The 72089-nt window shown below is 35.1% G+C and overlaps 3 protein-coding genes, 1 long non-coding RNA gene and 1 pseudogene across 11 annotated transcripts in view; all 5 read right to left on the bottom strand.

Moving 5' to 3' along the window:
* Positions 1 to 4484, bottom strand: part of LOC136218879 (uncharacterized) — a 4589-nt gene extending 105 nt beyond the window's left edge. Inside the window, exons 1-12 of one of the 6 annotated variants that reach the window (XR_010683966.1) lie at positions 4314 to 4484; positions 3763 to 4136; positions 3551 to 3632; positions 3060 to 3131; positions 2899 to 2981; positions 2720 to 2810; positions 2097 to 2561; positions 1848 to 1979; positions 710 to 1627; positions 534 to 623; positions 385 to 444; positions 1 to 292 (exon numbers count right to left, since the gene is read on the bottom strand). The exon at positions 1 to 292 is cut by the window's left edge and continues 105 nt beyond it. This is a non-coding gene — a long non-coding RNA (uncharacterized lncRNA). Of the gene's footprint in view, positions 445 to 533; positions 624 to 709; positions 1628 to 1847; positions 1980 to 2096; positions 2562 to 2719; positions 2811 to 2898; positions 2982 to 3059; positions 3132 to 3550; positions 3633 to 3762; positions 4137 to 4313 lie in introns of all 6 variants that reach the window. The other 5 variants (XR_010683964.1, XR_010683965.1, XR_010683967.1 and 2 more) reach the window with 5 other exon arrangements.
* A 20899-nt stretch (positions 4485 to 25383) lies between these two features.
* LOC136218878 (uncharacterized) lies at positions 25384 to 29518 on the bottom strand. The gene is made up of 8 exons (XM_066006038.1): positions 28869 to 29518; positions 27856 to 27901; positions 27463 to 27512; positions 27272 to 27313; positions 26933 to 27046; positions 26302 to 26380; positions 25787 to 25858; positions 25384 to 25694 (listed from the first exon to the last, which is right to left on the bottom strand). Exons 1-8 carry the CDS (start codon positions 29426 to 29428, stop codon positions 25647 to 25649), a joined length of 1011 nt encoding a protein of 336 aa, XP_065862110.1. The 5' UTR covers positions 29429 to 29518; the 3' UTR covers positions 25384 to 25646.
* A 2334-nt stretch (positions 29519 to 31852) lies between these two features.
* LOC136218877 (pentatricopeptide repeat-containing protein At4g21705, mitochondrial-like) lies at positions 31853 to 35299 on the bottom strand. 3 transcript variants are annotated; one of them, XR_010683962.1, is made up of 3 exons: positions 34922 to 35299; positions 33024 to 34394; positions 31853 to 32323 (listed from the first exon to the last, which is right to left on the bottom strand). XR_010683962.1 is itself a non-coding variant. In XM_066006037.1 (2 exons), exons 1-2 carry the CDS (start codon positions 35171 to 35173, stop codon positions 33147 to 33149), a joined length of 1500 nt encoding a protein of 499 aa, XP_065862109.1. In that variant the 5' UTR covers positions 35174 to 35299; the 3' UTR covers positions 32838 to 33146. The 3 variants fall into 3 exon arrangements, 1 of the variants encoding a protein (XP_065862109.1); XR_010683961.1 differs by having other exon boundaries at positions 33055 to 34394; XM_066006037.1 differs by lacking the exon at positions 31853 to 32323 and having other exon boundaries at positions 32838 to 34394.
* Positions 35300 to 36757: 1458 nt separating this feature from the next.
* Positions 36758 to 37303, bottom strand: LOC136217217 (probable leucine-rich repeat receptor-like protein kinase IMK3; annotated as a pseudogene).
* An 18381-nt stretch (positions 37304 to 55684) lies between these two features.
* On the bottom strand, positions 55685 to 56893 carry LOC136220669 (expansin-A12). The gene is made up of 2 exons (XM_066008466.1): positions 56743 to 56893; positions 55685 to 56549 (listed from the first exon to the last, which is right to left on the bottom strand). Exons 1-2 carry the CDS (start codon positions 56876 to 56878, stop codon positions 55927 to 55929), a joined length of 759 nt encoding a protein of 252 aa, XP_065864538.1. The 5' UTR covers positions 56879 to 56893; the 3' UTR covers positions 55685 to 55926.
* Positions 56894 to 72089: the final 15196 nt, after the last annotated feature.

The following is a 72089-nucleotide window of genomic DNA, read 5'->3' as shown; positions in this document are numbered from 1 at the left end:
ATGTTGAACCAACTAATATGCTATTCGCCTTCACATACTTGAGCATTGAATGCATCTCTGCTATCTTTTCGATTTCACATATCTTCTCTCAGGTTTTGAGGTGATATTTCTGCTATATAAACATGCACCTGCAGACTATAAACAAGACATGTACAGTAAGCAATACATGGCACAAATTTCCCAATTAAACAATAAGGAAATCCTCAAAATTTAGCATGTATGATATGGATTCCAACACCAAAACCTTCCAACAACCTTCCCATGTAGAGAAAAGAAGTATCCTACAAAAAGACTAACCCTTAAATATAATTAACATCGTAATGTAAGAAATTTACATAAATTTAGAATCATTCAGAATAGAAATGCTTTATCGTTTCAACTCACTCTGGCAAAAGATATAGTAAGCCATCCAATAATATTAGGAATAGCAGCAATCATTAGAGTCTGTGAATGCAAAAAGCAAAACTCAGTAATCGAGAACTTAAAAGCAAAGGACAAAAAGATAAATCATAAGTACTACTACTTGTTCTTACCCTTTTTCGTCCATTGTATTCAGCAATCTGGCCGCTTGCTATAGCCCCAACCATAGCACCCACATTCGATAATGAACCAAATAGCGAATACTGAACCAGAATTAAAAAGCATTAGAAATCAAGCCCAACGCAAGCTAATAGAATTAGCATCAAACAGATACTGTATTATTGTATACCTCTGGCACAGTAAGTCCGAGATCCTCAGTGATGGCGGTTTGGGTTGGGGACAAATAACCAGATCACTAATTAGTAATCAACGAAGTTGAAAAGGAACAAAGAAGAAGAGGCAAGATTAATTAGCGTTATGGAGCTTTAGGCAAAACAATCAAAGAAAAAATCAACCATTCTCTCTTAAACTTGCTTGAAATCGGTTCAGCTACCAATTAAAGTTCAAAAGCCCAAAAAAAACAAAAAAAAAACTGTGAATTGAGAGAAGGAGATAGTCACTAGTACAGAAATGATTTGGATTGAAGGGAGCTACTATACAATGCATCATTGCTCGTTAAAAAAACATTCAAATAACTATATACGGTAACTAATTAATTCAATTTCTACAACTCAATGTCAATCACAATACTATAATAATTTTGCATACATAGAAATGTAGAATGCTTCACAAATTCATGCAAATAGACTAGAAAAATTGAAATCCTTTCTCTATGTTGAAAACAGGAAATTGGTGGTGTAAACAAGTTTTGGCAAGACATCCTAATAGTTCTCGATTCTCAAACTCAAAAATTTATGATCCTAGGTGCCAACATTCTAATCCTTTATATAGGAGTTTGTAAGGAAATTATATAGAGATGATCTAATCAATGTTGTCCAAGTTCATGGCAATGAAATTAATTCACCAACGTTCTTGCTAGGCTGCTAATTTAATACTGAAAACACCACATTTCAGAATTGCAGATATGTTTCATAATACTGAGAAGCAACACAAAGGTCCTCAATACACACAGATGAGAATAAACTCAATCAAAAAGACAAGGCTAGACTTACTTCTTATGCCTGAGCAAGTGATGCAACCTTCCCTGTTCCAATTGCCCACACAGGCTCATAGGCTAGAACAACATCTGTCCAGTCCTTTACCCGCTCTATCATCAAAGTAAAGTATGGAACTAATTTAAGAAATTTAAAAGAATTTTAAGATAATGGATATAATGATGCATAAGAAAACATTCAAATTACATCCTTATATATATATATATATATATGATAGACTTTTATATTATTCATATGCGTGAAAAAACTTACAAAAGATTAACATAAAATATGTTAACTACCAATGCTGAAAAATGCAATCAGAATGCTTACCAGCTATGGCTTTGGTTTGTGCAGCAACAACATCCAAAGTAGACTCTGCTTCACGCTGCTCCAACTCTCACCAACGCAAGCTATAACTTTCAAACCTTTGGAAAGTGCATATGCAACTTTATCTCCAACAAACTAAAATGAAAATTCTTACATGATCAGAAACTATCACAAGTGCAAAGCAAAAAGCAAGCACTTATGAAGAGGCACTCATCAGCATATCAAGTACTAGAACCTTTTAGGATAGCCTACCTCATTTGACTCGTCCAAAATAAGTCTTCTTTCGGAGTGACCAAGGATAACCCAATGAATACTGAAAGGGATAAGGTACCAAAATAGGCCTATGGTTTTTAGGGAAGTACCAATTTAGACTCAACGTACAAAATAGAACCAATGTAGGTTTAACATTTAAAAAATTGTACCAATTTAGGCTTCGATAATGGAACGAGACACGTCTTTGATATTACTCCGTTAAGTTCTGTCAATTGTACGTGGTGGGAGAAATCAAAACTTAACGGAGTAATAGGAAGGAATGACGTGTCCAATCCGTTATCGAGGCCTAAATTGATACTTTTTTAAACCTTAAACCTATATTGGTGCTATTTTGTATGTGGAGCTAAATTGATACTTCCCCAAAAACCATAGACATATTTTGATACCTTATCCTATACTGAAATAAGTCCTTTGCTAAAATACAGAAAGCCATTATTTAGGAGGCTGAAAAGAATACAAAAAAAAGAAAGCTTTAACTGGTTGATTGAAAAGCAAAGAAAAGAAAGTTGAAATTATTCAGCATAATCGAGTGTTGCGTGGTGTTATCGTTAAAATACAAAAAACCAAAACTTATTTCCTCAATGAAGTATGTCAAATTATACCTTTCCCAAACATAAGATTACAGTGATTCCGGCCGTGCCTTCAACCGCTTTTCTTTATCTCCGCAGATTTGATAATTTCAATGAACTCAGGCTGATCACAGCCAAAACAAAATACAAAGTAAGGAAAAACACTTACAAAGTTTAATGCATTATAAGTTAACAACCATCCAATTACTTACCTTCAGTGAGGCTCCACCAACCAAAAAATCATCAACATCAGGTTGTGCAGCCAAATCCTTGCAGTTTGCATCACTCACTGACCCTGAAATGCAAAAACAATTAAATATAATTACTCCAAAACGATTAAATTCAGCAAGCAACTACAAGCAATAATGCACACAGAGTAGCTTTGTTTCCCATTCTGCCCGGCTCCTTCCTTCGGGTTTCCATCTTGAAACGACGACCAATTGTGCTGCAAATTGTGCAAAATACAAACTATTTAGCATTCACAGCATCACAAAGTACAAGGGCTTGAGCAACCCATTCTATTCTAAGTAAGCAATTCTTCACCATTATAACCTGATGCCACCAAGAAAAAGTCAATAATGCAGCAGTAACTGATGAATACATACTAAAAAATCCGAACTATATCAAATGTTTTTCCCTAAAGAACAGAGACTGTGAATCTGAAATTTAGTTCAACAAACTTGAGGACAAAGATTCCGAACTATATCAAATGTTTTTCCCTAAATTTAAGAATGCCTTTTCAAGCTAGACATTTTATCAAACAGAAACAGAGCGCCTAATCAGTAAATGAAGAGAGTTTAAACTAACAGCCAACTGTTTGAAACATGAATCACAAATTAAAAGAACCAATTTCATTCATCATACCTGAATCATCATAATGCTGGCTCTATTACTTTTACTTCAATCAATCCTCTGCACATTCTCATTTCCATAGGACGACGAACTCCTAATTTAGAAATAAATATTTACCAGGAAAACGAATTAGCTAACTTATATGCAAATGAGAGCACATAAAACCTTAATTTAAATTCAATAATAATAATAATAAAGAGATAGAGATATAGATATAGATATACGGGAAGGGAAGGGATGTGATCAAGGGCTATTCCAGTGCTGGAGAGAGCTTGCTGGACATATTGAGGAATCCGATTAGTGTCGCTGTACACAGAGATGGAGACCGGCCATAATAGTTCAATTTAATAAGGGCGGAACTTATGTTCTGATCGATTAAATGGGGATCGCGGCTCTTGGGAACCTAGCAGTTCTCTATGTCCCACAGACGTCTTCGCCGACACGTACTGCAGATCAGGGCGTCTCCTCTAGTGGCTCACTTCTTGGCCGATCTCAATTGACTTCGGCACCAGTAGAGTCAGGAGCTTTCTCTTCTTCTTCCTCGCAGTCAAGAAGCTCCTCCTGGCAAGCATCGTCATCTCTTGTTTCTCCCATAGTGCTAGATACATAAAAAAAATTAGATCTCAAATCAGTGATTCAGAAACACAACGAGTTCCATTCGATCAAAATCTAAACTCAGAACACGAACCAACGATCGCACTGTAAACGATTTTATAAACGAAACCTAAACTCAAACGGTAGAATCAAATGTAGAAAACCCATGTTAATCACTTACCTTTATTAGACTCGGAACACGAATGAAGCACACCAACAACACACAGACGAACTTCAAACTCGCACTCAGAGCATTGATATGGGTCTAGAAGAAAGGGAACATGTTTCGCGTAAAGGAGGAGAGCTGCTAATATCTAGGTTACGCAAAGGAGAGAAAGAGAAATGGTGAGAACAATAGGCACGGTTCGTATATTCATCTTCAGAGTCGGTTTTTTATTTAACCGACTCTAAAAAGTAATTGGCGTTGGTTTTCAATGAACCGACGCTATTAACTCCAGTAATTAGGGTCGGTTCTACCTGAACCAATGCCAATTACTAGCTCATTGCTCTCGGTTTATATTTAAACCGACACTAATTACTGCTTATTAGCCTCGGTTTAAGAAGAACCGACACCAATGACCGTTCAAACCGTGTGTCATTTTTAAAAATCACATTTAGAGTCGGGTTTTTTCAAAAAACCGACCCAAATGCTTTAATGATTTGAGTCGGTTTTTTAAATAACCGACCCCAATTATCTATAGCCACGGTTTTGCAAACAACCGTGACTAATAAGGCGTGGCCATAAGCCATTTCTGTACTAGCGGGTGATTAATCCACTAGAGAAGTCAAGAAAAAGAAAGCCAAGCAAAAAGATATTGGCATCCTCTTATAGTGAGTGGAAAGTAAAAGGTTCCATTAGCAGATCCCTTGTGAAGGGAAAACACTTTACCCCCACAACAAGTTATATTAGCCACAGTAATGCCAAATGAACATATCCTTTCGCATTACACAATTTCGAGACCGAGATACAAGGGTGGACATTCACTACCAGAAATATGTATCTAGACAAAAATTAATTGGCTAATTATATTACCACTCAATTAATTAGGAATAACATATGCTTCATTCGAATTGAACATATATAATATTAGGCCAACTGTTAAGCCCAAAATATACCTAAAATAACATCGATATTTACCTCAATTTTGTATTAAAATCATGTTGATTATGTTCATTTAGAATACTTTTACGTCTATATTTGTTTCTATTGTGCAAGGTACCCAATAATTTAGTAAAATCCAAATAGGAGCTAAAACAGAGCTAAAACGAGAGGGGAATCACAGTTTCAAGCTAAACGTACGCGTAATTCAGAAGACCGATACGAAGAGACGGGAAACAGTCGAGAACCGGGGATAAACACCCGTGTCGCGACCGAGATTCCCATATCTCGGTCGCGACATGCTTACTTCAGACACAAAAATGCACTTCCATTCAACCCATGTCACGACTGAGATTCTTGAATCTCAGTAGCAGCAGCAAAGGTTCTAGCACACATTTTACATATGTTAATTTTCAAATGATGCGTTCTTTCATCCGGATAGAGGCGACGCTTCACCAACGGACGCATCTCTTCACCAACGAACACGTCTCTTCAAACACACCTCTTGGAATATTATAAATAGATGAAAGAAGTTCAGAATTCAATGTTGGTGCAATGTCGATTATTTTAATGTTGTTATGTTGGTAGTTCTAGTTCATAGTTTGGTTACACAAACTTGTTATAAAGTTACAAGTTTGTGTAAATAGTTAAGACACAATATGTAGTTGTTATTGTTGTCATTTAGAGTTCAAGTTTGGTTCGAAGATAAGTTGCACTCTGTAGATGATCGATCGTAGTCTCTATTTCGAGGATTCAGCGAGAGGAATTAGAGGCTGAAGCGCCCCAACGAAGTTTGAGGAAAGGATTGACAACCCGGAACTCAAATTAGTTTGAATGCTATCCATGTTTCTTCTTCTCTGTTAACTTGGTTCGATTCATAATCAATTAATAAGATATCTTTTCAATTCAATATATTCTTTTGTTGTTACTTTGATGTTATTCTGACAAAATGATTTTCGAAGTAATGTTCTGGTGTTTTCATTAAAACATATATATTTCATATAATTACAAGGAAACTTAGTTGAACACTTGAAAGAATTAGTGTTTACGGAAGATATGATCATTAGGTCGGCTTATCGGAAATAAATACCAATTTGATTAAGGTAGCGATCTTGCCCGATCGTAGGAAAATCGTCTGCGGTTCAAAGCCTATTAATTGTGTTAATCGATAAATTGTTACATCTTAATAATCTTATCAAAGTTATAAGTTGTTTTCTTGCTTTGTGTAAACAAGTCTCGAATTCTACTTTAACCTAAACTTAATTTCTACATGTTGTAATCTTAACTATAACCAAAATTAGGATTAGAAACCAATTTAAACCATTAACGTTTTCCTATAAATTTTGAGAAAACGAATGTAATCAAGACAATAAATTCTAATCAAATTAGCATACGTTCTCTGTGGGATCGATATTTTATTACTACAAGCAAAACCGTGCACTTGCGGAATTCGCCTAACACCAACTTCAAGAACTTCTTAGTTGCTCCTCACCTTATTAAAAGTCTAAATTTCCTCTTTATTAGTGAGAATGCTTTATCTTCTCTTTTATCTCTTCTGATTTTATTTTTTATTAATAATTTATTATTGAAAAGTCTTTACCTCTCCAATAGAGGTGTTCATGGATCAATCAAATGGCTATTGGATCAAAAAACCAATCCAATCAAATAAAGGAAATAATCCATGGAGTGGTTGTAAACAACCAATCCAATCCATAGATACTCCATAGAGTTGGATTGGATTGGTTATTAACCACCAATCCAAGGATCAATTTCATCCAAACTTATTTTTTTAGCAAGCTTAAATAATCCAATCAATTTTATTTAAATATATATCTGTTAGCGATATTTTGCGAATATGCTAATTTCAACCTTGTCACATGTGGTTAGGATGCGGTCGTGCCAGAGAAATTATTCCTCAATTATTAAAGACGGTTAAGTTTATGGAATTTGCGCGCCAAAACTTGAAATCTAATCGAAGTGATTGGCGAGGGACGCAAGGATTGAAAAAGTCCATCTTGGGTCTCTAGCGCCGTTATAAAAACTTTGCTAGATAATTATTTTATTTAAGCTAAGCGTATAAATTGAAGACGAGAAATTAAAGTGCGAAATTGACACGAGATTTGGTGAAAAATCGGTATTTTATTGATGTAAATCAAAGTTTGAATACATGTGTTTGAGGTAAGCATGAAATTGAAAATGAATTACAATTGAAGAACTTCTATACTAATCATATAGCCAATTCAATTGAAATGGAAGAACAAATCAAATACAAGGAATTGAGATGCAATTAAAATAAAATTGGAATTCAACAACAAACTCGGAGCCACAATAGCTATCTCGGATTGATGTTGAATTTTGGTGTTGGTGCGAGGTCCTCGGAGAGCTGCGGTCGGTCGGGCCCGTACGGTATGCGCTTTGTGCTATGTCAAAAACGTTGGTAGGCAAATGGGGCAGATTTAAACCTTAACTTCGGGAGGTTCGTTTGGATGTTTATGAACACGAAATTGGACGAGTAAATAGGCTAAATTTAACTTCAGGAGGTCAGGAACAAACTTCTATAAGGGATCGAAGGCTAAAACGGAGGCTAAGTAAACGAAATTGAGAGTTGAAAATGACTGGACGAATCTGGAAAATTCTAGAAACAGAACGTCTAAAAGAATTTGGGTTGGAAAGATCGGCTTTAAATAGAGTTTCTGGGCACGGAATTGGGTAAATGAATACACTAAATCGAAATTCAAGACATTAGGAACAACTTTGTCGAAGGGATTGAAAGCAAAAAAATGACTTTAAACAGACGGAATTGGGCTTTGAAAAAGGATGGACGAATCTGGAAAATTACTTCAGAAATGAAATTCTAATTGAAAAATTAAGCAGAGTAACAACTTAGAAACACTAATTTGAGTTGAGAAACTTGAAAAGAGGCTTTTGGAACTTGAATTGAAGCTAAAGGAGAGCTAAGAAAGGAATCGAAGCTAAGAAAAACGAAGAACGAAAAGAGGAGCTTGAAGAACTTTGAAAGAAACTAAGAACTAAGGGACTTAAGAACTTAGAACTAGAGAGCAAAAGCTAGGAATTAAGCATTGGAACTTTGAGAGGGGGTTTTTGTGTTGTGATTGAGTGATTTTTTATGAAGGGGAGGGGGTCTATTTATAGTATTTTGGAGTGGCATTTTGGTAATTATTCACCAACTAACTCAACTACCTCCATGCCACATCACCCCACTACCTCAACTTCCACTAACTACCATCAACTTCCATTGACTGCTTCCAACTGTTGCCGGAAGAGGCGATACGCCCCGCGTGTTCTTGGTTACGCCCTGCGTATTGGAGGTCCTGAAGCTTGTGCGTTTCGTTGATGGTATCTGCGCGTGGCGCCTCTGGTGTTACGTCCCGCGTAGGAAAGTACGCGCTGCATAAGAGAAGGACGCCCCGCGTGTTTGTGCTCCTGAACTTGGAACGCCTTGTTGATGCGCTTTACGCGTGGCGTATAGGAAGACACGCCCCGCGTAAAGCAGTCTCTGAAGCGGAACGTCTTCGGGTGTGTGGAATACGCCCCGCGTGTGGAAATACACGCCCCGCGTATTTGAGGTGAGCTTACGAATTGTTTTTCTGATTTTTATTTATTATTATTATTCCCTAGACAAAATATAAACTATATCCTAAATTTGACAAACAAGCATTATATATATATATAAAATAAATTTTATTTATTTTGGGCCAACAATTGCCCCCCTCTTTTGTGCATAAATGAAGTAGCGAAAATAAAATTTATGTACAAAAGAAGTTTTATTAAATATTTTCTCTTTTTAAGATGATAAAGAAAAGAATCCTGCAGGATTTTTAGAATTTGAATTCCTTAGAACTCTCCATCTTAATCTGTCTACAACTCTTCTTCCTCTTTTATTATTCTCTTTTTTTTGTTTCTGCCATTTTCTTTCCTAAAGCTCCACAAGCATTCGGAATCAAGCTTTCAATCTTCCAAACATGGGTAGGCAAACTATTTTTCCTTTCTTTTTTCTTTCTTTTTCTTTTGCTTTTGTGTATGTAGAATCATATTCATTGAAAAAGAAGATAAATTGAATTGGAATTAAATATAAGACTTTTACGAGCTACCATGTGTGAATGGGATTGTATTGCTGAAATTTTGTGTCTGTTTGTTTCAGCTGCGTGTTCATATTCTGACACCATTCGTGCTGATTCTCGCTTAGGCATAACACTTGGCTTGCAGGAGGTAATTTTCCATGAACTTTGCAATTTCCTGATCATGTATTTGAAGGTAGCATCCGTAGGCTTTAATTGATCGTGTTTATACTTTCAATTTCAGGATAGTGTCTTTACTATTAGCCCTGTTGCTATGAACAGTTCGCCTTTGCCCCCTTATCCCATGAGTAACGCTACTGAATTAGCTCTCCATAGAAAAACTTATCAATTTCCTGCAAGTAAGAAAGGGCTAATATTTCCTCGTTGTTACATTGGATGGAATGACCTTGTAGATCGCTTAGAGCCGAGATATGCGAGTGTTTGGGACCAAGTTGGTATTAGGGATTTTGTTCGTTTGACTCGTCATGAAATTACTCCTTGTGCGAATGTACTGGAGGGGGTGCTGAATTATTGGTCGCCGGTATGTAATTCGTTGATCCTTCCGTTGGGTCCCATGTCGATCACTTTACGTGATGTGGTTGCTTTGACGGGGTTGCCTATTATCGGGGAGGAAGTCCCGAGTTGTGTTGAGACGAATGCGTTTCCTAAAGTGAAGGCTATCTTATCCAAAGAGGCCGGGACGTATGTCCAAATGATCAGAAGGAAATTGGACAAGAGGGAATTGGATGATGAGGATCATGTGCATTTTCTGTGGATGATGCTTAGCAATTATATCTTTGAGCCGTTAGGCCTCAGGCCTACTGCAGAAATATTGATCATTGCTAAGGCTCTGGCTTCGGGCCGTCGTTTAGCTCTTGGCACCATGTTGTTGGCCTCAACATTCCATCGCCTGGCTCTTACTGTTGAGGATAGACCATTCATAAAACCTAGAGGTGGTTTGTGGCTGCTGCAGCTGTGGCTTTTTATTTATTTCCCTCATCTGGCCACTGCATCGTCAATGGAGACTTCGGGACATCTTGGCATGGACCTTTGCTACAGCTCTTCAAGTTTGGCTGTTAGTGTAGTTGTGAGATTTCTTCGTACTTTGGTGCCATCTACTCATAACAAGCTGTTTCTTTTTTGGGAAAAGGATAACTCGTGTCTGCCATCTTGGGCTCTCTCTTACTTGTCCGCTGCCCCCCATGAAGGTGCTGAATGGTGGATGACGGTATGTGCGACACGTCGGTTACACCACGGGGTGAACCGAACTAGAATCTCTCGCTCATCAAACCCTGGTTTGACCTTATATGCACCCTGTCTTTGGGCATGCCAGTTAGGCTTTTTCCAATCTATCCCGGGGCAACTCCCATTTCCTACCCCTTCTCAGCGGTGTGGGGCTAGTGATGAAGATATAGCGGCTGCGGTTCTGGATGCGGGATATGATTAGGGCCCACTTCTGCTTGGATCGGATCAACCTTCGTTTGATGCTTGGTGGGAGACCGTTTTTCAGCATTGTATCCCTCCTGTTGGTAAGCTCTTTTTATTTATTTTATTATTTTCATTTTTCTATATATTTTTTTTTATATTTTTTTTTGTAGACTCAAGCGGTAGCTCAGGGAAAGACAACAATCCGAATTTCCTAGCTCCGAATGTGCTTGACGCCAACGACAAGGGAAAAGGAAAGGCAGTCATGATGGATGAAAGAGAGCGGGTGGTTATCGCTGCAGGGCCTTCTGTGAGACAAAGGGAAGAAGAAGAAGAAGACTCCGACGAAGGCCTATATTTCGGTTTTGAGGATGAAACACTAGATCAACTGGGGGAACGTTGGAACTTGACGTCTTCGCTCAACACCTTGTCTCTTGATAAGGACTCGACTGAGGTGGCTATGACTCCATTGCAACTTCCGGCACGAACCCATCTTCCTTCCGCATCTTCCCTGAACCGACTGGTTCTCGCACCATTGTCTCAGGTTTGTATGATCTTGCTAATCTGTTATTTATGAGCCATGCTTGAGATGAATTGTTTAGATTGATTGATTTAATTGCTGAAAATATGGCAGGAATCAGCCCTTGCGCGTCCTTTGTTGGTCCCTTTCGGTCTTAAAGCTGATAATCCTTTTGCCGGCTTGGATTTTTCATTTTTGAAAGGACCGTCTACTGTTGCAGCTGATTCATCCTTGCCTAGTGATGACTCGTTGAGTGATGCTCGTGCCAATCTTAGCAAGCTCGTTGCTTCTCCTCTTGATTCCTGGACTCCCACCCGTATTGCAAGGGCAATGACTGATTTTGATCTAATGATGGGTGCGTGTGCTCATCCTTTCAAGACTGAGCCGTTGAAATCCGCCAAGAACCATGTGTTATTTTGCTATCAGTCCTATGTTACTGAGAAAAACGTGGCAGTGGGTCTCGCAGCTCGGGTTAGATCAAACATGGCAGAGCTTGAGTCCTATAGCAAGAAATTTAATGCTTTGGTTGACGCTGAAGAAGCGGATAGGCAACGGCTAGCCAAAATTGCAGCTGTAGAGGAGCGTCTTTTGGTATTAGAGAAGGAGGTGGCTGAAGCTCGAGCGTCTAAAGCGGAAATGGTTAGAGCCAGTTCCGGGTTTAGAGCTTGTTTCCCGCGGATAGAGGAAGAGCTGGCCCATGAGAAAGATCGATTGGCCAATCATTATGACGAGATGTTGGCATGGCACCGACAGAGCGAGCAACACAAAGAGGCTGCCTCCAAACTTTGTGAATCTTGGGCGAAATACCCAAAGCCGGATTTTTGTTTGTTTCCATGAGGTGCGTTCACGGGTTGCCCGTACTTTTCCTCTTTGTTTTGAGTTTGTATGTTCATTCTTTCATTTATTTATTTGTGTAGCACAAATGGACATTATTTTGTGAGTTGATTGCCGCTTGAACGTTTGCTAGGTCATCTATATTTTTTTTTATTTGTGGCCATGGCACACTTATTCTTTTATTGATGAACATTTATAGCACTTGCGAAGACAATATACAAATGCTTTGAAAAATTGTAAATGCCCAGAAAAAAAACGCATACGCCCTGTGTGTACCTGGATACGCCCCGCGTATTTGTGCTCCTGATCCTGTAGCACTTTCTCGATGATGAATACGCGTGGCGTCTTTGGTTTTACGCCCCGCGTGTTCTTGCTCCTAGAGTATATCTTCTATGCACATCTAGTACACGCCCTGCGTATAGGAGGAGCGCCTTGCGTGCTTGGTATACGTTCCGCGTATGGAAGTGTACGCCTCGAGTGTTCGTGCTCCTGAACCTAAAGCGTCTTATTGATGCGTTTTACGCGTGGCGTCTCTTATGTTAAGTTTCACGTAGGAAGGTACGCCCCGCGTATGAGAATGCACGCCCCGCGTGTTCGTGCTCCTGGAGTACATCTTCTACGCACGTCTGGTTTTACGTCCTGCGTAAAGGGGGAGCGCCCTGCGTGTGGGAATGCACGCCCCGCGTGTTGGTGCTCCTGATCCTGAAACGTCTTATTGATGCATTTCACGCGTGTGGTGTCTGTAGTGTACGCCGCGCGTAGTTGAGCTTCTTCTGCGTCTCGCGGGCTGGCTGCTACATTAACTATGTCCCACATACTTTGGAAATATTTCTTCAAGTATTTGCCGTTAATGTATCTCCTGTGTGGTTCTCCGCCCAAGCTCTTCAACCAATACGCGTTCCCGGGAAGCACCTTGTGGATTTGAAATGGTCCTTCCCAGTTGGGCGACCACTTCCCAAGCTCACGGTCCTTCGTCCCGATTGGCAGAATTAACTTCCACACTAGCTCGCCTTCTCTGAAGCTTTTCTTTTTTACTTTCTTGTTGTACACGTCTTCCACTTTCTTCTTTTGGATCATCATGCAATCGAGCGCTTTCTGCCTTTCGTAGTCCAGATCTTCTAGTTCCATGGTCATGGCTTGTACATAATTGTCTGGCTCCAAGTCATTCTGACGCATTACTCGCAATGAAGGCACAATGACTTCCAATGGTATTACTGCATCATGACCAAACGTTAGGAAAAATGGACTCACTCCGGTCGCTCGTGTCTTAGACGTTCGCATAGCCCAGAGCGTTTCTGAGAGAACTTTATGCCACTCCCTAGGATTGTCTTCTAGCATCTTATCCAAGATTTGGATCATGATCTTGTTGGACGCCTCAGCTTGACCATTCTCTTGTGCATAAAATGGAGTGGAATGAATCAACTTAATCCCGTATTCTTCCACGAACTCATTCATATCTTCGCCTGTGAACATGGTTCCTTGATCCGTGGTAATGGATTCTGGAATTCTGAATCTATGAATTAAGTTCTCTTTGATGAACTGGATTACTTGTGCTTGGCCGACTTGCTTCATTGGTGCTGCTTCTACCCACTTGGAGAAGTAATCTATGGCCACTATGATGAAACAATGGCCTTTTGATGAAGCTGGAAATATTTTCCCAATTAGATCGATAGCCCATCCTCTAAAAGGCCATGGTTTCACAACTGAGTGTAACTCTTTTGAGGGCACTCGTTGGACTTGGCCATACAATTGGCACTTCTTGCAACCCTTCGCATACGTGATGCAATCTCGTAGGATCGTGGGCCAGAAGTACCCATGGCGATTAATAAGCCACCCGCATTCTCCTTCCTGATTGGTGAGCTCCGCATATGCCTTCATGGACTTGCTTCATGACCTCCATTGCTTTTGGGAAACCGAGGCATTTGAGTAGCATTCCGTCGTAGCTCTAACGGTACAAATCACCTGCCATCAATATGTAACTTCGAGATTGAATGCTTAGTGAATATTTTACTTTTTTGGAAGGATCATTGAGGTAATCGATGAATGGTTTCCTCCAATCTTGAGCTAAGTTAATATCGATGTCGAATGATTCAAACTGGACGCCTCTATCCGCCACGGAAGGATGGCCCTGTCTTCTGATGATAACGACTTTGTATGCTGTATCTTTGGAGATTTTCATTCCAGAAGCGATTTGGGCTAACTCGTCAGCTTCCCAGTTGTCATTTCTTGGAATATGCTCCAAACTGACCTCATCAAACATTTCCAGAAGTTGAATTGCAAACGCGAAATAAGGTAGCAAAGATAAACTTGACCATTTGTATTCTCCTGTTAGGTGCCGGATGACCAGTTGTGAATCACCGAAAATCTTGACCTCTTTATCCCCTAGGTCGATTAAGATTTCCAAGCCAATGATCAAAGCTTCATACTCAGCTTGATTGTTCGTGCATTCGAAATCCAAGTTTACGGCTAGTATCGTCTTAGTCCCGGATGGGGCTGTGATGATCACTCCTGCTCCGTTGGAACTGTCTGTGCTCGAACCATCGAACTTTAACTGCCACGGCTCTTTATGTGTCAGATAGATTGGAAGTTCCGCCTTTTTGGGATATTGGAAACTGGTTGGGTGATCGGCTACAAAATCTGTAATTACTTTCCCCTTTACTAAGGATTGTGGGAGATATGTTAAGGTGAACTCGGCCAATGCTAGTGACCATTTCCCTATTCTTCCTAGGAGGATAGGCTGGTTTAGCATGTACTTGATCAAGTTTGTGCTGGCGATCACGTAAACTCTTGCTTTGAGCAAGTAATGCCTCAACTTTGTGCAAGCGAAGTAGAGAGCTAAGCACGTCTTCTCGATTGGACTATATCTTGTCTCTGCTGATAGCAATGTTCGGCTCAGGTAGTAGATGGCTTATTCATGGCGGTTTGCATTATCTTGGGCGAGTAGACACCTAATTGACTCGTCGGTTGCTGATATGTAGAGTTTGAGTGGAGTGCCCTCTCTTGGTGGAATCAAAATAGGTGGGTTACTCAAGTAAGTCTTGATCTCCTCAAACGCCGCTTGATGCTTGTCGTCCCACTTGAAGATTTCTTCATCTTTGAGTCTCAGCAGATTTGAGAATGCTCTGGACTTCCCAGCCAAGTTGGATATGAACCGTCTCAAATAGTTTACTTGACCCAAGAATCGTTGTAACTCTTTTTTATTCTTCGGAGGTTGTGCTTCTTTGATTGCTTTCGCCTTATGGTCGTCGATCTCGATCCCTCTTTGATGGACCAAGAATCCGAGGAAGTTTCCTGCTTTGACTCCGAAGGTGCATTTTAGAGGAGTGAGCTTCAAGTTATACTTCCGCATTCGTTCGATGCTTCTCCTCAAATGACCGACATGTTCTGCTTCTCGCTTGGACTTGATAACGATGTCGTCTACGTATACTTCCATAGAGGCGCCAAGCAAATCGTGAACAATGGCATTCATTGCTCTTTGATATGTGGTGCCGGCATTTTTTAAACCAAATGGCATGACGACCCATTCGAACGTGCCGATTGACCCTGGGCATCGAAATGCCGTTTTTGCAATGTCTTCTTCGGCGATGGGGATTTAGTTATATCCCGCATAGCAATCACACAGAGATATTAATTCATTCTTAGACACAGCATCTAATAACATGTCGGCTATAGGCATCACATAGATGTCTTTTGGCGTGGCTAAATTTAGATCGCGGAAATCTACGCATACGCGTAGTTTACCGTTCTTTTTCACTACAGGCACGACGTTAGATAGCCATACAGCGTACTTTGCTGGTCTGATGAATTTAGCTTTGAAAAGTTTTTCTATCTCCTCCTTCACCTTGCCTTATACTTCCTTGCTCATTCTCCTTGTTGGTTGCTTGAAGGGTTTGAATTCCGGTTTGATTGGCAATCTATGTTCCACAACGTCTTTGCTCAACCCGGGCATTTCATCATAATTCCAAGCGAAACAGTCTTTGAACTCCTGGAGTAAACTGATAATGGCCTCTTTCAACGTTGGGCGTAGTAGGCTACTGACAAATGTAACCCGAGGTTTCTCTTCGGTTCCTAGATTTACTTCGTCCAAAGGATCGACTGCCACGGAACCTTCATCTTCTAACTTTGGGTTTGCCCTCTTCAGATCTTGTAATTGGATTTTTCCCTGAGGATCTAGTTCTGTTATTCCTTTGGGTGTTTCGATTTCTGAGACCTTCATGTCGTTTTCTTGGTACAGCTTCTCCGCTAGTTGTTGTGCATTCAGTTTTGATATAGCGGCTGAAGCTACCGCTTCTTTTCTCGATGTTGTGCTAGTCATGGAATTTCTTCAATTATCGGTTCGTTGCGGAATGGCCTTCGACGAGGCACAATTGCCGTTGGCTTTAGGGTATTCTTGATCTCTTCGCCGCAGGATTGCTCTTTGTGATTGGACCCAACTCGGATTGGGCCAACAGATTCCTCGTAGAGTCTGGCTTCGACCACATCAGAGTAAGCTTCGAATGGCTTCTCGTTTGCCCGAACAACTTCCACCTCGTCTCCTTTCCAAAATAGAAGGAATTGGTGTAATGACGAGGGGATGCATGAGTTGGAATGAATCCAATCCCTCCCTAAAAGCGCCTGATAGCTCGCATTTGAATTAACCACGAAGAAAGCAGCCATGGCGGTGTGAGAGCCAACGGTGAGCTCCAAAGGCAGGACACCATATGTCTTTGCAATTTCTCCCGTGAAGGCTGAAACTGACACCTCTGACGAGATTATATCTTCCTCCGATTTTCCTAAAGCTAGGACCATCTTCATAGGCATGATGTTAACGGCTGATCCATTGTCGATGAGCACTCTGGAGATTGGTTTGCCATCTACATGAGCTTTGACGTATAGAGGTTTGATGTGGTGAGTCATCCTTGGGGTGGGTTTGTCAAAGTACACCCTCTTCCTGCTTTCTTCACCTGCTGCCTTCGGTACTGCGTCTTCTTGCTCCTTGTGCTCGGGTTTGGGGAATTCCCTCTTGATGTCTTCGCTTCTAAAATTCGAAGGTAAGATTAAAGAGGTAGCTGCACAATCTATTCGTATGATGAAATCTCCAACCCGGATCTGGAGGTTCTTCTCTTGGTTTTTTCCTCCTCCCTTCGTATCACTGGAGTTGACGCTGGACGATTCCTTTCGATTATTCCTTTTTTCTGCCTCTCTTAATCTTCTTTTCGCATTTTTGGAGAGAGGCCTTGGGGAACTTCTTGTGGCTATTCAATTGCCATTGATCAATAGGTGATGTGCTCGAAGGTATCAGAAAACGTGGTCGTTGTTGTTGCACGTCTATTTTCTTTGTATTTTGCGATTGCCTTGAGCTTTCCTCCAACTTAGATGGCGTCGCTTTTGGTACCCATATCTGCCGAGTCCTCAGGTCACGATGTTGCTTTCCTTTGCCCCCCCACACTAGTGAAGTGGCATTGATCATGTTGGCTATGGGGAATGGGTCCTCATTGATCAGCATGCTTTCCTTCTTTTCCGGGAATTGGAGTATCCCGCGGTTAATCCTATCCTGTACGGCATTTCTAAAACCAAAACAAGCTTGAGTGTTGTGGCTCCAGTTGTCGTGATACTTACAGTAATCTCGTCCGCGTATTTCATCTTTGGATGGGATCACACGTCTAGGAGGCAATGTGATGAACTGCTCTCTCAGCAAGTAATCGAAGATCTCTTCCGTCTTTGAAACGTCGAAAGTATATTGGGTGGTTGGAACCCTTTTGACTACCTCTAGGGTTTTGGGATTTTTTAACAACACGGGACATGTCCGAGATCCGGTGTTTGTTAAGTCGGTGATGGCCACCTCATGCGTTTGGATATCCCCTTGATAGCTTCCCATAGAGTTATTCTTGCGTCGATGATCTTCCCTCATCAACTCCTCGTACTCCGAAACCTTAGCCACCAATTCATAATAGTCGCGGAAATCGATTCCCTGAAATTTCTTCCGGTTTTCGAATTCTAGTCCACGTTGAGCAATCTTCACAAACTCGACCTCAGGAATATTGATTCGACAACGATGCCGCATCTTTTTGAATCGGTTGATAAAATTTTCAACCGGTTCCCCATGTCGTTGTGTCATTCGGGACAGTTCCGCGACACAAACCTCGGGCTCCGTTCGATAAAATTGGTTATGAAAAAGTCTTTCCATTTGTTCCCATCCATGAATGGAACCTGATGGCAGAGTGGCATACCAAGAGAACGCTGGTCCCGTTAGTGATCCTGGGAATAGTCGCAAGCGCAACATGTCGAAATTCGTATCCATGCTCAAACCACTGCACTGAAAGGTGAAGCGTGCCACATGTTCTACGGTGGATTGCCCTTCCTCTCCTGAAAATAAAGTGAAATCAGGGACTCTAAAATTGTGAGGTAAGGGATAGAGTTGGTCATACTGCCGTGGGTACGGTTTTTGGAATTCAGGCCGGTACACCTCTCTCACGGCTGGCCCATAAATTTCTTGGACGATGTTCTTTATACGTTGGGCCTCTCCTACGTTGTTGGTAGGTTCCACGCGTGTGTGTGTCGTCCGTTGTGGGTGAAAGTTGCTTCCTCTCCCATTGCCCCCCGCATTACGAGCATGGCTCTCCTCGTAATGTTCGACATGGTTACTAGGTCCAGTATAAGACCTAAACTGTTGTTGAGGCGGTGGGACTTGAACGGGTTCTGGGCTGATCCTATCGCCGCGCTCATTGAACCTGAGGTTCTCTTCTCGAATTGGTGGAGGGGTATACCTCTCACCGGCGCCTGAGATCGGCGTTCCTTTTCCATTGCTTGCCGGTCCTTGGGATTTTGACTTTTGAGAGAAAAGTTTGGCGCATTTCTTCGGGATTTTGCCGATTTCTCCAGTTAAATCGACAATCCTCTCCTCGAGAGCCGGAACCTTGTTGGAGTTGTTTATCGCCTCACTGTTGGCTTTGAATATGGCCTCGTGGTTAGCCTGCATTGTGCTGTATATAGCTTCACTATTCTCTCTCATGGTTTGTGAAAACCCATGTAGGAATTGGCTGATTTGTTTCTCCATATTCGCGAAAAATGGTGCCAAGTCGAATACGGGTGGTTGTTGGTTTGCACCCCCGCTATTACTCACCTCCTCGGCCACAAAGCCTTCGGGCATCCCGGGCTCATTGTCATGATTCGGTTCTGATTTTGACTCTCTTCGAATTCCGATGGAATTGGATCTTTCCCGGTGTTCTTCCTAGGAGGCATCCTCCGTGAGTACTTATAGGTGAAAATGGTGAATTTAAGTTAGTAATCTAATGTTGAAAGAGAAAGAACAAGAAAATAAATAAATACTTATATTAATGGCACAAAAGCAAAGCATGAAAAACAATTGGTTTAAAAACTGAATGAAAAATATATACGTGGTACGAAAAGAAACAGGCTTTTAAAATTTTTGGCTAAGCTAAAAAAAAAACAAAATGTCCCACTGGGCGTGCCAAAAATTGTTAGCGATATTTTGCGAATATGCTAATTTCAACCTTGTCACGTGTGGTTAGGATGCGGGTGTGCCAGAGAAATTATTCCTCAATTATTAAAGACGGTTAAGTTTATGGAATTTGCGCGCCAAAACTTGAAATCTAATCGAAGCGATTGGCGAGGGACGCAAGGATTGAAAAAGTCCCTCTTGGGTCTCTAGCGCCGTTATAAAAACTTTGCTAGATAATTATTTTATTTAAGCTAAGCGTATAAATTGAAGACGAGAAATTAAAGTGCGAAATTGACACGAGATTTGGTGAAAAATCGGTATTTTATTGATATAAATCAAAGTTTGAATACATGTGTTTGAGGTAAGCATGAAATTGAAAATGAATTACAATTGAAGAACTTCTATACTAATCATATAGCCAATTCAATTGAAATGGAAGAACAAATCAAATACAAGGAATTGAGATGCAATTAAAATAAAATTGGAATTCAACAACAAACTCGGAGCCACAATAGCTATCTCGGATTGATGTTGATTTTTGGTGTTGGTGCGAGGTCCTCGGAGAGCTGCGGTCGGTCGGGCCCGTACGGTATGCGCTTTGTGCTATGTCAAAAACGTTGGTAGGCAAATGGGGCAGATTTAAACCTTAACTTCGGGAGGTTCGTTTGGATGTTTATGAACACGGAATTGGACGAGTAAATAGGCTAAATTTAACTTCAGGAGGTCAGGAACAAACTTCTATAAGGGATCGAAGGCTAAAACGGAGGCTAAGTAAACGAAATTGAGAGTTGAAAATGACTGGACGAATCTGGAAAATTCTGGAAACAGAACGTCTAAAAGAATTTGGGTTGGAAAGATCGGCTTGTAAATAGAGTTTCTGGGCACGGAATTGGGTAAATGAATACACTAAATCGAAATTCAAGACATTAGGAACAACTTTGTCGAAGGGATTGAAAGCAAAAAATGACTTTAAACAGACGGAATTGGGCTTTGAAAAAGGATGGACGAATCTGGAAAATTACTTCAGAAATGAAATTCTAATTGAAAGCAGAGTAACAACTTAGAAACACTAATTTGAGTTGAGAAACTTGAAAAGAGGCTTTTGGAACTTGAATTGAAGATAAAGGAGAGCTAAGAAAGGAATCGAAGCTAAGAAAAACGAAGAACGAAAAGAGGAGCTTGAAGAACTTTGAAAGAAACTAAGAACTAAGGGACTTAAGAACTTAGAACTAGAGAGCAAAAGCTAGGAATTAAGCATTGGAACTTTGAGAGGGGGTTTTTGTGTTGTGATTGAGTGATTTTTTATGAAGGGGAGGGGGTCTATTTATAGTATTTTGGAGTGGCATTTTGGTAATTATTAAGTGGCATTTTGATAATTATTCACCAACTAACTCAACTACCTCCATGCCACATCACCCCACTACCTCAACTTCCACTAACTACCATCAACTTCCATTGACTGCTTCCAACTGTTGCCGGAAGAGGCGATACGCCCCGTGTGTTCTTGGTTACACCCTGCGTATTGAAGCTTGTGCGTTTCGTTGATGGTATCTGCGCGTGGCGCCTCTGGTGTTACGTCCCGCGTAGGAAAGTACGCGCTGCGTAAGAGAAGGACGCCCCGCATGTTTGTGCTCCTGAACTTGGAACGCCTTGTTGATGCGCTTTACGCGTGACGTATAGGAAGACACGCCCCGCGTAAAGCAGTCTCTGAAGCGGAACGTCTTCGGGTGTGTGGAATACGCCCCGCGTGTGGAAATACGTATTTGAGGTGAGCTTACGAATTGTTTTTCTGATTTTTATTTATTATTATTATTCCCTAAACAAAATATAAACTATATCCTAAATTTGACAAACAAGCATTATATATATATATAAAATAAATTTTATTTATTTTGGGCCAACAATATCATATCCAATTTTTTCAATAATATTATTTAGAGAAAAAAGAGAAGAAAACGTGAAAACAGAAAAAAGAGAAAAGAAATAGAGAACGTGAAATCGGAAAAAAATGTGACAAACGGAAAAAAATGTGGAGAACAAAAAAAAACATGAAAAAATGAATCAGACTGAAAACTGGCAAGCGAAAAAATGTTAACATGAAAATGGAAAAAACGGCAAAAATACGGTGTTCTAAACTCTAGTGTAATATAATTGCTACTCGTACATGTTGTTTTTAACGAACTACTTGTACATTTTTTTTGAACGGACTACTTGTACATGTTTGACATAATTGCACTAGTATTTTATTTTCTATAAATGACCACAATAAAAAAAATGAGGTTGATTTCAGTTTAATTATAACTAATATATCTTCTTCTTTTTCAAATTTAGACGACTTTAACATTTACCGAGTATTTTCCTTTTCTTTTTCTTATACTAAATTTTAAAGGTATTTTAAAATTGAACAATAATTAGTTAATTCAAATGAAAAGTTCAATTTTAATTTGAATGTAAAATAAGATAATTGTTGTGTCAAACTTGATGAAAAATAGTTGACCGACATTGCAGATTACACAAATCTTTTGTAACTAAGTGCTTTTATTTACATTTATTATTTGTGTTTTCCCCCTTTTTTTTTGCTTTTTACGTTTTTCTGTTTTCTTCTTTTTTTTTTTCAGTTTTCTATGTTTTTTCATTTTTCACAAACTGTTTATTGAATCATTTCTCTAGCCATCAAAATCTCACCATTTTCTATAAGACTTAGTTTGGATTGGTTATTAACCGGTTAATAACTGGTTAAATTAACCAATCCATATGAAATACTCTATTGGTTTGGTTATAACCAATCCAATAGAACAAATAAATTAATAAACCAATTATTTTTAGGTTGGGTTGGATTGGATTGGTTATTTTTTGAACACCCCTACTCTCCAATAAATAGCCACTCCTTATTTCATTTTTTTTATTAATAATTTATTATTGAAAAGTCTCTCCTCTCCAAAAAAAAAAACAAGTATGAAAGTATTATTGTAGATTACATATATTTTAATGTCTTAAATGACTAAAAGTTAGTAATTGTTAACGTTATTTTTTAAAGAGTAAACTGAGAGTCTCAAGATGCTTATATCAAATAACACTATAGTTAGTGAAAGAACATTAACATTAACGTTAGACTACAATTATGTAGTCGTATCCCTTATTATCTTGATCAGTTAATGATCATTCTGACATTAAAAGCAGCATCTTCTGCTTCCAATGCCAATTCAATGTTTTTGTGCCAATTCAATGTTCCTATATTATATTGGATTGAATGCTCACCAATCGTTACTAGTCTTTTCCCCTTACACTTCCAGTTTAAATTTGGTAGTATCATATTAGAGTATTGAACTAATTGCAAGATTATGTTTGCTGCTTCAGCCTAATGGCAAAACCAAATTCATCCAAAATATTCAAAGCTGGTTCAACATCAAAACCACAAAAGCATTTTGATATAGCAGATAATGACAGGATTAGCAAATTTCCAGACTCCATTCTTTGCCACATTTTGTCATTTCTTCCAACTAAATATTCAGTTCAAACCAGCATTTTGTCTACAAGATGGAGATTTACCTGGACATCAGTTGCTGTTTTAGATCTTGATGATCAATTGTTCAAGGCCTATCATCTCCCAAAAAGGCGTAGAATTTCAGCCTCTACGAAATCCTTTACGAATTTTGTGAACATGGTTCTAATTTTCCGTTCACATCCCTTTGTTCAAAGATTTAGACTCAACCTTGCCAACTCCTATCCAACCTCAGATGTTAATTCATGGATTTGGGCTGCAATTACACATAATGTTGAGGAACTTGATCTTTCTATGGGAGGTAAGGTTAAACTTCCCCGAACTCTTTTCAATTGTGGAAGTATAGTGGTTTTGAAGCTTGCATCTGATATTGACCTCGATGTTCCTGAATCTGTAAGCCTTCCGAATCTCACATCTTAAATATCTCCAAAGCTTGTGTGATGACAGCATAAACAGGATCTTATCTGGCTCCCCAATCCTTGAAGAGTTAGTGATCGACAGAGATCATGAAGATGGTGTTAAGATCTATTCTATACTGTCATCATCACTGAAAACTTTGATAATTAGAAATTCAAGAGTGTATGGTAATCATTACAAGGTTGTTATTGATGCTGCTCAACTCGAATATCTTGAGCTTTATGATGGAACAAGTGAGGTCGTGGTAGACAGTATTGAATTTAAGGATGCACCCTCAATAGTAAAATCTACATTTGACTTTCCTTATTTGTCTTGTGATCATGTGCCGCGACTTTGGAAAATGCCTGGTAGTATGTTTGGAATCTGCAATGTTAAGGTTTTGAGCTACCCTTCACCTATGTTTAAGGTATGTCTTTCCTCGTTATGTTAAAGCTACCTGCTTGCACTCTATCTTTATGGAATTTAAGCTAACAATACATCATATATATATTTCTCAAACTCAGCTTTCCTATGCGGATATTTGCTTTGATAATTTGACCCAATTGCTGGTGCAATATTGTGGAAATGACTTGTCAAGACTTCCTAAAATCCTCACACAACTACCGAATTTGGAAGTTCTAATACTCAATAAGGTAAGTTCGCACGGGACAAGTTGAATATTCTATATAAGAACAGTTCTGGTATTTTTGCATAAATGTTTATGCAAATATTTGTTTTCTACAGTTAAGTAATTGCGATCATACAATTACATGCGAGGCTTGGAAACAGGAAAAGTCTGAGATTAGTTGCTTGAAATGTTCACTTAAAAGGCTTCAACTCGGAGAATTTGCCACCGAAGAAGGAGAGATACAAATGCTAGAATATTTTCTAGAAAATGCAAGGGTCTTAAATGAAATTAGACTCGTAAGCAGATATAGAGATCCTTATAGAGCTCCTAAAGAATCAGCTTTCCTCAACAAGCTTTTAACCAATCCAAGGTGCTCAAACGCATTTAAAATTATAATATCTTAAAATTTGTTATTATAATTGCATCCTAGGTTCCACCCACCACATCTTGATGATTATTGACAATATTTTGACATATTAGACCAACTCTAATGGAGAGTTTTTGGTTGTTACAATCCTATGTGGGGTTGTTACTAACCATTAGGGTAGTTATTACAAAAAAATGTTTGTTACAGAATTAAGTAACAAAGAATGGCTGTCTCCCTAAAATCCAAAATGTAGAAAATTGAGGCCCACGGACAGCTCTGGTGCGCCAGATCTGGCGCGTGGAGTACACGTGCCAGATATGGCGCGTTAGGCGCTGTCCCCTGCTTCAATTTTCTACTTTATTGGGATGGTTAATTACAACTGTGGTCCTGTAAAATTACGATTTTGATCCTGACAAATTACAGTTTTGATACCTATTGTTAATTAATATATTTTTTTAACCCCAAAAAGTTTTGAAAAATAAATCTTCTCTAATGGCATGTTACTCCACCTTGTTACTTACCCCACCTAAGTCACAATGGTTGTTACCAACCATTGTGGATGCTCTTATATGATATAGACAGCTGTTTTGTTAACACAGTCTAAGAGGTTCTGAAATGAGTACTGTCATATAGTTTTTTTATTAATCTAGCATGTTAAACAGGACATTGTACTTTTATTTTGTTCTAAGATATATAAGCTTTCTATGTAATGCCATTTGAATTGTTTTCAGTGATGAGATTTGCACTTATCTTTGCTAATAAGATTGATGATTCTGTCGAGTTCACATACCCTACCCATCATACTAACAAAGGAAAGGCCAAGTGTTATCTCGGGAATACCCCTAAGTATATTAAGGGTTTAATTGACAGAGCAAAACTATGTTCTCGTGTATAAATAATAAATAAAACGATGGGATTAATTCATGGGTACCAAGCACACCAGTCTTCGACATGTGAAAATAATATATGGCCTTTCATGCAAACCTAGATAATAATTGCATATTTTAGCAAAGATAATAATAATTCACATATAAGGATCAAAAACCATTTTTCTTTCTAGAGTACAAACGCATGTAACATGCGAATCCTAATGATCTGCAACAATTATGTGTATGATGAGTGTAACAAAATGATTAAAACCCACATGGATTGATTTCTTTTCTATAGGAAAGCTCGTTACAACATTACCAGCAAAAACATTTTGGCAACAGCAATCAATAATCTCACATAGCAAGGTCTGGGTCCAGCCTTCTTTGTATAGCAGCTGCAGCCTACAAATACAAATCAATTTTATATAATCAGTCTGAGATTAAGATCCATCAAGTGAAAAACATTAATGAAGTCCATATTCTATAAACCTCACCTCGAAGTTGCCAAGCTTGTATTGGTAAAGCATTTCTTCTCTGAGTTGGGCTTGCTCTTTCATTGCTTGAGCCTGAAAGTAAACATAATAGAGAATGTGATAATGAGTTAGAGAGTACAATTAGTTATCCGTAATTCCTATAAGGGTAGTGAGCTATGCTCTATTTTAGGGGTAATTCAGGTATGATGTACGGTAGGTGGAGAGTGTGAGAAGGGGCAGTTGTCTCCCTTTTAGAGAGTTGGCTCTACTCTTTGAGTAGAGAAGAACTCGGGCTCTTGGTGGATTTGGGATTTCTTCTGGATCTGCATTTCACCTTTCACTTCTGTTTGGTTCATATCTTCATACAATAATATTAGTTCATCTTTAGTTGGGTTCCTTTCTGTGATTTGTATCTGTTGGTTGTTTTTTATACTTGCTTCTTTCAAAAGGTGTGCAAGACAGCTAACACTTACATTTTGCATCACACGAATAGGTATAAATAATCTAGGAACTAAAAATAGAAAGTGAAAGCTAACCATTCCGCTCTGCATAGAGATCTTCAGAGCTTCCACCTCTTTTTCCTTTTGCTTCTCTCGTTCCATCATTAATTCTTTCCTGAGATATGAATATTACTGAATTAACCCACAAATATAAATGCTGACAGTTGTAATAAGATAGACAATACTGAAGAGAATATTCACAACTCAATTTCCCTGAAATTTCAAACAGGTCAGCAGTTTGCAGGTTCATGATTTACTTTGAATGAAATTCTACAAAGGTTCAACATACATAGTTATTCAGGTCCCTTCTTGCAAAGAAAATTCAACGGATGGTAGAATCAGTTTGAAATTTCAAACTAGATACTCTTAAATTTATTGTAAAATCGGTCCTAATAAACAAGACGTTTTGACATACACATCTGTGAAGTAAACAGATTTAACCTTTTCCAACTTTTAGACTTCAAAGAAAATGGAGGAAAGAAAGAAACTATGCCACAGGAATGGCCATATATAATCTTGAAACCAAGATAGTGATGTAAAAAAAAAAAAAAAAGCAGCTGGATAATAATATGTATCTGAATCAATTGCGTTGAGAAAACTACAAAATAATTATATTTCAATCACATATGAACTTCTTAATTTGACATGTTAAGGCAGTATGACATACCGGCGCTGTTCTTCGTCATTAAAAATTGTACGTTCTTTTGCCTGGACCTTTTTGAACCCCTTTTTCATTTCCTTCTCCATTTGACGCTTTTGATAAGCATCAAGGTTGTAATACCTGCCAAAACAACCTGAAGTTACTTCCAGCATTAATAAGAGATAAAGTATTAGTGCCTTCAATATCCCTCACAACAACTGGCCAAGTAAGTTGCAGCTACGGACAAAGCAAAAAATTGCATTTGAACCAGAAAAGATGGTATTCAAAAAAGAGTACAAGTAGCACAACTTCTTACAACAGAATGACAATAAAAACTAAGACAACCAAGAACCACAAAAGCCTTACTTCTTAGAAGGAAATGTTGCCGTGTTGTGATCCTCCATGAATCTGCACAGTTAGAAGCCATGAGGCTAATAATGCTCAAAAGACATTCAAAAGTTTGTATTTGAAGATTCAATGAAATTTACCAATAAACTATATTCCATGAATTGCTTGTTTTATGAGAAAAAAATGCAAGCAGTTGAACAGTTACTTACTCCTTAAACATCTGCTTCTCTTCCCAATTAGGCAGACTTTCCATGTTCACCTGCAAAGAAATGCAAACTTTCAGGAATAATGGAGCAACAAAGAAAAATAAAATAAAAAAATTACAGTAACCCTAAAAAAACAGTTCTCTCAGCAACATGATATGGATCTACTTCAATTGAACCAGTCCATTTTAGTATTAGAATAAATTCAAAAAGACATTTACAAATATGAAATTTTGAAAAAGGCGAAGAAGAGAGAAACTCTATGAAAGAATGCTCCAAAAGGAACTTCAACCTAAGTTTAGATTCTTCAAATATTATAAATATTATGTAGGTCTATGTCCCAAGTAAAAAACTTAGTTGCTAGTCTTAGCAAGGGGGCAGTAGAGAAAATGAAAATACCTGTTTCACTTCTAATAACCATGCAGTAAATTCTGGCCGTTTATTCCTGCAATTTAGAGATCAGTGAATAGGTGCAGAATAAAAGAACAGAGAATATTCTGCATAGCAATAATAAGGAATAAATCAAGAAAGAAACTATCGACAGACTTAATCATTGAGCAGTATAAAAAAAACACAAAATTGATCAAAATATATATTTATAGACTGCTCATTCTGGTCAGAAATTGCTTTTCAAAACCAAAGATGCAACCAAGACAAGCTAAAACATTATTTCAGTTGTGAACGTCACATGACTTATCTACAAAATATAAAACATGGAGATGAACCATGTATTCATCTCAACATGCAGGATCGCATACACCACGTTTTACAATTCTCTAAAATCCACACCTTTATTTAATCAATAACATATATGTAATATCAAAAAGAAATACCAATTCAATTTCAGAAATCAGTTGTTCCCCAATGGATGCTGGATGGCTTATGCATTTGCTTTTTAGAAAGTTGTACACAAGGAATTCAAGCAAAAAAGATTGATTCTTGGGACCAGAAACTCACTGTAAGCTTCAAAACTAGTTCTGTTGCATCTATAATAAATGAAATATCAACTCACCAAGGAACGACATTTATTTTGCAAATAATAGTAACATGCAACATAAAATTATCATTCATCTCATTTGTGTAAATATCTGAGAAAATCAAACACAAATTTCCATCTCAAATCCAAACAAATAAGAAACAGAGTTGTTCTGTGTTCTTGTCTGCAAAATGAGACCCCTAACACAAATTAAACTTGAATTTCTCTTCTTAGAATAGTTCAATAACGCTAAAAGTTCATCAGAGTTGTTTTATATCGGATTTCAATTTAACCACTGAGGCTACAATCATCAATCAAAAACTGAACATGTTACTATGAAAAAAACAAGCACGATTCAGAGCATTTGGCATTAGAACCATAACAGATAATATGCAAAAATAAACAGGAGAGTTAAGCCCCACAGAGACAAACTTACCACATATCAGTTTCTCTAATAACCCCATATTTCCCCCATAAATTAGTGACTGCCCCCTTTTTCCCCCTCTCCTTTTTCTTCTTCTTCCTCTCTTCTTTCTCCTTCCTTTTTCTCTTCTTTTCTTTCTCTTTCTTCCTCCTTTTTCTCTCCCTTTCCTCTTCCTTCTCTCGCCTCTTCCTCCTCTCCTTCTTCTTCCTCCTCCTCCTCTCCTCTTCGGTCTCGCTCTCGCTCTCACTCCCACTGTCCTCCGAACCTGAATCAGACTCCGAATATACCGACTCTTCACTATCCGAACTCGAAGAAGAATCGTAGCTTCTACTGCGTCGTTTTCGTGATTTTCGCTTACCTTTTTCTCTTTTGCTGCGTTTTGTGTCTTCTTCTTCGGACTCAGATTCGGAACCGGAGTGCTTATCTATAGGTTTTACTATCTTGTGCTTACTGGGATTTCTACGTTCTGAGTCGGAATCGGTAGCGGCATTTTCTTCAACTCTACCTTTCGATTTCCTGTGCTCATCTATGTTGTCTTTCTCATTTGCAGAACCATTTTGATCTTTAGCCATGTCTTCTCCTCTCCAATTTTTGGTTACGGTGGTCTGGGTTTATAGTTTATTGTTCAGCTGCTGCCCATCTGTTGTTGTCGATGCAGTGAAAGCTATGGAGAGTGAATCCGATATGGGCATGTTATTGGGCCGGACCTATAACTGAACCCAATTCTTGGAGGGAATGGAAAATTACCAAAACAATCATGTTTTTAATTTGTATTCTTGTAAATACCGAATATAGTTATTTGTACAAAGTGAGCTGCTATATACCGCATCCAAATTCCGGTCCACCGCCCATTTTGGACATATTTGCCCTCCTCACTTTTTGAAACAAGAAAATGGAATTTGCTCAAATCCTCTCTACCTTTCTTGCATTTTCTCTCCAAAATCATAAACCCGAACAACAATAATTAAAATTATGAAAATAATTGATATGTGACAATTGGAACCTCGAAAATGGATGATTACGAGTCGGAAACATTAGGATTTATATTTTTTTATCAAAGAACTCATGAAAATAATACATACTTTTCATGACGATTTTGCATTTTTTCGTCACAAAAAATAGAAGAATTTTTAATTTTTCGTCACAAAAAATTGAATGATTTAGTATTTTTCGTCACCAAAAATTTTACGATTTTGTATATTTCAAAATTTGGCCTAAACGGATGCATCATACAACCCGACCCATGGTGGGAACGGATGCATCATAAAACTATTTGAGGCCATAAATTGATTTGATTAACTTGCAATCTTTTTGTTCGCAGCATAGTTCAATGGAACCTATATGTTGTTCCATATAGATTTCTTCATCCAATTCTCCATTGAAAAAAACAATCTTTACATCCGTTTGATGCAGTCCTAGATCTAAACTTGCCATTATAGCTTAGATCAGTCTAATCGATGTGAACCTTACAACATGTGAGAAAGTCTCCTCAAATATATCATTTCCTGTTGAGTATAATCCTTAGCGGTAAGACGTGCTTTGTATCTTTCCATACTTTCATTCTCCTTTTTTAGAACTCATTTGTTCCCAATAGTTATGCGCCCTTCTAGTAAATCAAACAATGGCTAAACATGGTTCGATCTCATGGAAGACATTTATTCTTCCATTGCCTTAAGCCACTTGTAATTTTCAAGACGTAAGAGATTCTTTTGGAAATTTCTAGGCTCCACGTCATTTTGAGTAACTAAAAGAGCCGTGACTTTGATACTAAATCATCGACATTCGACTTTTTTTCCTTTTAGTGCAACGTGGCTCCGAATCCTTATAAACATATCACATATATTCATATGTTCCCACTTAAACCAATCTCCATATTCTAATAAGAATTAAGAATCTCACTCCCACTTAAAGATGTGATCTAAATCATTCGTAACGTTTTGAGGTATTTGATCTTGCTCTTATTTCTCAAAATTTCTCCCAATCGAATGGAGAACCCCGCTTGACTTTAATTCCTCAAATAAAGTGAGGTCATGATCCACTTTTCCCAACATAAGAAACTCATTCTCTAAAAAGTCATCGTCTCGTTATTCTAATTCTATCACACATCTATCTTTATTTTCTACCATTAAGGCACATCCTTTTGATATATATAGATATCTTATAAAGATACACTTTTTTTTTTTTGCCTTGGACCTAATTTTCCAAATTTACTTGAGGTATCATGGGCGAAGTCATTACAATACAACACCATGGCTTGAGCATGTTCAAATCGGGGTTTCAACCTATCCACAATTCATATGGATCGACGTGACAAATTTGGAAAGTACTTTATTTAGAATATAGGTGGTTGTTAGCAACACATCTCCCCAATAAAAAAAAATTGGTAGAGACCATAGCAAGAAGAATTCTATTTCTTCTCTCAACAACAACATTCTCTTGTGGAGTATAAGGAATGGACAATTGATGAATCCCATTGTCATCACATAAAGTTATAAATTCATCTAAAGATATTACCAACCAGTCAATTATTAAAGCTTTAATCTTTCTTTCTAATTGATTCTTTTTAAAGTTCGTGAACTGTTTTAGTGCCACATGCACCGAAAGTGTGATCAATGCGTGCAACATCTCTCGCTAGCATTTCAGCTGTAATTTTTTTGCAAACCCTGCTTCATAATTTTTTTATTTAATATTTGAATAAATAAAGTATTTATTTTTTTAAATACTCTATAAAATCATCTAAAAATTACAAAAAAAAAATATATTTCAAATCACCCAAAAATTATAGTTTTTTTTATTAAAATTCCAAAAAATCAAAATTTAATTTTGGGACATTTTTTGAATTGACCAAATTGTATTTTGACTTATTATTGTTGTTTGTATGTGTCCGTCGACTTATTTTGATGTTTCTGATTGTCATATGCATGATTAGAACTCTCAAAATTGCCTCGTTTTTCCCATAAGTTGGTTAAGTTAAATAACTTGAGGAAAATTAGGAATTGCAAAATGAACACAGATGTCATGTGAGATAGCAGGGAGGCATTACATCTAGACCGGTGGTCTAGCTTGTAGGCAAAATCACACAGTTATCTCCCGCATTGCTTTATCTTATTTTCTTCGTTCTTTCAAACATAATCATCTTCATTACTGTGCATAAAGGTGAATGCAGTTTGATTTCTGAATGCAAAAATGCAAAAGACACTCTTCAACACCTAGTGTTGGTACCAAGCTCATGGCAGTTGGCACACTTCTTGTGCACTACGCCTAATTATCTGAAACTAGCTTCTCCGCTGCCGGCTCAGTACCTGAATTGCTGCTTTTGATGTTTTACTCGCAACGGATTCACAAAAGGGACATACATCAACTAATTTCACATGCTTCAATAGACATCCGATTATTCATTTTCATTTCATAGATGGATTAGATCGCTTCACCACAATGGTCATTCAACCCAAGCAAGCTTGTTGCAACTGTCCAAAAAGGGAAGATGCAAATTGTTAGAAATAAACCCAGAAAGCAAAGCAAAGCAAAGCAACACAAATAGACATATGTAAGAAAGCATTCATCTATAGCTATAAAATAAATCAGAACAGCAGATTAGGTCCTTTGGAAATTATGCATTCATCTTTTACATTTTGCTTTTGTTTAATGTCAAATATAAAGCCTATAAAGCAAAATTGTCAGCATGCAGCTCCTGTAGTCTGACATATATAATCTGAATTCAGAGCAACTCAAGAACCAAGCAAATGCATTAAAATGGATTCTAATATTTTACTGCCTAACAGTTATTAATTGATAGATGCATATACATGGGTAAAATAGGCCAGCATTAGCATATCCAAAACAATGTCAAGATTTACAATTTGCAATTTCCCAGCTTCTCTAAAAGTAAAAGTATAAAATGGGAAGAGTGTTCAATTCTTCTCACATTAGATTAGATCACACCCTGAGACGAGGCAATCTAAGTGATGTGATTCTGTGAAAGACCATGGGAAGCATAAAAGCTTTATTAAGTGTTTTTTAAATGCCTGTAATAGTTATTCCATGCCAATGCCATACCATAACAAGAAAAAAACCATACACAACACAAGTTATTATCTAAAGTTAGTAGCAAATTTTGAAAAGCTGAATTGATTGCTAAAGTTCATATATGAAAGAGCTATCATTTACTTAGTTGATTCTGCATATACATATTGCTCACCACAGCATCATTTCAACTTCAGAATCCATGTTAGCTATGAACTTCAGGTGACTTTTTCCAAACTAGCAATAGTACCAATAAAATCCATTCAATCATTCAGCACTTTTCTGTCCTAAGCTAAGAATTGTCTTTGTTTCTTCATCTTCATGAATATTATCAGCTTTCATGCTTTCCAAAAGCCTATCAACTTGCTTTCCACCCCTGATATATACCTTGATTAGGGTATGATATATTTCCCTATCTTTTGGGACCTTTGCTTCTAATAAGTTCACAAATGATTCTACATCTTCAACATTGCCATTATCACCAAGCCAACTCAATATGCTTGAAATCAAACATCCTTTGGGTCTCCAACCCTTATTTTCTGTTTGTACAGTCAGAGCTTCCTTCATGCACTGAAAAGCTTTTTCCATATTTTGCTTATCTACATATCCTGCTGCAATAATAGCCCAACTGTTTGGAGTTGGGCGCTTCTGCTTTTTTTCCTCAATATCTCGTAGAATTGCTTCAGCCTTTTCAACTAATCCCTTCTTACAGTAGCCAATAAGGACAACACTTGGAACTCGGAAATCATAACAGAGGGCAGATGACTCCCACTCTTGCAGTAACTTCTTTGATTCTTCAAGTTCCCCTATATTGACTAAAGAACCCAGCATGGTTATATAATCTTTATTGAATTCTTTCTTACACTTAGCTTTTTTAAGGCCCCATATTCGCATCATCTCATCCTTGTTTCCAAGACTTGCATGAAGTGAAATCAAATGATTATAGCCTAGTGAATTTTTACCAACTAACTCTTCGCATTTCTTCAGGTAGACAAGTGCCCTCTCTTTTAAGCCGGCCGTTATGTAGATATTGGCCACTGTTGAACAAGTAAGCCAATCCAATGAGATGTCAGGTTGGTTCTCTATTTCTTCCAGAAGTTTCTCCACACCACTAAGATCATCTCTTGCAGCACAAGAAGTCATGCAAATTCTATAACTGTAATTATCAGGAGAAATATCATTCTCCTTCATCTCAGAAAGCACATTAATAACCTTTTCTTGCTGACCAGTCTTATAATAGAGGCACATGAGATCATTATATGTTAGAGTACTAGAAGCAAAACCCAACTTCTTCATTTTCTTCATATGATGAAGAGACTTGTCCACAAGACCTTCTCTGACATAACAATTTAAAAGAGCACCATAAGTTTTATCAGTTTTATCTTGGTCATTTAAGTTTTGGAAGTAGCTCTCTGCACATTCCACCCCATGAACCCTACCAATCAGATCCAACTGCATAGCCAGATCACCTGGTGAGAATGTGATTCGTCTCTTGCTACTCATCCACTCAGAAACCTGCAAACTCACAACACAATTCCACAATACTAAGAAAAAGAAATGCAGAACAAAAGCAAAATAAGATTTCATGCGGATATTTCAAGAAACCATATCATCCATCTATCAACAAGAATAACTAGATGAATATGGTAAAAGAATCCCATAGATAATGAACTTTTACAGCATGAATTAGAAGTTTTTTTCCATGTACAGGTAACAGGGGTTTTCAATTTTCTGGTGAAAACCTCAAAAGAACAAGGAAATCAATATCCATCTGCTAATAAGTCAGGAGCTAGTTTTGCCTCTTTCAATCAATTATTGGACAGACGATGAAAATCGAAATGGAGTACTCAGAATTTGACATTTATTTTTGAAACTCAATTCCAAATCGTTCTATTTGAAATAGACACTCATCAAAATAGGATTAGATTAAACGAATTGCATCATATATCCTCTCGTTAAGAGTCACAGCATCCATATATTCTATTCTGTCTGTACATATTCTAAGAAAACCAAAGAGAAGTTTATACGGAAAAAAAGCTAACCTCAAGAGCTTGTGAGTAGCGTTTGCGGGCACGTAGATCTTTGATAATTGCTTTTAGTTCAGGCCCTTCGATTTTCTTACCTCCTTGAACCCATTTATCAATCACTGGAACCAAACTGATAGTTGGGTGGCCAAGGGGACTGATCTTTGAGAATAGATTTCTGCTATAGTTTCTTCTTTGTAAGATTGCATTTGGCTTGAGGATAATCATATGGGTTCTCTTCATGGATGTCCAGAATCGCATTGATGCCATTGTAGACAAAAGGTATGGTGCCAATGGTGAGTGTATGGAAACGAAAAAGGTTTCTTCTTAGGGTTTTAGAGTTTGTTAGAAATGTTTTAATCCCAATTTTCCTTTCGGGATGCGAATATGCATTTATCAGAATTAATAATCTTATTTTATTCTGTTAGGAATAAGGTGTTAAATAAATGAGTGGTTTGATAGGATTTAAAAATAAACTAAGTTTGAGTAATGTGAAACTTGGTTCGAAAGCTCGTGAGAAGGTTCGGTTATTGATTTATTAATAAGCTCGATTATAATTTGTATGAACAGATTTGTGAATAAATTTGGTTTGATTATTTTCTAATGATAGTATTTATATAAATGAGAAAATTACTTTTTGTAGGTTTTAAAATAATGTAGTTCTGTGTTAAAGAAATTTCAAATAAACATAATTAATTAATTATTTGCCACCAAAATTTATAAACATAATTAATGAGATATTCACGGGCAAAATTCCTAGATATGTGTAAATTATATATATTATTTTGGGAAAAGTACAAAAATAAACTTTGTGGTTACACCTGTTTTCAATCAGCACCCTGTGGTTTAAAAATTTACAAAATGGTACATTGAGGTTCATTCCGTTAGCAAACACATACCAAATTGACTAACAGTGTTAAAAGTCAAAGGAAAAAAGTTAATTTGGTCCTTATATTGATTTATTTTATAAATTAACATTCCTTATTATCTAATCATCACAAACAAACCCCTCCATCCGCCGCTTGAGAGAGAAGGTCCTTCTCTCTAGATCTCAAGCTCTCTTTCACCACCGCCTCCCTCCTTCCCCGTTTTCTTCTGCTTTCTTTCTTCTCCTCCATCCTTTCTAAACCACCGACTCTTCTCTTGCTTGTCTTCGGTTGCTGCTGTTGAGTTGAGGAGGAAGAAGGAAGCTTGTCTTCCTTCTTCCTCCTCCCACCGTCTTCATTTTTTCTGTTTTCGTAGTTATTTTTTTGTTTGTATTAGTTTTTTAGTTAGATCCTATATATTTCATCGTATCTCTGTATCCGTTTGAACTGCGTCTGGTGGTTAAACTTTCTGTTTTTGTAACCCTTTCTGTTTTAGCAAGGACAGAACCGGTAGATCTTATCCGTAGATCACTGGATCTACGTGGTTGCAAAAGAAAGGACTTAGATCCGAAGGTTCAGAATGGTTCAAAAGCTGAAGATTGGACTACAGTTGCTTTGCGGCGAATTTGGAGTTACGATCTATATATAGTTCAAATGTTGTTTATGTTTAATGTACCTTTAATGGCTTTTGTTGCTTTTAATAGTCATTTTCTTGCTTTTAATAGTCATTTTCTTGCATTCGTGGACTATGTATTAGGCTTTGCCTATATGTGTAAGGTTTTATTCCTTACTGGTGTCTTATGTACTTGCAATTTTATGATTTAATGAAATATTAGCATTACTATAAAAAAAAATCATCACAAACAAACCCCAAAATTAAAAATAAAAATCAAATATTCTCTCTTCTTCTTTTTCTCCCCCTTCTCTCTCATCTTTGTTAATTTCTCTCCTTAAAAAATCAATCTCCAGTCTATCTGCAATTTATTCCTCAATCACTTGCTACCGGAATTCCAATTCCAATTCGTCCACTAGAAACTCCAGAACTTCCAGCCACAGTTTCACTTTCCGGTCTAATCTCCTCCAACTAATTCAAAACTTGGTGAACCTTCGGTCTCGCCGACGGCGAAGGATTAACACAATGAAGAGCGAATTTCAAAGTATTAAACAATTCATCCCCAATTTCATTCACATCTTTCATCAATTCCAAATCAAAAACTTCATTAGTCAATTCTTATTTAACAATCGAAGCAACCCACTGAGGCAAATCAACGCCGTTCATTGCTTCTTCGGCTTCTCGGGGAGATTTTCCGGTGAGAAGTTTTAACATGATGACTCCGAGGCTGTAAACATCAGTTTTCATGTTTGCTTTTTTCAGTTTTGAAATCTCCGGCGCTCTGTATCCTAATGCTCCGACGGTGGCTATTACGTTTGTGTTTCCTACTGCTGTCATTAGACGAGAGAGTCCGTAGTCGGTGACCTTTGGAGTAGTGTTTTGATCGAGTAAAACGTTGCTTGATGTTAGGTTTCCATGGATGATGTTTTGGTAAAACACATCAATAATAAAATTGTAGAGAGAGAAATTAATAAAGAGGAGAGAGAGAAAAGAATAAAAAAAAGAGTAAGAAATTAGAGAGAGATGAAAAAGAAGGTGTATTTGATTTTTATTTTTAATTTTGGGGTTTATTTGTAATGATTAGATAATAAGAGATGTTAATTTATAAAATAAATAAATATAAGTACCAAATTAACTTTTTTTCCTTTGACTTTTAACACCGTTAGTCAATTTGGTATGTGTTTGCTAACGGAATGAACCTCAAGGTACCATTTTGTAAACTTTTAAACCACATGGTGCTGATCGAAAACAGTAGTAACCACAAGGTTTATTTTTGTACTTTTCCCTATTATTTTTACAACTTTTAGTCTCTTTAAATCCATATTTGTGAAAATAGAAAGCCAATTAATCCTTTTCTTTAAAGGTAAATTATAAAACTGGTTCAATTAAGAAACTTATTTACATATTTAGACCTATTACACTATTTCTTACAAAACTATACACTTTCAAACTAGACTTTTCCAAAGTAATATATAACAACTCGTTCTGTGTAAATAATGTTACCTATAAACTTGCAAAGGTATCTTGTTTTATGTCAGAAATGATGGAGTGATATACTAGTCCTCCAAATTTCTCATTTTATCTTTTTTAACCTAGGGCAATACAATGCCGGATGCTGAAGATGTTCTGATTGCTTTTTATTTGAACATAATATTTGCAGGGATAGTAAGAATGCTACATGCGAAGGCTGACTGAAGAGATTGTCAATTAGTTCTTGCGTTTAGCATATGGGAAGATTTCTTTAACTTATTGAGTATATATTATTGTTATGTTGGTTTGAACTGATTGGTTGCATGTATGTTGTGGGTGGTGCTGCTGAGATAGGTTTACAATATATCTTCCACTTGGCTTGTTATCTGAATGAGTATGTGTATGTATATGAAGCATGTTGGCTTGTTCATGCTTGATGTTCTGCTTAGGAAGATAGAAGTGATTGAGTATGTTTGATGTACTGTTTAGGAACCTAGAACTCGTTGATTTAGGAAACTAGCCTGATTTTTAGTATATATATTGTTATGTGGGTTTGAACTGAACGATTACATATATGTATGATGTTGTGGGTGATGATGAAATGATTGGTATGAACTGATTGGTTAGATATAATTGTTTAGGAAGCTAGGACTCATAGAGTTTATGTATGAATGATCATTAAGCATGTGGCTGATTAGACATACTCTAAAGCTTTGAATGTTTGATGTTTTGTTTAGGAAGCTAGAATTATTCAGTATGTGTACGAATGTTCATTTGGGCATGTAGCTGATTAGTTACATGTATGATGTTGTTGTGATTGACCATACTCTTATGCTATGAATGTTCATTGAGTGAAATAATGTTCATGCCTACAACATATGGTTTGTGAAGCATAGTCATATGGTTAACCTAAATCTCCATTACTATGTATCCTGTCAATTGGCTTGTTATGCTTATGGAAAAGTATTTAACATGGTGATGAAGTTGTATGATTCTAACAACACAAGTTTATAACTAAGCTTGTGGTGACAGTATCATACACTTCATCACCATACTAACTTCATCATGAACTGTACAATCCAAGTGGCAGGTACATAGTGGTGGTTTTATGATGCTATGAGCACAAGTTTTAGATATGCACGAATAAGTTGTCTATTTGTTATAACATGTTAGACATACTTTTAAAGCTGAAAATGTTATGAATAAGTAAGGAATAGACATGCACGAATAAGTTGTCTACTTGATATTCTGTTTAGGAAGCTAGACTGATTGAGTATGTGTATGAATGTTCATTGGGCATGTAGCTGATTAGGAATACTCTTAAAGCTGAAAATGATGAACTTGCCTTATTCCTTTTTATTTTAACATGAGTTATGCTGATGAGATATGTTTATAATATATTTTCCACTTGGCTTGTTATCTGATTGAAACCATTCAGAATGGTGATGGGTTTTTGATGCTATCAGCATAAGTTATGAACTTGTGGCTAGAGCATCGCAGACTTCATCACTGTGCTCACTTTTCAGCGAGTACAATCCAAGCGACAAATATATTGTAAAGGGTTATTTATGTGCATTGTTATTAATGTTCATTTTGGCATGTAGCTGATTAGGCATACTCTTAAAGCTGAAAATGATGAACTTGCCTGATTCCTTTTTATTTTAACATGAGTTATGCTGATGAGATAGGTTTATAATATATCTTCCACTTGGCTTGTTATCTGATTGAAACCATTCAGAATGGTGATGGGTTTTCGATGCTATCAGCATAAGTTATGAACTTGTGGCTAGAGCATCGCAGACTTCATCACCGTGCTCACTTTTTAGCGAGTACAATCCAAGCGGCAAGTATATTGTAAAGGGTTATTTATGTGCATTGTTATTAATGTTCATTTTGGCATGTAGATATAAATTTCCATTGTGATATGAGAATACTCTTATACCTACGAGCTATACTGTATGTGTATATGTCTATGTATGAAGCATGTTGGCTTGTTTTATGTTCTGTTTAGGAAGTAGAACTGATTCAGTTTGTGTATGAATGTTCATTAGGCATGTAGCATGTTGTGTGTCACTTGAATATACATATGTTTTATATCAATTTAGGAATAGACATAAATGAATAAGTTGACTACTTGTTATAGCATGTTATGTGTCACTTGAATGTACATATGGCTACTTGAATAAGTTGTCTACTTTGTATTGCCTATCAAAAAAGGATAGCGTGCAAGGGGGGCATTATGATGTGACGTGCGAATAGCGTACAAGGGGGGCGTGATGCGCGAATAGCAACAAAAGGAGATTTGGATGCTAAAGAAACACTGGAGCTGGATGGATGGAGTGGAATATTGGAGGGGCATGGAGCCAACATTGAAGATCAGATTGATTACCAAGTAGATTTGTAATCAGTAATCATTCTGTTCTTCAAGAATGGCTCTATGCCCATCCAGTAGTCCACACCATCCAACTCAGTGTTTCTTTGGCATCCAAATCTCCTTTTTATTCGCATATCACGCCCCCCCTTGCATGCTTATGATGTGCAGATGGTAATCAAGGATATCTAGATGATGGACAACCATTAGAGTTAAATGGTGTCGAATATTGGAGGGGCATAGAGCCAACATTGAAGATCAGATTGATTGTCAAGTAGATTTGTAATCAGTAATCATTCTGTTCTTCAAGATTGGCTCTATGCCCATCCAGTAGTCCACACCATCCAACTCAATGGTTGTCCAATATCCAAATCTCCTTGCTATTTGCATATCACGTCCCCCTTTGTACGCTATTCGCACGTCACATCATAATGTCCCCCTTGCTTGCTATTTGCACATCATCATTCCCCTGCATGCTCTTCAGTTCATCTCCTAGCAGTTGCTACATAACCTGCCATGTTGCTGATGTATCGTTCAACAATTCGCTCTCGGCCAGGAAATGGCCCCTCAACGAAGGGCTCTATTAGCCGTCCATAAATATTCCACAACAGCTATAAAATGCATAGACAAATTAAATTAGACCCCACACATGAATAGATAAACTAGACCCCAAACATGAATAGATAAATTAGACCCCAAATGCATATATTTATAGCATCATCTTACCGTGGCAATACTATGAGAAGGGCGATCAAGTAGCTGGGGCATAGATACATGCCCCAAGGGACCGATATTAGGATGGTAAATTTTGGTCCTAAATATGACCTCCGAACAATAGTAATGTCATGAGTGTATTTGCATATATATGAACTGATTTCTGTGTGTTAATAAGTTCATGCATGTTCTTACAACTGGAGGTGTGGAGGGGAAATCGGCAGGGAAGTCTATGTGGACTATGAATACACCTCCTTCATAAGGGGTGTTTGGAGGGCCCTTCATCACGGTAGTCCATTGCCGACGGTCAGGACCTGCATATATATTGAAAAGCCACCTGGGTGCCTCAGACCGGAGTAGGGAAATCTGCAACTCAACACAACGATAGAGGTTCCTTATACGCATATCCATGCTCGATATAACTAGAGTAAGTATAGTGTTGGGTTGTGGACTCTTGAGAATTGTTAAACGCTTCATATTTATAATGTGGGTGGGTAAGTGAAGGGTCTCAGAAGGGAGAAAGGGTAAAACGAGATTAATTAGGTCTATCTGTATACGGTACATAATTAATGAGCATCAATTGGTTTTGCAGATATCAAGACTTGGGGATTCTAGACAATAATGACTTAGATATGCATGCAGATCAAGTTGGATTTGGCTTCCAATCAACACCATCGCGCCTCTTGAAAGATTGACATATTGTCAGATTTGGAGATGTACATTGCTTATTGTTTTTACCTTATTACATTCAGAAATTTGTCTAGTTCAAAAATAAACAGATTATGAGTATTAGTCTCCGATAAATTTAAAATCATTGATATACAGAAATTCTTGTTAATTTGATTATTGTTCATTACCAGATTCATTCGAACAAGAAGGCAAAGAGTGACATTTACGTTTAAAAAAATATCATCTAAACAACAATAAAAAGACATTAAAATAAAAGAATCTGTCATCTAAAATAAATATATTGACATGATTGATTAAGACTTATGCCATCTGATACAAGTTACTACGACAGAAATTATTATAAAAATTGTCACCACGAATACCAATATGCCAATTTCTCATATAGCTACTTGACATTTTTAATTATTAGTATGTCATGTGGTGACATTAAAGGTGACGTTAATAATAAAAAAGATGCATCGTAACAAGATTCATATGACAGTACGCAACTAGGCTGATGTCATGTATAGTATCTTCAAATGACAGAACCTAACCGTCGTCTGAAGGTGCAACAGACGGCAGCGAGCTCTATGACAGATTTATATCTCGCGGGACGACGGTTTTTAACCGTCGTTTGAAAAGGGTTTTGGCGTAGTGTGTTCAACGTCTAGAAGTCCAAACATTATGGAAAATATCTAGAATTTCCAGACGTTCTTCACCCACTCACACTGCGATGCGTGGGACCCACAGCCACATTAAGGGCGTATTCCAGTGTTCAAACTTTTTCCAGTGAGGGATTTTCACTTGAAATTTGTTAGTGTGGTCAAAATGCACAATCAATAAACCAAATTGATACCATTGTCTTTAATCTTGAACCAAATCGAAACAAAGAATTTTCAGAAATAAATTTTGAATGGACATAAATTTTTCATTTTCCATTCAAACTTAGTGTGTCTTATTTTAAACTTCTACATATCTAATTTCTACTACGAAATAAATCACATGATTTGGGGTTAATGAGAGAAAGTTATGATGATTCAAAGTTGACTGATCAAACATAATTTTAATCTGGAAATTATTGCATAATTTGATTTCTAATGGCAATTGATATGACTCTAACCATGTTGTGATGACCAATTATTAATTTGACCATGACTAATTTAGAGTTTTGTATCTCTCTTACTTCATAAGAAGAACATATATCTTAATGTTGGAAGATAATTAATTATTTAAAAATAAATGACTTCTCTTTTATTTAACTTAAATGGGTCGGATCGGGTTCTGTGATCCGTTTGAAATGTCTAACATGAAAATTGAAATGTAATGTGATATTGTTGTTCAAGTGATAAAAGTAAGATTGAACCATAAAAGGAGAAGAGAGTCACATGACTCTAAGAGTTTGTCATACACATTACCCGCCATATCACATTTCAAGTCTACCAACTCATTCAAATGCGTGAGGAATTTTCGATTTTATTTAAGTTTGTTAATTTCATAAAAATGTAAAATGAAGATTAACAATTAATGTAGCAAACACATTGATAAGTGCCCTCTTTAAGATTAGAAACACAGACTCCATTTCCATTCTTAAGCTGAAGACAACGTTGTTTGCAAGATGACAGACTGCATGCATTTGGGTCCATTACTTGATAGCACCTTCCTCTTCCTCCTCCTCCGATATCTCCTCCTGTTATCTCCATTGTTTCCGCTATATATAACAATTTAACATTTAATATTAGTTTACTTATTAAATAAGAATAGATATATGAAATTAATAACAGAGTTAATTTGCAGATATGTTATGTATACCTGAGGAAGCAAAGAGAACCAAAGCAAAGAGACAGCAAAATAAGTGGAAAGGCTTCTTCATGGCTCCAAATACTATAAACACATATATGTTGAGTTGAGGCCTTTTATATTGCAAAGAATGTACTAAATTAGGAAATATAGGAAAGTGTAGTGGCAGTGGGGAGTGCGCATGGTTTTGTGGGATATTAAACATAATAACAAGTTGAGTGAGTGAGATATGATGGGAAAGCATTTACATCTACTTCAACCACCACCACCACCACTTCTCTTGCTTTCAATTTTGCATTTGGATAATATATGGGTTGAAGATGTGCAAATTAAGATCCTATAAGTGATGCAATGATAAACATGATTAATTATAAGTCACAAGTTGAATATATATCCATTAAATATCGAATCATATATACAACCTGCATTTACTCTTTAGTTATCCAAAGCTATCAGCTGCAATAAGACAATACACTTGCTACTTATATAATATCTTATCTTATATGTAAAACGTGTCCAGAAAATTCTCAAAAAATTTCAGAACATGTAAAACGTTATTCTAAGAAACTTTAATTCTTGGATCGAAGCGAGATTTCTTACGGTTTAGTCTCAATAAAACTTTTTCCTTAATTTTATCCATTTTACATGCTTCAACAATTTGTTGGGTAAAAACTGTAAAGAATCTCGCTTTGAGCCAAGAATTAAAGTTTCTTAAAATAATGTTTTACATGTTTTAGAATTTTTTGATAATTTTCTGGACACGTGTTTTGTCCTATTTATGTTGTTCCAAATCAATGTACCATTTGTTCCAACATAATACTTATATTGTTCCAACAGAAAATTGTTTTATTTCTTTTCTTTAAAATATATTTTTTTGACATTTCTAACCTCGTTTTTCGAAAAATTTTATACTATTAGACTCGTCTAAATTAGACAGTCATTTTAAGATCCCTGAAGCTCAAGTAAAAAAAATTCCGGTGAACGAAATCCGAGTGGGCGTTTTTTGGCAAGAAAACAAGTGCCCAGCAAATTCTAAAAAAATTCCAAAAAATGTAAAACATTATTCTAAGAAACTTTAATTCTTGGATCAGATTGGGATTTCTTACGGTTTAGTCCCAATAAAACTTGTTCCTTAATTTTATCCATTTTACATGCTTCAACAATTTATTGGGTCAAAACTGTAAGGAATTTCGCTTTGAGCCAAGAATTAAAGTTTCTTAAAATGATGTTTTACATGTTTTTGAATTTTTTGATAATTTTCTGGGCACATTTTTGTCCTACTTACATTGTTCCAAATCAGTGTACCATTTGTTCCAACATAATACTTGCATTGTTCCAACAGAAAAATGTTTTATTTCTTTTCTTTAAAATACATTTTTCCGACATTTCTAACCTTGTTTTTCAAAAAATTTTATACTATTAGACTCATCTAAATTAGACGGTCATTTTAAGATCCTTGAAGCTCAAGTAAAAAAAATTTCGGTGAACGGAATCCGGGTGAACGTTTGCTGACGAGAAACAAAGTGCCCAGAAAATTCTCAAAAAATTCCAGAAAATGTAAAACATTATTCTAAGAAACTTTAATTCTTGGGTCGAAGCGGGATTTCTTACGGTATAGTCCCAACAAATTGTTGAAGCATGTAAAATGGATAAAATTAAGGAAAAAGTTTTATTGGGACTAAACTGTAAGAAATCCTGTTTCGACCCAAGAATTAAAGTTTCTTAGAATAATGTTTTACATTTTCTGAAATTTTTTGAGAATTTTCTGGGCACTTTTTTTCTCGCCGGAAAACGCACACCCGGATTCCGTTCACCGGAATTTTTTTTACTTGAGTTTCAGGGATCTTAAAATGACCGTCTAATTTAGACGAGTCTAATAGTATAAAAAATTTCGAAAAACGATGTTAGAGATATCAGAAAAATGTATTTTAAAGAAAAGAAATAAAACAATTTTCTCTATCATCTCTTTCATTTTATTTACCAATTTGCCACCTTGCCCTTTATAATTATAATTAAAACTACGTAGTTTTGTTATGTCACACAATAAGCTCATTGTCACAACTTAAGCCCTTGTCACGCTGGATCTCACCCATATATATATATATATATATATATATATGCCGCTCAAATTATCACACTATACAATTAGGACAGGCAGAACTGGAAAACCAAACTCTTTCATCATCTGACTCTAGCCGATTTCTGAGGTAGCAGTCGCAAGTAGACCAATATTCGGCCTCTATTGAGGAGCAAAAAACAGCCCTGTGTTTGCAGAAAACTAGGAAAAAGACATTATAAGCCCAAAAAAATGGTAAAACCATTAGTCGACTTCCGATTGTCTCCACCACATGTCAGCATGGTTGACTGATAGGCCCATTTTTGTCCATAAACGCCTCATAGGATTCAAGTACCTAAGAATTCTCTTCACTTCCATCCAATGAGATTTTCGAGGGGTATACATATATTGGGAGACTTTATTTAAAACAAAGGAAATATAAGGACGAGTAGAGGTTAAATACTGTAAACTACCGAATATACTGCAATGGAACCCCAGACCAGGAAGCAATTTCCTTAAGGTCGAACATAATTTCTCATTTGGATTTGTAGGGCTCGAAATGCCTTCCTATCCACAATATTTTACTTGTCAAGAATAAAATTATAACATTTAGTTTAATACGGTAACAAACCATTATCATTTGAATCCACTTCGATTCCAAAAAATAATGTAAATCACCCAAACTTGCTAATAGAGAAGGCAGATTCAAGAAACGACTAATTCCTGAATAATATTGTACTATTCCCAATTAAGAGTAAATCATTCACATATATAAGACATAAGAGGGTAATGGAACCTGGCTTGAAATAATAGAATGAGCTATTTGTGTTGGATCCTAGAATACCAAAGGAAACAACTTTGGGTGCTATTTTTTCATTGCACATCCTCGAGGTTGTCTTTAGAGTGTTCTATGCATCACTATAGTACATGACTCTCACTTGATGCCTCGATATCTACTAGAATTACTGCTTCCATTCCGTAAGTTAGAGTGAATGAGCTTTTCACAGGAGACTGTTCTGGGAGTGGTTCTCTAGCTCATGACACATTATATAGCTCATCGACCCATCTCTTTTTATGCTCATTCATCCTATTTTTTAGCTTGACCGTAATAGTACTAGTTGTGACTTTGGTCATGCCATTTGACATGATCTATTTGAAACTTTCGTACAACTTCTTTAGTGATAAAATTGATAGAGCTACGAGTGTCTACCAGTACAAGATCTACAAAGGGAAGAAAATAGACTAGAGAAAGTAATAAAAATATACTTGTGGTTTAGTTAATTTACAAAGTTAGACGGTGTATTTTGATAATTTGCAAAGTCAGCTTTTTAATTGCTCCAAATCGTTTGTAGGTTGGGCTAAAGCCAACATAGACGCTTTAGTTGCTTCGAGCAAGGCTGGCTATGGAGAGGTCTTTAGGGGTCATCAAGGATGCTCTTTAGGTTCATTTGATTTTCCTCTAGACTGCTCCTTAGTTCATATGGCAGAATTTCAGGCAGCAATGTTTACAGTTTCGGTTGCTCAATCTAAGGGCTGGAGCAGACTTTGGATTGAGAGTGATTCGTCCTATGTCATTCATCTTTTCTGCTCCCGAACCATGATTGTCCTCTAGACTCTTCGGACTGATTGGCAGAATTGTTTGGCCTCCATAGATAATAGGGAAATCGTGTATTCTCATGTCTTTCTGGAAGGAAAATCAGGTGGCCGATGCCCTCACGCCTTAGAGGCCTTGCAGTGGTAGGACTCGATGCCTAGTTTTTGTTCTCTCCTTATTAAGCATAATGCTATAGCCCGAGATTCATTTCACTTTTCCTAGTTCTTTGGATACTCTTGTACTTTCATTTTTTAATAATATTTGGGCTCGGATTGCTGCTTTTAGGCAACTTGGTTGAGATGACTAATGGCGGCCATCTCGTCCCTAGCTTCTAATTAAAAAAATTGTTCTAACTTGCTCCATTTTAAGTAAATAGTCACAACAATAATTTTTTTAAGCAATAACCGAGTTTGTAAATTGCAAAAAAGTATAGATCTCTATTTGTAAACTTTTAAACCATTAAATTGTCTTTAAAAATCAATCAAACCACATGGTTTAATTTTGTATTTTTCCTTTATTCAGTATTAGAGTGATTATAATTTTTTGTTTGTCCTTAATAAGGTCTCACGTTCAATTGTTATTAACAAAAGAAATTATTGTGAAGTGAAAGCTTTACATATTTAAAGGCCCTTCCGAACTTTAACAAAAACCTGGGGTTTGTTAACAATTTTCATCACTTCAAATTAATACATTAAGTGTTTATTGGTTTTAAACTTATTTGATAACATAACTTAAATGTTTTAGTCAAGTCACATAATCTCTTATTCTGATAAGTTAAAAAATTTAATTTTAAATTTAAATTTTTTTTTTGGTAGGAAGAGAAAAAAGACAAAAATTTTAAATTTTAAATGGAACATTATCGACTAATATTTTTAAATTCAGTATTTATTTTTAATATTTATCAAACAGTTATATCATTTAATACTTTAAACATTTATTTTTATTTTTTGGTAGGAAAGGAAAAGAAAAAAACAAAACAAAGCCGCCTAACCCGGGATCAGCCTAGGAAAGCTGACCCCCCACCAAATCATCCAAAACCAGGAACGAAATGAAGCATGGAGGAGAAGAAAAGGTTGAGATGCCCAACATTCTGGAATGACCTTCACTTGCGAGACGGTCCGCAACCCGATTTTGCTCCCTATAAATATGGCTGAAGCTGAGCAGATCAAAGGAAGAGCAAATCCTTCTAATTCCTTTGATTAAATTTTGGCTACTTAAGCAAATAGCATTACTCTTCGAGATCATCTTGATCGCTTCCAGGTTGTCAGATTCCACAAGAAGCTTCTTCATCCCTAGATTTTTAGCTAGCCTAAGGCCAGAAAAAATCCCCCAAAGCTCTGCAGAAAAGGACGAACCCATACCCAAATTCTGAGAGTAACCAGAAATCCAACCACCAGCGTCATCTCTCAGAACCCCTCCCGCGGCAATTCTCCCGTCCTTAAGACAAGAGCCATCAGTGTTCAGCTTAACCACCCCTTCGCTAGGTCTACACCAGCTTAAGAGATGGACCTATTTCCTTTGGATCGACCTAGCCAAAGGATCCTCAATGAAACTATCAACCAAGGAGCAAATCTTAGTGGAAAAGAACTAAAAAACATTAGGCACAACAACCGAATCTCCTCCAAAAATCTCCTCATTCCTCCATTTCCAAATCTGATGGAAAACCACCACAAATAAGAGAACACCATGCTTTAAATCAGCCAAAAGCTTACCATTAATCCCATCCACAAACCAATCAACCTCAAAGTGGGATAAAAAAGAAGACAACACCTTTATAGGGAGAACTTTCCTCCAAACCTCTCTGCTTTTCGTACAATCTCTGAGAGCATGGCACAAAGTTTCTTCATGACCACTGCATCTGCCACAAGCTCCAAAATCCACTAAATGCCTCCTTTTCATATCAGAATTAGTAAGCAATCTATTTTTAACCCTTAGCCACAGGAAGCTTCTAATACGGTAAGGCACTTTTAAGGTCCAAATCGTTTTCCACACCTCAGGGTACGAAGTATCCAACTCTTGATAGAAAGCCTGAAAAGCCGATTTACAAGAGAAAGCTCCGTTGTTTGTCAAAGACCAACAGTAACTATCCCTGTCTTCCTCCTTACTACTAATCTGAACTCCTCTAATTCTCAGGAGAGATTCCAGACTGAGGAAAGAATCAAACTTTGACCAAATCCACTCCCCCTCAGAATCCACCACATCTGCAATCTTCCAGTTCTGAATATCAAGAGGCGGTAAAGACTCACAAACTTCTAATAAAGGTTTTTTTACCAATCCAAGTATCCTTTCAAAAGCTAATAGATTTACCATTTCCCACATTCCACCCAATTCCTGAGCAAAATTCAGAGAAAACGGCACTAAGGCATTTCTAAAGAAAGGAACAATTAACAACTCTATCCTTAGGACCCCCAAAAACCTTATCCTTTCTATATTTACCGCATAAAATTTGAACCCAAAGAGCAGAAGGAAGTTGCCACATTCGCCACAGAAGTTTCATTAAAAGAACTTTATTATTATCTCTGGTTTTCCTAATGCCCAGACCTCCCAAATCCTTAGGTTGACAAACCTCATTCCAAGGCACCAGGTGAATCTTCCTCCCCTCCTCCGCTTCCCCCCCACAGGAACCGACGATTAATTTTATCAAGATCTTTGAGGACAGGTTCAGGAAGATGACAAGCCTGCATAATGTGATTAGGAGCCGCACAATTGACAGACTGCACCAGAGTAAGGCGACCCGCAAGTGAGAGAGTCTTAGCTTTCCAAATGGCACACTTCTTATTCGTTTTATCCAAAATATCCTTAAAATAAGCTTTCGAAACTCTATCACTATGGAGGGGAATACACAGATACTTCCCCAGAGAGTTAGTCAGCGGGATACCAGACAAAACACTCAATCTTTTGCAGGTACCATGATTCATATTCTTAGAACACATCATCCTGGACTTCTGGATATTAAGCTTTTGCCCAGAGGCATTGCAGAAACAATCCAGAATATCCATAACCATACTTAACTGCTCCTCGTTGCCTTCCACAAAGATCAAAACGTCATCAGCAAAGAACAAGTGGGTAACCTGGGGACAGAATTTATTGATGGACACCGGGTGGAATCTCCCATTACCAACAGCATCTTGGATCAGGTGAGTCAATCTTTCTATAGCAATAACAAAAAGGAAAGGAAACATTTATAATATTCAATTAGTACTTATTTTTTCGAAACTTAATTTTAAATTTTCTCAAACACTACTCCACTTATAATTTTGTTTAAGGAATTTTGATTGATTTTATCATGTTATATTGTCAATCCGTACCCAAGATTTTATAAGATAAATTGTCGGTTAGGGTTGATAATTGCTGAGATTTAGCATGATTTTAGGTTCGGAATAAATATAGATGATGATCATATCCTTCCCTAAATCCAGACCGAGATTAAGCACACACAAGCAACTTTCCCTGTTAAGCCACATGCAATCTAGCTAGCCTTTTTTTTCTTGAGTCAACTCTACTAACGACTTTAGCATCATTATTCACCACAATAGGGATAGAAATATTTTGAGACTCAAATTATTTGAAGTTATGGATCAACAATTTATTAATTTTTATACTTTTACATATTATATAACAATAGTCTCTACTAATTATTTAATATTAAGGTGTAAAAATACTCCTAATGTTAATAGCTATGAGTAGTTTTAACCTCAACGATTAAATTTTTTTTACCTCTAATATTGACAAATCGGGTCAATTCCAAAAATGATTTATCAAACTGTCTTCTCAGTAATGAATCTTATCATCTACACTTTATACGTGCATCATTTTATCACTCATTATTAATAGATCACGAACATATGAATAGATATGAAACAAAATTAATTTTTTTAACAAATGTATTTTGTACGAGTTGGATAAAAAAAATCCAAATATTTTATCGAATTTAACAATAGTATAATTCAATTCTATTATTAAATAAAAAAATGTGGATTTTTTTAAAACTAACTGATATGTAACTGGTGCAGAATAAAGAACAAAATAGATATGTTTTATAATAATTTTTTAAATTGACTCAACTTGCCACATGACTGTCAACGTTAAGAGTAAAATCGCATCAATTTAGACGTTAGAGCTAAATTGCTTATGGCTGTCAACGTTGGAGGTATTTTGTACCTTATCCCAACTATTTAGTTTCAGTGTTTTTAAAAATATTTATATAGTTCTTAAATTACGTTTATGTCAACTTTTTAATCTCTCATAAACTTTATGGATAAAATGAAAAAAAAAATTGAGAAATGATCAAAGTTAATAGGGTAAAAAGTAAGAAAAGTCACTGTAAGCTTTCACGTTTTGTCAAAATGGTACATATAGGTTTTTTTTATTCAAATAGGAATTGAGCTTTTCGTTTGCGACCAGGAGATGACTGCGATTTTTTGTTTTACTAAAAATAAGGATTTCAAAATTAAAATGAGTGGTGACGATCTTAATAAAATTGAAAATTTCAAAGAGTTGATAATATTCTAAACCACTTTAATTCTTCAACTTTTTAATTTTAAGGTCATTTAGATGTTGTTTGGTGAAAAAAAAGAAAATGAATGTTTAGACGGAGAAAGCTCCTAAAACGATGATTTTGAAAAATAAAAATTTTGATTCCATAGTAAATGTGTTAATAAACAACTTTAATTTTTAGAATTTTCCAATTTGAGATTGTTAATAGTCATTTTTATATATAGTATAAAAAACGATATTCGTTTTTAGCAAAACGAAAACCTCAGACTCTATTTGGAGAAAAAAAATTGCATGTACCAATTTTACAAATAGTAAAAGCACATGTTTTTTTACGCGTTTGATGATCTTATTGTGTTTATCATAGCGTGATTGGAGACCTTCAATAAGTGAACTAAACCATGTGTGTCTTTTGTTGTTAATAAAGCTAGTCAATCCATGCACCCAAGGCGGTAAAACATATACTACTCATCCACATAAAACCTTATAATGGAAATTAGTTTCCACGAAGCTCCACCTTTGCCATCATTGTCTCTCGTCAGTCCACTGAGGCGACTTATTGTGCTTTGGCTTCCATTGCCTCTGAGGTCATTTGACAAAATTTTCTACAATCGGCCGGGATCAGTACTGGTCCCGACCACTCAGATGATGCCATTTCAATCCAACTGTTGATGTGGTATCATTTGAATAGAAAGATCAATACAGGTCCCGGTCCACAATAGAATTTCTTGTTATTTGGCTCCAAATGTTAATATCTGAAATTGGGCTAATCTCATTTTTAGTGATCGTTCTAAACATTTAGAACTCGACTTTCACTTGGTCCAATGATAAGATTTGCAAGAAAGGACGACTGCGCGCATTTTACATAGCGCACTTTGGATCCAACAGTTGATATATTCACTAAACCCCTTTTCAAACCACGATTTCAACTGTTTGAGACAAGTTAATGCATGATTCATGACCATTAACTTGAAGGAGACTGTTAATAATTAATAATTTAACAAAAGTTTATTACTTTACATAAGTTGTTCAAAGGTTACAGAAATTTGTAAAGGTTTTATAGATTTTTCGTAAATTATTATCAATTTACGTAAAGTGGTTTGGTGAATAGAATTAAAATTATTTTTTATTAATAATCTACCAGAAATTTATTACATTACATAAATTGTACAAAGTTTACGGAAATTTATAAATGTTTTATAGATTTTCCGTAAAGTATTGTCAAGTTACGTAAAGTGGTTTGTTGGATAGAATTAAAATTATTTTTTATTAATAATTTAACAAAAGTTTATTACTTTACATAAGTTGTTCAAAGGTTACAGAAATTTGTAAAGGTTTTATAGATTTTTCATAAATTATTGTCAATTACGTAAAGTGGTTTGGTGGATAGAATTAAAATTATTTTTTTATTAATAATCTACCACAAATTTATTACATTACATAAATTGTACAAAGTTTACGGAAATTTGTAAACGTTTTATAGATTTTCCGTAAAGTATTGTCTATTTACGTAAAGTGGTTTAGTGGATATAATTAAAATTATTTTTTTATTAATAATTTAACAAAAAATAATTAATTTACGTAAAATTGTAGAAATGTTACGAAAATTTGTAAAGGTTTTATAGATTTTCCATAAAGTAGTGTTAATTTTCGTAAAGTGGTTTGGTGGATAGAATTAAAATTATTTTTTTATTAATAATCTACCACAAATTTATTACATTACATAAATTGTACAAAGTTTACGGAAATTTGTAAACGTTTTATAGATTTTCCATAAAGTATTGTCAATTTACGTAAAGTGATTTAGTGGATATAATTAAAATTATTTTTTTTATTAATAATTTAACAAAAAATAATTAATTTACATAAAATTGTAGAAATGTTACGGAAATTTGTAAAGGTTTTATAGATTTTCCGTAAAGTTGTGTCAATTTACGTAAAGTTGTTTGGTGGATAGAATTAAAATTATTTTTTATTAATAATTTACTAAAAATAATTAATTTCCGTAGAATTATACAAATGTTATGAAAATTTGTAAAGGTTTTATAGATTTTCCGTAAAGTAGTGTTAATTTTCGTAAAGTGGTTTGGTGGATAGAATTAAAATTATTTTTTTATTAATAATTTAACAAAAAATAATTAATTTACGTAAAATTATACAAATGTTACGGAAATTTGTAAAGGTTTTATAGATTTTCCGTAAAGTAGTGTCAATTTTCGTAAAGTGGTTTGGTGGATAGAATTAAAATTATTTTTTATTAATAATTTAACAAAAAATAATTAATTTACGCAAAATTATAGAAATGTTACGGAAATTTGTAAAGGTTTTATAGATTTTCCGTAAAGTAGTGTCTATTTATGTAAAGTTGTTTGGTGGATAGAATTAAAATTATTTTTTATTAATAATTTACCAAAAATAATTAATTTCCGTAGAATTATACAAATGTTACGGAAATTTGTAAAGGTTTTATAGATTTTCCGTAAAGTAGTGTCAATTTTCGTAAAGTGGTTTGGTGGATAGAATTAAAATTATTTTTATTAATAATTTACCAAAAATAATTAATTTCCCTAGAATTATATAAATGTTACGGAAATTTGTAAAGGTTTTATAGATTTTCCGTAAAGTAGTGTTAATTTTCGTAAAATGATATGTTGGATATAATTAAAATTATTTTTTATTAATAATTTAACAAAAAATCATTAATTTACAGAAAATTATAGAAATGTTACGGAAATTTGTAAAGGTTTTATAGATTTTCCGTAAAGTAGTGTTAATTTTCGTAAAATGGTTTGGTGGATATAATTAAAATTATTTTTTATTAATAATTTAACAAAAAATAATTAATTTACGTAAAATTATACAAATGTTACGGAAATTTGTAAAGGTTTTATAGATTTTCCGTAAAGTAGTGTCAATTTTCGTAAAGTGGTTTGGTGGATAGAATTAAAATTATTTTTTATTAATAATTTAACAAAAAATAATTAATTTACGCAAAATTATAGAAATGTTACGGAAATTTGTAAAGGTTTTATAGATTTTCCGTAAAGTAGTGTCTATTTATGTAAAGTTGTTTGGTGGATAGAATTAAAATTATTTTTTATTAATAATTTACCAAAAATAATTAATTTCCGTAGAATTATACAAATGTTACGGAAATTTGTAAAGGTTTTATAGATTTTCCGTAAAGTAGTGTCAATTTTCGTAAAGTGGTTTGGTGGATAGAATTAAAATTATTTTTATTAATAATTTACCAAAAATAATTAATTTCCCTAGAATTATATAAATGTTACGGAAATTTGTAAAGGTTTTATAGATTTTCCGTAAAGTAGTGTTAATTTTCGTAAAATGATATGTTGGATATAATTAAAATTATTTTTTATTAATAATTTAACAAAAAATCATTAATTTACAGAAAATTATAGAAATGTTACGGAAATTTGTAAAGGTTTTATAGATTTTCCGTAAAGTAGTGTTAATTTTCGTAAAATGGTTTGGTGGATATAATTAAAATTATTTTTTATTAATAATTTAACAAAAAATAATTAATTTACGAAAATTATAGAAATGTTACGAAAATTTGTAAAGGTTTTATAGATTTTCCGTAAAGTAGTGTTAATTTTTGTAAAGTGGTTTGGTGGATATAATTAAAATTATTTTTTTATTAATAATCTAACAAAAAATAATTAATTTACGGAAAATTATAGAAATGTTACGAAAATTTGTAAAAGTTTTTTAGATTTTCCGTAAAGTAGTGTTAATTTTCGTAAAGTAGTTTGATGGATATAATTAAAATTATTTTTTTATTAATAATTTAACAAAAAATAATTAATTTACGGAAAATTATAGAAATATTACGGAAATTTGTAAAGGTTTTTTAGATTTTCCGTAAGGTAGTGTCAATTTCCGTAAAGTGGTTTGGTGGATAGAATTCTTGTGTAACTTTAATTTTTCCTATTTAGTGGTAACTTGTAATAGCAGGTCAACTTTTAATATAATTTAATTTATTTTAAATTAATTTGACACATGTCGCAATACTATTCGTTATTGAAACAAAGTAATCCTACTTTGTTTTTAAAGGAAGTAACCATAGCGGACACCTTAAATTAGACTTTTGTATATCCATTTAAATATGCTATGTAGAAGAAAAGAAAAACTTTCCATTATTGTATGATTATATGTATAATATCCAATCCAAAATACAAATTAGACTGCACTAGCTCCTATTTTTGAGCTATATGCATAAAGAAAGTAACAACTTCAATAAAACATAAATTTTGAATGTGAAAAAATATTAATAAATAAAAATGGTTAGCTATATGTCCTTGAACAATACAAAAAGCTAGTCCTCAGACATGTAACTGTGTGATTTCAGTCTTCATCTATGTGAACTGATTTCGAGCAGAAAATGTCTGTCCAAACCTCCATGTAGAAGGAACAACATTGAAGAACTCAAGTGTTCTTCCATCAACCAAAGTGAGTTTAAACGACAACGTTTGAGTTCGAAGGTCTACATTGCTTTGCCAATTTGCTCCCCAGTTTCTGTGCATGGGCACCCATGACCTTGTTCTTGAACTTCTAATCCATGCAGCTTTAATATCACCACTTCCACCAACATTTGATACCATTATCAGATTGAAATTTGATTGTCCTCTCAATGTGAATCTAACTCCTCCCCTTCTTTTGCATCCCACCCTTCTATAGAGTATAGGGACAATGCCTTCATTGCCTTGTCTAGCAATCCTTAGAAAAGCAGGCATTGACATGTCAAAGTGGTGACGAGGAGGATCGCACCACCCTCCGTTATTGTTCGGAGGGCAGAAGTTTGTGGCGGTTATCGTCACAACTCCGCGGCGGAGACACCACTTAGGATCAGCCTTATAGTCACACATTAATTGGTAGCAACCACCACATGCCTCCCCGTTTCTAAAAAGTGCACCACTCACCGCGGCTGTTTCCACTCCGAACCCAGCATGAAATGTATTATCATATCCACATGCTCCTCCTGAAATTGTTATAAATCTTATTACATATTATATTAGATTTTCCTACCTAATTATTCAGTTACCTGTCATACCTAATATCATAATCAAATTTAGATCATGATCAATTCAATTAATCATGTTCTTTAGACTTTTAATAACTTCTCTGTGTAACAAAAATAAATAATTGAAAAGTAATCATGTTAATAAGCTTACCAAGGGTGCTGGGATTTTGATTGGCACCATAGAAAGTAGCATGAGCATTAAGCCAAGTGTTACCCTTAATCACCTGGAAGAAAGTAGCTAAAAATACCCAAACAAAAGGAATAACATTAATAATAATAGGTCCCATTTTTATACTTTTGCTTGCAAAACAATTGAAACAAAACGAAAACACAATAATCTTAGAACAATGTGCCTCCATTTTATACATATTTAGTACGCGCTTGTCGGTGATTAAAATTTGGTTTAAAAAAGAAAACTGGATCGAAATTTTGGAAAATACTATATGCTTAGTTTTTAAAATTAATGAAAAACGCGTTGATTACAGGTCCTATAAAGTACGAAAATACGTACGGTTTGAGAGGTGATAACAGAAAATATGGACATGAATTAGCAAAAGCATGTGCTGCTTATCTTCTTTTCAGCTCAGCTGTCGGTGTTTGTGTTTCTTATCCATAATTTTCATTAATCCTATAACCAGCAAACACGATTCAACATGTTCATGTACACCATCATATAATCATAACCAAAGTTGAATGAAAGTAAGTTTGCTTCTTGTTAGCATTATTCGAACTATGGCGGAATGATAATTATGTCCATAATAATAATGGGTCGAATCTATCTAAAGAGATAGAAGATTAGGGTTAGAATTTTATTCTAATCCTTAAACTATAAATAATAGATAGTTTAAACTATTTAAAATTTAGAGGCAAATCATTTGCCCCCACCAAACTCTCTCACTTTCTGCGTCATTCTCTTTTTCTATCTCAGTTGTTCGCTCTTAGGACTTATTGTTTGCATCTCCCGATTAACCTCAATGTGAGTGATTTTGGTTTAACTCGATTGTGGTGATCGGTTCTTCCGTTGTCATCTTCTCAATAGACTATTGCTCTACAAGAGGTGGCTTTAAACTCGTATTCGTATTTGGATTATTATGAGATAAGACTTTCACTAATATCAAAGCCACATGTTTCGGGTTCTGTCAATTCTTCCGCTAACATGAAGAAATTTGTTGTTCTATTCAATAAATCTAAAAGATAATACTTGTTTTGATTTTATTATTGGCGAAACTTGAGAAAGGAGATCAAGAATTGCAAAAAGACTTGCTATGTTGATGCAATTGAGTTTCATCTAGTTAAAATTAAGAAAAAAATACAAGAGTGTATATTTGTCGGTGCTTTAGCTCAAGCGCAAAAACACAACCATCTCTTCACTAAGTTGAATGAATCTTTTTCAGCACCAAAGCTTAGGTGTTTTCTTATTGAAAATTCGATTGGAGGAATGGTGAATTACGAAAGGTACATGATTGTTTTTATGGATCGATTGGACAAATTGTGTGTCACAACTTCCATGAGCCATTCTCAGATGAAGCTGAGGTCGAGAAAATTTCTTAGTACACCATAATACAAAAGAGAGTTCATTTTGTTTTTGAAGAATTTGCGTTTTGAAGTTGTGAAGATTGTCATAATTTGTATTCAATATGATTGTTTGATTTTGAGAATTGTTTGAAATTTGTTTAGTCAGTTTTCAAGTCGTTTATTTTTTAAACTATTAGTTAGTTTTTCGATTATCATATTATTAATTTTGGTTATTATGTTTTTTTTTTGTTCTATGAATATTTATTGTGCTTTATTATTTATTAATTAATTGTTTTAGAATGATTTATTGCGTGATCTTTAATATTATTTATGAATAAAATTAATTCAGATCGAATAATAAACTCAAAAGTCAATATTAAACCTTTATAAACTACCTCGTAATACGTTGCAAGATTAGTTATATGCGATAACTTAGTTCTTTGTGCAAAACTATCTAGTTAATCAAGTCATACATTAGAGTGTAAAGGGTAATTCAAGTCGTCTCCTTTTAGTCTCATTTTTTTAATTGAAATTAGTATGAAAACTTTATTAGTTAGATATAGGTTGTATAGAACTTGCATGTATTGAAATTTTACTTCTTACTCGTGCAATTAACATTCCATTGTAGATCAAGTTTGAACAATGGCCTTAACTAGAAAGTCTATAGTAGTTGAACTTCACAAATACCTAAAACTGATGAGGATAACTATATAGTATGGAGTATTAAAATCAATTATGTTGAACCCGAAGAAAGTACTATTGCTCAACATATAAGGGACAAAGACGCTTACTTGGCATGGAAAAAGAAGGATCTCATAGCCCATATAATCTTCGAAATGAAATGGATGGTGAATTTACTAAGCAATTCTGTAAGTATGAGAATTAAAAGGATATGTGGACCACTTTGAAGGAGAAACTCTGAGGTGTGTCTCTAATTAAGCTTTGTTCTATCATTACGAAATTTGATAATTACAAGAAGAAGGTTTCTCATACCATGAGGAAGCATCTAAGAGATGTGTCTAATATGATTAGTGAGCTTAGTGTAGCAGGTCACATGTTGATTGAGTAGCAGAAAGACAAAGTTGTTATACGCTCATTGCTGAATAGTTGGGAGCATATGAAGATGAATCGGACTCACATCTAAGGTGTCACAACCTTTTATGATGTTGTTTGCCTCCTTGAACTTGAGGAGGACCGCCTTGCATCAATCAAGATTAATATAGAGGCTCACTATGTGGGTTCACCTCAGCTAGAAGACATTCCAATGTTCAGGATAAGAAATGTCAAGGGGAAAGAACAAGCTAATAAGCCAAAGAAAGCAGAACAAAAAAGAGACAAGAGGTCTAAAAAGAGAAAGACGTTAAACATCTCATGTGTGAAGTGTTTCAACTGCCAAATTAAATGACATTATGCTAAAGAATTCACTACCCCTGAGGTATATTCAATTAACTCAATAGTGAATGAGATAAATGTATGCAATACTTTTCTTTTAACTGAATTGGATCCTTTATGCGTTGTTGATTCAGGTGCAACAGACCACGTGAAAAAGGATAGACATGCCTTCATCGAGTTCCGATGAATTCCAGTCGGATCAAGGTGGATCAATGTAGGAGACAACTCGAGAGTTGAAGGCCTAGGGATCAGATCATGTAGATTGAATCTTCGTGGTGGTCAGGCTCTTCTTCTACAATAATGTTAAGGATAGGCTTCAACTTTTACTTTAGCAATATTAGTTTGAAATTGTATTTGGATGCTAAATTTTATGGTTGTGGATATATTTCGAACGTTTTAAAATTTTAGATGTCAATTCAGATAATTGTAATGCTAAATTTTCCTGTAATAATTCATCTTCTTCTTCTATGAATGATAAGGATGTCATTTTATGGCATACTAGGCTAAACCATATTGCCCAAGATCGAATGAGTCGATTAGCCAAAGAGGATTTACTAGGTAGTTAAGAAAGATATAATTACTGCCTTATGAATCGTGCCTTAAGGGAAAAATGCATAACAAAAGCATTTGGAAAGGGTACTAGAGCAGAATTTCCTTTATAGTTAATTCATTTAGATGCTTGTAGTCCAATGAACGCGAGGGCTAAGCAGAGTGCCTATTATTTCATCACATTCATAGATGACTTATTAAGAATTAACTAGATATGAAGATTAAAGCTTTGAAAACATATCATGGTCAGGAATATCTCTCAGATGAATTCGAATCTTTATGGATGAACATCAATTGTCTATTCCATACATTTCGCAACAAAATGACGTTGCCAATAGGAGAAATAAAACTCTTCTCGATATGATTAGGTCAATGATGGATGAAGCAAACTTGCATATTTCCTATTCAAGAGATGTTTTGTTAACAACCACATATCTCATAAACCAAGTGCCCTCTAAGACTATCACCTCCACTCCAAACGAGTTATGGACATGTCTGCAAACCCGATTTAAGTATGCATTGGCAGCTTTTGGTGAGAAGCTATTGTAAACTCATTTTGATGATGATGATACTCTTGCTCCTTAGTTTTTTTGTGCTTGCTACTACTGAGTTGCATGACATGCATTATCCCCCCTCCCACATAAGGCATTTATGGATTGATTATGCTAGGTTTGTAAAAGGAATTTAAACAATTATGATGAATGTTGATCCTTCGTGAATAAATCAACCAATTGCAAGGCATTAGAAATTGGCATGAGTTTGATAAACTGTTTTTCTAATCATATGGCAGTCTATGTCTATGGTTTTGTTTTTTCATGGAATACTGGGTTTTAGGCGATATGAAGAGCGAGATATTTTCATAGAATAACAAAGCAATTGAAGGATGATTGATATGGAGATTATTCAACAAGTAAAGGAGCCAATGTAGCTCACAAGAAGAAACTTGCCATGGCCTTTTAGTCTACTTCAGATAAGGACCTAAATATCGTACTTTGCTATTTGGAACGCCAAGTGCCTCGCTTAAAAAACAACATAGCTACTTATTGATCTTCTAGTTTTTCGACATGTGGCCCAATCAGAGCCATATTTTTTTTTTGGATTTGAGGCTTATTGTTGTGAGGAGGAAACAAGGTAAATCTAGGCGTACACTTTATATACATGAGTGAGTACGAGATATTTCATATGTGTTACGGTTTACAAGATGTTGAGACAGTGTGTTGATTATGTAAAAGGCGAAATGTATATGCATATATAGACTTGAGAAAGAAAAGTGCATAAGTAATTTTATAACTATGAAAGACAAACATGTTTTCTAGAAGCATGCCTTTTTTTGCACCAATTCTGAAATTAAAAAGAAAATGGTGAGATAATATGAGTGAATAAACATGATTGGTTGGATTATGGATTGATGAGATGAAAGTGAGTTGATGGGATTACATTAACCACTGCAATCTCGATGCATCAACAACTGATTGTGAGAACCTGATGAAGGAAACACTACAAGAATTCAAGCTTGTTGCGACAATTTAATTTGTCAAAATAAGTTATATTTTTGTCATAAGAAACTTCTTGTTACAAAGTGTGTTGTCACCATCCTAGTCACAATAAGCCCGTCTTAATAAGTTTTTAGTGACAAAAATGTATTACCTCATAATTAGTTTTTAATTATTGTTACAACTATAATTTGTCATTAATCTAGCTATTATGACAAAATTTAAATAACCGTGAAATATGATTTATTGTGACTACATAATATAGTAAGAAAAATGTTACATACACACCCCCATACGCAAATGCCCATTGGGCTTGCAGCTTGTACAACACAGGCCCAACCCGCTAAATCGTAAATCTTATATTAATCTCTGACACACCTCCACATGCAAATGCCCATTGGGCTTACAGCGTGTACAACACAGGCCCAACCCGCCATGTGTTTTTAATTCTACAAATTTATGAGGTTGCCAGGACTCGAACCCTCGACCGATTGGTCCAAGCAACTCTAATATCATGTCATGGAACCGTTTGAACTAAAAGCTCAAGATGATTAAGGCTTAATCGTATATCTTATATTAATCTCTGACACATTCTAATCCCCAAATAAATATGAAAATTTGTAAATTGATTTCCGAAACAATAGATTAGTCTAATTTGATAAATATTACTGTCATAATTTAGTTTTGTTTTTTCATTTTTTTACTAATTGTAATTTTGTCATAATAAGTACATCAATTGCGAAAACAGTTATTTTATCGTATGAATGTTTCCTTACATCTTTATATATTTATGACAAAAATGACGTGACAATTTGTTTTTATCATAATATGTATTAAGTTCTACTTTCTTGTGATAAATATTTCGACAAAATATTTTTTTCTCAAGATTTCTTTTGGTTTTTTTTACCTTTTCTTACTAATTATTATTTGATCACAATAAATACATTAGTTGTGATAAAAAAATATTTTTACGTATGAATTTTTGTCACAACCTTATGTATTTATGACAAAAATGTGTGATAATTTTTTTTTGTCATAATATCGATTGACTGGTGCTTTATTGTGATAAATATTTGGACGAAACATTATTTTGTCATAATTTTGTTTGGAATTTTCACTTTTTTTACTGATTATTTTTTTGTCACAATAAGTACATTAATTGTGACAAAATTTATTTTGTCAGATGAATTTTCGTCACAATATTAGATATTTGTTGTAGTGAAAATAGGCAAACGTTTGGCAGCGGAAATATAAAAATTTTAACCTATTTCCTTAAACCAAGATCCGTTAATCGTTATTTCATACAAAGAAGGATAGAAGGAAATACCTTTTATGAAGAACTATCTACCGTTGCTAACGAAGTGCCCTCAACTCTAGTTCCGAGTTCATGAGCACAAAGAAAAACACAAGATCAAACAAGTTAGAATCTCAACCAGGAAAATAATCAAAGTAGATTGTCTCTAACAAATCAACACAAGATCAAAGAGAAAGAGAAAGAGATAAAATCAATCGAATGGAAGCAAGCGGTGTGATTCCGTCCTCTACTGTAGGGGGTCGAAATTCTCACTCTACGGGATGAGTAGGGTTGGCCAAAATTTTCAATAGAGGGGGTATAAATAACCTCTTGTATCTAAAGCCTAGTTAGATAGAATTAGGTTACCTATTAAGAGTTATATTCGGAATAATACTCTTATTATTATTATCTATAATTATATCTAAATATAAAGATAATATTAACCTATTTAATAGGATAATAATTAGAAGCAATTTAATCACAATAAACCTTCTAACTTAATTATCTTATAATTAATTTAATCCACAATTATAATCTAACACTACAAGAAAATTGCTTTTTGGTAACAAGTTTTGGCAACAACAGAAAATGTTGTTGCCAAAAGTGGACTTTAGCAACAATAAATTTTGTGTCGTTACTAAAGATTGTTGCTGTTAAAAAAAACTAGCCATACTGTTAAAAAATCCGGAATATAACAACTTTGGCAACAATACCTTTGTGCTGTAAATGAAAATCATTTTAACAACAATTATATGATGTTGCTGTAAATGAAAGAATTTACAGCAACGACTGTGTGTTGTTGCTTTAAATGAAAGCATTTATAACAACGACTAAGTGTTGTTGCTGTAAATTAAAGTATTTACAACAACGACATTATGTCATTGTTGTAAATGAAAGGGTTTATAGCAACGACTGCATGTCGTTGATGTAAATAAAAGCATTTACAACAACGAATATGTGTCGTTGCTGTGAGGAAAATATTTACAGCAACGACTACTTGTCGTTACTGTAAAACTCTCATTATAGCAACAATGGGAGTTGTTGTGTAAAAATTGTAGCAACGACTACTTGTCGTTACTGTAAAACTCTCATTATAGCAACAATGGGAGTTGTTGTGTAAAAATTGTATATTGTTTAGTAACAAAGAGGTCGTTGCAAATCAAAATTGTTAAAATTAAATTAATTCCCACATGTGTCCATACACATGAAATTCCCCCCACCCCCCCCCCCCCCCCCCCCTCTATATATGGGCCTTAGTGAACTAAGTTGGGCTTCCATCCATTAATTAATATCCATTCCTCTTTTTGGTTCCAAGTCTTATGTGTGACTCATTAGGTTCTTATTACTACTAGTCGTATACAACCATTAAATTAATTTTCCAAAATTACATTTAATCTTTGTATAACGGAATGAGTGCGAGGACTCTGATTGGCAGAACCGTAAACATTCCCCTAGAGCTATAAGAAGACAGGTTGATTCCGTCGTTGACCTTTCCGTATTAGTTACAGTATAATTCAATCCTTTATCAACTACATCCTTGAACAGAATCTTATGACTATGGATTATGTCAAGTCACATATAGCGAGACGTTCGTTTTACTTGTACAGGCCGAGTTAACTCTGAATAGATAGGTTAAGTGAAATCTCCATTTCAAGTTTTAAGCTATCGCCTTGCAAGGATTTAGAGTCAAGTCTTCCACAAGCGATCCTTGGACATATCTCCCATTTATCAGGAGTGACAAATGCTCAATCCAATGTTAACTATCCTGCAATTACTTCCTGTGATACCCAACTCTTGCCCGCACACACCCTAGAGTCATTCTGTTATGGATCGTGTTTGAACAGAGTCAAAGTATCACATTCCATAATCCAGAAGCACTAATTAACATTCCTTTGAGTCTGCGGATTACTACCTATTAATACCAATGTGATGAACATGTGACAAAGGATAAATCCATCCATCCTGTTATCTCAAGTCGGGTCTCCAATCCTAATGAACTTCTTCACTGGATTCATGTAACTGTCCAGATATCTGCATATCTGAAGCTTGTGAGATCAACTCTCTATCTCGACAGAAAACATTGTTACATGCAAGTCTCTACAGTATTATGTCAATCCCTATTCAAAACATATTACTTGACTTTGTGTGGTTTTAAGTTTATTAGTTTATTATAATGTTTTTCCTCACTTCATGCTTGTATGAACACTTTATAATCACTTTAAACAAACTTAGGTATTTCCTTTTATTAGACTTATTTAGTTCTTAAAAGTAATTGCCTTTATATAGTTTGGAAAACCATATCTTATTAAAATAAATGATATAAAGAACAATTCATTTACAGTTGGTTTATATCCTAGAATAATTGACTATAGGACATTAAACCCCAACTCCTGAAATAGTTGTTGTAAGCTTGTTTTGGTGATGGTGATGCTTTTGTTTCTAAGTTTCATGTGCTGATTACTATTGAGTTGCATGTCATTAATATTTGTTAAAGTGACTCATTGATTGCCCCCTAAATCCACTTTCAAAGAAATGGAAGATTTTGGACAAGTTAAAGTGTATATCACTTTAACCAAGTTGGGGAGCCAATAGATCGTTGTAAGAAAGTTCATGGGAACAATATATCATTTTAAGAAAGTTCATAGAGTCAATAGATCACTTTAAACAAGTTCAATGTTATATATGATATTTTCAAAGTATACGGGGTAGTTCCAGCTAGTTTCACCCTAGATCAATTATAAAAAAAAAAATTCAAATAAAAGAACTCCTAAAAATAAATTATTAACTTTGCAAATATAACACAACACATCAAAGCCAAAAATAAGTGTAAGATGAGATGAAGTCAAATACAACCCAATATGTGAAAACCTCTAATTTATCATCTAAAATAAAATACACACCTAGAATATCAAAATAAAACATGAAGAATAAAAAACACGGAGAAAGTTGCAGAACTAAAAACATAACGCCTCTTGAAAAACTAAGCTAATCGATCTTTTTCTTGGTTGGAAATAATGTTTTCTTTAGTGACTTCTTCACTGATTTTTTTTCTCATCTATCTATTTACTAAAATTCTTATTCTTCTTCCCAACAGACTCAATATCCTTCCTCACATCATTTTTCTCAGAAAATTCTTCTTCTACTCAGCATCCTACTTCTCCGCCAACTCTTTATTCTACCTATTAATGGACACATCACCCTTCAAAATATTTTCATTTTATCAATACTACTAAGAGGTATAGGAAAATTCATTTGGTCCAACTATAGAAGCAAAGATTTCTCTTCAGAATTCTCAGAAGTAGAAGACGTGGAACATTCTTCTTTATCCGAAGAACTATTAAATTTTACTTAGGCTTTGATTGGATTAGAGGTTTGGAAAAGTAATTAAAGGAAGGGTAGGGAAGGGGAAGGAGGGGGAGAGAGGGTATTACCCTCACCCTTATTTGGGAGAAAGGGAAGGGTTCATCAAAACCCTTCCAAACCCACCAATTTGGTGGGTTGAAAATCTATTAAAAACTTATTGATTTTGAACCCTTCAAAACCCTTCATTAACCCTTCAAAACCCTTACCCTCATATTTTTTAATCTTCCAAACAAGTGTTTCCACTGACCCTTCTCTACCCTCCCTTTAATTATCCTTCAAAACCTCTCATCCAATCAAAGTCTTACTTACTACCGAGAAAAAATGGTATGTAAGAAAACTTTTTAAAGGCAAGTGCAAAAATAATAGTAGTTACACACTGAAATTTAACCTTCAAGTGTGATTTTTTTTTTGAAAAAAAAAATTCTCCTAAAAAAATTAGGTGAGCATGCACTTTTGCTCAAATAATGATCAGGAAATTACATTTAACTAAATTCCATTTCTATTTTATCACCCCGTGCTTTTTTTAAAGATATCATAAACTCATACTTTTATCTTTTGTTTTGTCACATTCAATTAACTAACTCTATACTATAATCATATTTTGAGATTGTAAGAATTTGACACGGTTAGAATTTTTACTTTAATACGGGTTTTTACATAAAAACTATAATTATTTATAAAATTAAAATGAAATCATACTACTAAAATTAATTCTGAATATATCAGTATAAACTAAATATCATAAATAAAGTATGCGTTTATATAAATTTAAAAATTCTAAACCTCAATTCATAAATTCTAAACCCTCAAAAATATATTTTAGACCCTCAATTTATAAATACCAATCCTTAAAATATATTAAAAATAATAATTAATATGATTCAAATTATTTGTAAATAATTTTTAAAACTTGAATGTGAATGTAAATTTCCCAAATTTTTTTCTATGTAAATTTCCCATTGTAATTAACCCATGAATGGTTTACGTTGTGGCCCGGCCGTAATTTTCCAAGGCCCGGAACTCTAAGAGATAGAGATGTAATAGTTTCCATTCCATAATGGACTTACCTGCTCGAAGGCCCATGCGAGTCGGATGAGTATACATGTCATTTATCCTTACTTCTCCATTTTTGTATTTACTCAAAATTATGGAAAGAAGCCAATATTTTTATTTCCTTTCGAGCAATTACATAAAATAAATTTTAAAATATATGTTTGATAAATTTTGTTGTAAAAATCTCTCAAAACAACTTACAGTAAAACCTTGATAATGCATATTCTTAGGACCGGAAAAAAATATTCATTAAGCGAGATTATTTATTTATCGATAAATGAATAAATTATTCATTTATCGATAAATCAATATTTATTATTTAAAATGCATACATACAAGTTTGATCAAAAAATTATTCAGTCAATAATGAACAATGATGATGGAAATGATCCAGAGCCAGATGATAGTTGCGTTGTCGCAAATGTATCGTCAAAAGAGACCTTTCAAGCAATGGTCACATTAAACAACTATTTACTACAACATGAACAAAATATAACAGAAGTTGTGTTTGCACTACAAAAAGTTAAAGATGGTGTTCATTTTGGTTTAGGTGGAAAGAAAAAAAAAATCAACTATATATGCATTTTTTCAGAAGAAATTACTTCTAGTCGATTGATTGAAAGGTTTTGGTATATATATATATATATATATATATATATATATATATATATATATATATATATATATAGTGTATGTAATTCAATAATTATTAATTTATATTTTCATTGGACCCTTAAGGATTTAAATATATTTATTACTTAATGCATTTAGCGAGTTTATTACTTTAATCCATTGGCCCAAGTCAGGACCGAAAAAATTTATTATATAAACGAGGTTATTACTTTATCGAACATTCATTTATTGAGGTTTAATTGTATATGTTTTCTTTTAAAAAATATTTATGGAAAAATAACAAACTTTAGGTGTATTTTTGTGATTTTAAAATATTATAAACTTAATTTTGATTTTTTTGCGACGTCTAATTCTAATAATTTATATTTTAAAATTAATACAGTAAAGAGCCCTTTCATTTTTTTCTCTCTCTTCCATTGAAATCCATTAAACTGTTCGAAAACTTCTATCATACACCGACACTAATATATACTTAATCAATTAAAAGAGAAATATATACTTTACAAAAGATTATTGATATTAAAACGTAAATGTATACAAATAGCATTAATTAATTGGTATGTTGTATTATTCCAAGTTGAAAACCTTAACATGTATGCTGTATTACTTCCATTATAGAATTTCTATGAGATTGTTTTTATCCAAGTTGAAACCCTTAGCATGTATGTTGTTGAGGTGTTCAATTTTAACTTTTTTTTTTTTATTACGCATTAACAATATTGAATCTTTTAATTTTATTCAATTGAGCCCTAAAATTTATGATGTTAAACTATAAGCTTAATTATTATTTTCTATAGTTTATCAGTTCTACTCATGTACTTTTATAGTGCACTCTCATTTTTCTGTTGAAATAAAAAGTTCATTGGATTTTAATAATAAAATTGAACTGAAACTAAAATTGAGCTCAATAACACAAATATATGTAAATTTAAGAACCTTTTAATTCATCACTACAAATTTACAATATTTTCTTTAAAAAATCAATATTCAATGTAATAAAATTAAAAAAAAAATGAAGATTTAGTAAAGAAAATAATAATTGGACTGATAAGGTTGAAAATGGAGATGTTAATTTGGTCAATTCAATATATGTCATGGATGATATAAAAGTATGCAATTGATTAAAGTTTCCTCTTTATTTTTATATATTTTCTTTTTTTTTTTTTTTTTTTGAAGAAATATATTTTATTTTTTCTTAGTTTGAAAGAAACAAAATTGTCAATCCTGTTAGTAATAATTTGAGTATAGCATTGAATCCAAGCAAAGTGCCCAATAAGTCTTTTCTTTGGGGTCAGAAAGAAAAAGTGGCCAATTTTATTTTTTTTTTTTTTAAATCGTTTCTGAAAATATCAAATTCTAACTTGTTAAGCTTTTCATAACTTGTGAGATTTCAAACAAATGGCACTGATCAACTGATCCTTTATTTGCCAATACCAGGATTTTGATATTTGGAAAATCAAAATTAACACTATTTATTTTGGATATTCAAATTATAAAACAGAAATAAATAATATTGCAATAATATTATTAAAAATGAAATGCTACTATTCCTAAATTTTAAGTTAGGATCCGTTTGTTTTATCTATTGTTTGTTGTTGTTTGCTGTTATAGTTTGCCGTTTTTTGTTGGAAAAATTGTTTTTCCAAAAAAAAATGACTCTCTTTTTTTGTAAAACACTACTTTCCAGGGATAAAATGTATACATGAGGTCACTAACCATATAACTAAAGCTCTTCTTTTTAAAGTAAAAGTGCAAATAATAGCATGAAAATAAGCTACCAAACACCCCCTTAATCAAAAGTATCCTTAAGTTATATTTAGGGGATGTTTGTTTACTCAATTTTCACCTCAGGTTTGCCTTTTCATATTAAAAATGACAGTTTTGGATGTTTGCTTATGAGTTCATGTTTGTTTTTTAATACATGAAACATGGTTTTTTTTTAAACATGGAATCCCTGTTTTTACAACAGCAACAGAAAACAACCGATAAACCAAATGGACCCTTATCACTTTTGTAACACAATGTAATATAATCAAAGTTATAGTGATTTCATTGATTGACAAATTTTAAAAAAAAATACAATAAAATGTAAGCATAGAATTTTATGTACGCAATTGAAATCAATGAAAAAGGAAAACGCAAAAACGCAAAAAAATGTGCAAAAACACAAAAAAAATGAGAAAAAAAAAGAAAAAAATGTGACAAACGTGAAATGTCAATTTATAAGGGTTTTCTATTTTTCGTGTTTTTCATGTATTTTTTCTTCATTTTTAAGGGCCTAACCGGGCCTGTCACATAATTACTGTGTCCAAGCCCAACCAAGTCCGCACTATATTTACATCGGGCTCGGACCGGGCTGGGCCAAGCTAAAAGAACTAATTTCCAAGCCCAACCCGGCCCGGCCCAACTAATATCTTTGTATTTTTTAAAAATTAAAATTAAACTAAAAAATTATACTATAAATATAAATAACAAAATACAATAAACTAAATTTTAGAGGATTATTTCAATAAAAATCAATTAACGCAATCCTAAATAATAATAAAATATTTTTTTGATAGTAATAAATAAAATAGTAACAAAATATGTACATGTTCACCAATTCTAAAAAATATATGGTTTGAAAAATTTTATGTTGATGAAATTTAAAATTTTTACTTTTGGAATATAAAGTTTATTAAACTATAAAAGTTATTAAATTAAAATTATTATTAAAATTTCGGGCCGGACTGGGCTGGGCCTGGGTTTTGAGACAAATCTCAAGCCCAACCTACTCTATATGCGGGTCTAAGCGGGCTTGGGCCGGATCGAGCCTATTACGAAACATATACGTCTAAGCCCTGTCTTTGAAGAGCGGGCTTGGACGGGCTAGTGGGCTTTTGAACAGGTCTAGTATCCTGTAATGACCGTTGTAATATCTCATTACAATAGAGGCTCATTACCATGTTTGGTTAGTCATATCATTTTTTCGCAATGAAAGCACCATTACATCATTCAATTTTTCTTCACAAAATTATGTAACGGGCGTTACAAACAAAATCGGTATGAATCTCATTACAATTAGCTCTTAGTATATTTTTATTACTAATAACGAAATACGGAAAAACCATGAAAACATAAAAACCGAAAAAAATTTCTAGAGGGGGGCGATGACCTAGATACCATGGCGGCTTCTTCTTCTTCTTCGGTGGCCGATGCCTCACCGTATGCCATTGCCCATCTCTTTGATCGTACAGCATTCGAGAAATTCTCTAAGCTTGATTATGATGCTAAAAGGAAGAAAGGGGCTCCTTCCTCGACCCCGCCGTCTTTTGCAGATGCGGTCAAGGGCTCAATTTCTTCCACATCGATTCCGGCACCTTCTCAGCCAATTTTTTCCGAGGAAGGTGGATTCCGAGCAGTTCGTATTCAGCAGGATTTATACGAGGAAAGAATCAAATTGGTACAACACTCCGTTATTAGACAGGTCACGCTGAACAAAGGGGAAAAACCTTGGAGGCACGTAGACCTCAAGCAGAAATTGAATAAGGTATGGAAACGTAATTTGGATTGGCAATTGATCTCTCTAGGGAAAGGTTTTTATCAAATTATCATGCCGAATGAATGTGCCCTACAAGCTATTTGGGGGATTGGGGCTATTGCTTTGAAGCCCGATATTATCAGATTCTCACCCTGGACTCCGGGTTTCAACCCTGACTTGCATAAGAACACATCTGCTCAGGTATGGGTTCGTTTCTATAATTTGCCTTGGGAATTCTAGGATTCCAGGATCCTTGCTAGCATTGCCAGAGCAGTGGGTGTTCCATTTCGTTTTGATCAGAATATGGTTAATGGTGAATTTGGACACTACGCTAGAGTTTTAATTGATGTCGACCTATCAAGTGAGATTCAGTCTGAACTACGGATTGACACGGACAATCACAAATAGTGGGTTTATGTGGATTATAAGAATCTCTCTTCCATTTTTGGTACATGCTCCTCCATTGGACATTCATCAGCTTAGTGTCGGAGAAACCCTGGTACAATCAATCTGAACACCGCGAAGGCTAAAAAGCACGGTAATGTCAGTGCTGTTTGGCGCAAGGCCCCCTCGTCTGATATTGCGGATGAGCAAGCTGTGAAAGAGGGACAAGTTCTAGGGGAAATTGCCGACTGTGAAACAGGAGTCGACAGTTCGAACAAGTTGCAGATGATACTGCACAAGTC

Source organism: Euphorbia lathyris, chromosome 2, assembly GCF_963576675.1.
Source record: "Euphorbia lathyris chromosome 2, ddEupLath1.1, whole genome shotgun sequence".
In the NCBI taxonomy this organism is placed as follows: Eukaryota; Viridiplantae; Streptophyta; class Magnoliopsida; order Malpighiales; family Euphorbiaceae; genus Euphorbia; species Euphorbia lathyris.
The sequence above is the reverse complement of the archived record's forward strand: the minus strand, read 5'-3'. Positions and strand labels throughout refer to the sequence as shown.

Excerpts from the sequence above, each read along its gene's own strand:
- LOC136220669 (XM_066008466.1), bottom strand. The coding sequence starts at position 56,878 with ATGGGACCTATTATTATTAATGTTATTCCTTTTGTTTGGGTATTTTTA. Across the intron at positions 56,550-56,742 it reads TCAAAATCCCAGCACCCTTG|GAGGAGCATGTGGATATGAT; the intron begins GTAAGCTTATTA and ends TAACAATTTCAG.
- LOC136218877 (XM_066006037.1), bottom strand. The coding sequence starts at position 35,173 with ATGGCATCAATGCGATTCTGGACATCCATGAAGAGAACCCATATGATT. Across the intron at positions 34,395-34,921 it reads GCTACTCACAAGCTCTTGAG|GTTTCTGAGTGGATGAGTAG; the intron begins GTTAGCTTTTTT and ends GTGAGTTTGCAG.
- LOC136218878 (XM_066006038.1), bottom strand. The coding sequence starts at position 29,428 with ATGGCTAAAGATCAAAATGGTTCTGCAAATGAGAAAGACAACATAGAT. Across the intron at positions 25,859-26,301 it reads TCTCTATGCAGAGCGGAATG|GCTCAAGCAATGAAAGAGCA; the intron begins GTTAGCTTTCAC and ends GTTTACTTTCAG. Across the intron at positions 25,695-25,786 it reads ACAAGCTTGGCAACTTCGAG|GCTGCAGCTGCTATACAAAG; the intron begins GTGAGGTTTATA and ends TTGTATTTGTAG.